The 72,089-nt window shown below is 44.6% G+C and overlaps 1 protein-coding gene and 1 long non-coding RNA gene across 2 annotated transcripts; one reads left to right on the top strand and one right to left on the bottom strand.

Moving 5' to 3' along the window:
* The first annotated feature begins 7,214 nt into the window (after positions 1-7,214).
* On the top strand, positions 7,215-56,287 carry LOC130373210 (nuclear body protein SP140-like). The gene is made up of 21 exons (XM_056579559.1): positions 7,215-7,603; positions 12,934-13,102; positions 25,810-25,926; positions 27,385-27,518; positions 32,406-32,444; positions 32,574-32,610; positions 32,805-32,951; positions 42,314-42,496; positions 45,041-45,157; positions 45,699-45,832; positions 46,839-46,877; positions 47,008-47,044; positions 47,244-47,393; positions 48,783-48,899; positions 49,150-49,292; positions 50,255-50,323; positions 50,870-50,997; positions 51,459-51,525; positions 53,213-53,287; positions 53,509-53,649; positions 54,145-56,287. The coding sequence occupies exons 1-21, from the start codon at positions 7,460-7,462 to the stop codon at positions 54,226-54,228; spliced, it is 2,271 nt and encodes a 756-aa protein (XP_056435534.1). The 5' UTR covers positions 7,215-7,459; the 3' UTR covers positions 54,229-56,287.
* LOC130373224 (uncharacterized) lies at positions 50,273-57,913 on the bottom strand. Its single transcript, XR_008893491.1, has 3 exons — positions 57,523-57,913; positions 50,852-50,987; positions 50,273-50,337 (listed from the first exon to the last, which is right to left on the bottom strand). It is a non-coding gene; the product is annotated as an uncharacterized LOC130373224 (long non-coding RNA).
* Between the last annotated feature and the right edge of the window lie 14,176 nt (positions 57,914-72,089).

Genomic DNA, 72,089 nt, shown 5'->3' on the forward strand with positions numbered 1-72,089 from the left:
CACAAGCTACTTACAGGCGCCACAACAAAGGTAAACAGAACCTGTTGTCAATGACTAAACTCTGTATAGTTAGATTAGTAACATTAGGTGAATAGCTTGTACTGCGTCCGTCAGGCTGCGGAGACGTGTAATCTCGGACTGGTTTAAATTCATACAGCCGGTTACAAACGGCCTAGAATAAGCTAACAGATTGAAATTAAATAACGAGCTCACGAAGTATAAGGGCTAGGAGTGTGTTTTATATGGGTTTGTAGATAGACTGTATCCAATCCTGATTAGATCTAAATGTTTGTACCAACGTGGGAGACGTATTACCTGTGGTTAAGTGTTATTTATTTGGTGATAAGCTTCGAGTTCAGCCGGGCCACCATAAGGTATATTTATTACCGACCAAAGACTTCCAAACTCTAGATCGGTGGGGGGAGGAAAGGTCAGGTTTTTAACGTTAATCTAGCTTAATTGCATATTAGACCGAAGGCTAGGCCTTTGTTTGACCTGGAGTTAGAATGGGATTCATTCCTCTCGGCCCAGTTCATGAGAAAATCAAATGTGCAATTTCGCATAGTGTAAAACGCAGCCGTAGAGGTAATTATACACTCGGGCAGTTTTAACCCAATTGCTGTGAGTGCCTCGCTAACCCGCCGTGGAAGCAGATTTACCGCAATCTCAATATTCCTATAGAGATCCATGAAGGCGTTTGACCAATAATCAGGGTCAAATTGCTTATACTTTGCTTCTTCCGCGAGTCTTGAGTGAAACTACGAGTGTACGGTTTAAAGAGACGGCGCGTCTTCATGACGTCGGTTTCTTTTGTTATCAACCCTCACCAGTAGTCACTGCCTTTGGTGAAAACCGGCGCCATCTTGCGCTATGTAGGGGGCCAAAGGCTAGAGCCCACACTCTCTCCTTCTCTTTTTCTCTCTTTCTCTCTCTCCTCCCCCCCCCCCCCTCTCTCTCCCCCCCCCCCCCCCCCCCCTCTCCCCATCCCCTTGTTTACCTGGGCGCTCCTGGCTGTTTGATAAGGCAATGGTAGCCTGCACAAAGGGACCCCCGGTGTGCTCTGTCTGTCTGTCTGTCTGTCTGTCTGTCTGTCTGTCTGTCTGTCTGTCTGTCTGTCTGTCTGTCTGTCTGTCTGTCTGTCTGTCTGTCTGTCTGTCTGTCTGTCTGTCTGTCTGTCTGTCTGTCTGTCTGTCTGTCTGTCTGTCTGTCTCTAGAAATATGTTCTCTCTCCATAAAAATATTCCCTTAAAAATCCATCTGTTTCAAATGATAACAATGTTTTGGCAGTTACTTATTCAGCAAATGGGTATAATTGTCACATTTCACTAGTCAATAGCTGGAAGTATTATATTGTATATTTCATTCCAATATTTCAGGTATTTAGTTAGATTTTGATTTAAATATCAATATCTAGTTCATAACTACAGTTTCCGCACGCTCATTAAGTGCCCTCATCCTCATCCTCTACGAATCGATAAATCCATAGCAATAAGTTGAAAACCATCAGTAAAGCAATAGTTTCTGACGCATAATATTTTGGCTATAATTTTGTAACTAATAGAATTCAACATCTATAGGAGAACAATATTTATGTATACATGTGATAAATCTGTAAATCCACTTTGTTTGTACAGACATATTGCTTTTGGGCAACCAGGAAGGTTGTTCCACAGTTTCAATATGGAATATTGAAAAGTAATTAACGTTGTACAATCTTGTAACTCCCAATTCCTCGCTCTTTCTCTCTGTCTGCCTGCCTGTCTAAAGATAGGCCCTCCCTCACCCCTTAAATTCCTTCCCCATCCTTTAGTCCCTATCTCCCACCCCCCCTCATAAAGACCCCCCCTCATAAAGACCCCCCCCCCCCCTCTTCCCCAGAGAATAGAATGAACCCCCACCCTTCCCACATCACCTCTCTCTATCTCTCTCTCTCTGTCGCTATTTTTAACAATGATAACTTCTATTTGTAGTTCCCCTTATCATCCAAGGATCTCATAGGGCTATCTGTGTACATATAAATGTACACAAAGCGCAGAAACAGAGTGCATTAAGAACACAAATTGTGGTTAAGTGGTAGCCTTATGCCATAAGGTACCACAGTTTTCAGCCGGACAGATAGAACTCAGAGAAGTTTCTGTAGTCGGCTGATACGTATGTAGTATGCACCGCAGCCATATTTGTAGTTCTTGGTAGTGCCCCCTACTCGTTAACACGAGTTTATTCCCAATTACATCTCAACATCTCCAAATGTACCACAAGTATATAACTATTATAAGTCCCAACTAGACGACCCCCAGCTTTCCAAGTAGCCGATCTCTTGCATTTGTACTAAATTTGTTCTCTTTTCTCGTCAGGCCTTGGCAACCCGAGCAGTAATGGATGCCTGACATTCATCATTTTTAATCGTTAACATTACTACAAATATTCTCTTTTCTAATCAGGGAGTGGCAACACAACGATCAGTTGCCCACGATCATCATTTTACTTCTGTGCATAAAATATTAATTCTCTTTTCTCTTTAGGAGGTGGCAACACAAGCATTATAGTTGCCAAACACTCATCTTTTTACTTCTCTGCATTGATCTTAATTCTTTCTCTCTCCAGGAAATGGCAGTATAAGAACGAATGCCAAACACTGACAGTAATTATTTTTTCAGGTTGCTGAGCCCTTCTGTCTGTCTATTCAACATGCGTTTTGTGTAGCAAGACAGGTAGAGAACCAGGCTGGTTCAAATAGACACGGGGTTCAACTGTTAGAATAATATGTCGAATCAATAAATGGTGCACATGGTTTTAAACGGTGCCCAAGGAGGGAGTTAGCTCAATTGCGGTAGACACAATTACAATACGTTTTTTGCGAATATTAAATCTACATGGGTTAAATTCTGCTATAATCAGCTACTACATACGAATGAACACTGCGTGAAATGTTCAAGGTCAACTATTGCCTCCATTGGAGCGATTGCAATAGATATAATATCGTACCACAATATGCATGCATTATCTTGTATTCAACAACTAGGAAAGCCGGATTCCAGAACCGAAAGAAGTCCTACAAAAGGGCACCAACCCAGGGGTCTTGCATCAACCAGATCCCTGTACGGCAGTTACACAGTGATCTTAAAATAGAAATAATTATCTAGACTCCACATCATGAACGGTTAGCCTTTAAAGTTGTCCATAGCGTGCATACCGCTCGTCCACAGAAGTCCGGGGTTATCCAGGCCTGGGGATTCTTATTAGAAGAGTTCTGGGATAACCTCCAATAGAGGAGTCCCCCCCAATAGAGGATCCTGAGGACAAGCGGTAGAAATGCATAGTTCAACAGACCTGACGAGGTCCAAAATACCAAAATAAGAAAGAATAAAATATGTATTTCATTGCAAACTATGAAAATAATAAAAGTCTTCACGTAATCTATGGTTAATAATTGGCAACATTTACAATTAAATTACATAAGTAATAAAAAGTAATCCATAATTCTTCAGAATTTCGATTGACAATATTCGTGTTACGTTTTTTCTTTACACGCCAAGACATTGGATACTCGATTATTACAATATATCACAACCAGTTTAATGGTCAACCAAAACGCACAGCCGTACGTAACCCCGACTGTCCCCAACTGACAACGTTACGGTAACAACAGAAGTATGATGCCTAATATTGAAATGGAGATTTTTAATATTAAGATATTTTGATAATGTTAAATTTAAGTTTTGTATGTTTGTATTTTCCCATGTGGTCTTGTCACCCTGTTATTCTGCAGGGTCGTTCAAAATCCTTTGAGAATATGCAACATTTGGTGACCCGAGACGTTTGGAAGGAAGTCCCGAGAAATCCCGGCGGGCGCGACGCTAAAACAACTTCAACAGGCACGCACGTCTGAGGTAAGTATAACTCATTGTTTTAAAGATTAAATCTGAAATAGGATTGGTTATAAGAACATTTAGGTGTAAGTTTGTTTTAGCCACCGTCCAGTCGTTCTGCTCCAGAGGCCTAGACCTCGACTTAACAAGACATTTTACATTCAAGTCTGTTGGTAGGCTATTTTGTTATTAAAGACGATGAATTATTAAGGTAAAAGACCCCTGACCCCCTACACACGTGAAGTCCCCACCGCCCCCCCTCCAGGCCCCCTACACACGAGTACCCCCTCCCTCTCCCCATCCCTTTGTTTACCTGGGCGCTCCTGGCTGTTTGATAAGGCAATGGTAGCCTGCACAAAGGGACCCCCGGTGTGTTATGTCTGTCTCTGTCTCTGTCTACGTCTGTCTCTGTCTCTGTGTCATAAGGTAATTGGTGATAAGCTTCGAAGTTCAGCCGGGCCACCATAAGGTATATTTATTACCGACCATAAACTTCCAAACTCTTTACGGTGGGGGGAGGAAAGGTCAGGTTTTTAACGTTAATCTAGCTTAGTTGCATATTAAAACGAAGGCTTGGCCAAGGAGTTCAAATTGGATTGATTCCTCCCGGTTCAGTTAAGTCTAATGTGCAATTTTGATTAGTATAGAACGCAGCCGTAGAGTGTAACCACGTGGTGTTAAAGAGACGGCGCGTCTTCGTGACGTGGGTTTCCTTTGTCCAGACGTCCGCCATCTTGGGTCTTGCAGAGACCAAGAGCAGCGGGGAGCCCAACTACGGTGTTACATTCTCTCTCCCTCTTCCTCTCTCCCTCTTCCTCTCTCTCGCTCCTGAAACCCCCCCCCACTCCCTTTGTCCCAGTCTTCACAGGTCCAGTAGTCAGACCCCCCCCCCATCCCCCTGTCCACAGGTCCGGTCGTCAGATCCCCCCCCTCCCCACCCTTTGTCCCTGCAAACGTTCTCTTCCCCTACCCTTCCTTATTCATATTGCTTAGAGAAGGTAACTCGCCTCTCTATTGTTAGTTAAATTGCCCCTTGCCCCCTCAAACCCTCACACCTAGCCATGTGTTGGAACCAGGATGTAAATTTAGCCTTTGCAACCTGTGTTTGTGTTTATTGATCTTAATATTCTCTCTCTCTCTCTTCAGGAAATAGCAGTATATGCAGTAACAAATGCCTAACACTCAGACATTATGTTTTTCAGGTTGCTAAGCCCTTCTGTCTATTCAACATGCGTTTTGTGTATCAAAACAAGAGTGCAATAGACACGGGTTGTGTCATGCACATTGATTAGGGAACCAGGATGGTTCAAATAGACACGGGGTTCAGCTGCTAAAATAATATGTTTAATTAATAAATGATGCACATGATTTTAACCGGTGCACAAGGCGGGAGTTAGCTCAACTGCTGTAGTTCAATTACAATAACATTTGTTTCAACCGATAACTTCTGAATTTTTCTTTTAGGTTCAGTTTTTGTTTAGTTTGTAGAATATCACCATATATTTAATACTCAGATGTGCATAATTGTTGTAAGTTTGAATGACTCTTTATTCTAACTAGTTTAGACGGTTTTGATTGACCTAGCTGAAGGTTCACCAGGTGTCAAGACGTAGGATTGTGGCACTTCCTGGGAGCCTCCGGGCCACACGTTAATCGACTAATCGTTCCTGCAGTGTTCTGAGGTGGTAACGGTGGGGCTCATGGGGAGGCCCCGGGAGAGTTGTCATTCGCGGGCTCACACGGGGAGAAATCGGGTAGGTCGGTAAGTCAGAAGGTTTAATTAATGTATCGATTTGATGTTGACCAACAAAAAACTAGATAATTATAATAATAAATACTGTTCATGTAATGGTATAGTTAGGTCTGGGACCTGCGTAGCTAAAAAAACTGTTTTGGAAATAGTAATGAACGTGTCCGGGACATGTATAGCTATAAAATAAGTCACTTTGCTAAGACATATTCACGTTTGATGTGGTATGCAGAAAGTGGCGATTTAATAAGGCGTATTCACGTTTGATGTGGTATGCGATGTACATAGGAGTGAATCAAAGTGTGGACAACATCAAATGCGAGCAATAGGTAGAATAAATGAAGATTAGGTCATCCAATATACACAGTTAGTGTAGGACAATCGGATAGTATGATGAAGGTAACTGTTATTATGAGATACGGTTAACACAGAAGTGATATTGAACATGCAAATTTTAACATTGTTATTTCCCTTTTACATCTTTTTGGTTACAGCAACTTGGTTGCACTACGGCGTGGTTAGCTTTGGTTGTCATTCAATGCGCATGGCTGAAGCAATGCGCAAGGAGGGATGTAGTGTGAAATTAAACCAAAGTAGATACTGTAAAACAATTAAAATTAGAATTCATGGAAATATGTTTTTGAACAACTAACTGCTGTACATGAGTTTGTATTTCTGCAATAGAAACAAAAGTTCCAGAACCAGATGCAGACACACCCGGAGCCTACAAACTACCACCGCCGAGCAAGGACCTATTTGGAGGCTCCCACGATGTAGGAGTAACCTCTCTGAGTTGAGCCCTTGACAAGGAGGGACGAGTCTTGGGTTCATGAATTACAGGCCCGACGGCGACAAAAAGACAAAACAATGGCTACGATAATAACATCGCCCAAAACCACCCACATGAACCTGCGCACCAATACACGAAGATCACCTGAACCCCCAAATCCATGCTAGCCTATCAATCATTTTGAAATTTTAAAATTGTATTATGACTACCAATTTCTACTTTACTTTTGCACATGATGAAAATTGTATGATATTGTAGCACATGACCAAAAGTATTAGCTCAGGATTTCTATGAATAGTTTTGTTTGTGTGCTGTTTGGCCATGTGATTGTATGATAACAAGATTTATGTTCATTGTTGTATTGTTAAATAATGACCTGTATTCCCAATGAGACCCACAAGGTGAATGACGTCTCAGTATTATGAGCGCATTGTGGTTTTTTCCTCTATTCAAGAGTTTTCCACACGGTTGATGGTGTTGATGATTGATCCTAATTTGACTATGTTTTCGGTGTGGTAAATGGTGTTTATGATTTAAAATATTATTGTATGGTCATCTAAGATGACCAAGGAGGGATTGTTACGTATTTTAAGAATCTAAGCTACCCACACATAGACCGAAATGAAGCAGGACCAAACATATAAGCCGTAATTACTATACATAGCCACAAGGGGAACAGGACCTTACTGAAGGCTGCAATAACAGCTCCATCCACAGAGGGCAGCACCAGACAGGTAAGCACCCCGGCTCCTCCCACTACTTCCGGGCTTGTGGATCCATACCATAACAGACGGTTGGAGCCAGAGCAAGCCAGAACTCTCTCGGCAGCGATTAGACACAGGGTTAGGTCTATTTTTCAGCTAGGAGAATACTCTCGCACGTGCTAAGGCACATCTTCAATCTCTCTTTACTACAGAGCATCAGTTTACCATACCGAAAATACTTTATACAAATAAAGTCTCTTTAAAGCTATTCCTTTGGATTCGACCCCTCTTTCCTTGAAGAACTCTGCAGTAACTACAGACGGAATTGCAGACGGAACTATTCAAAATGAACCCTTTGGATACACTTGACGACCGCCAACTTCGAGGGTTTTTCAGGCGCAGTAAAACAGAAATGTCTTGCATGGATAAGCCAAAATTATTCTTAAAGCAACTGCGGGACCACAAGCTCATTCTTGAGGAGAAATTTCAGGTGAGAATAAGGCCCAATCCCATTTCTAGCCCTTACCCCTCCCCCTTACCCCTTCCCCTTACCCTTGCCCCTCAATACAGTGGGGTAAAACGTTCCCCTAAGAAATGGGACGCCCCTCCATTACGTGGCTTCATCGTCGCTGACTGCGGACAGCTGACTGCTATGTCAACAGAGGCCACGAGTAGGCATGTTTCAGATCAAGCATACGTTGCGTTGCCTCACATAACATAATGAATTAGTGGAAAAAACCGTCAGAAATGCTGGCGTTAACTTCCCTATGTGATGTGACGCGTCACATGGCTTTAAAAACTCGCAGGATCTCCATTGTAACTCCGTCCGTCTGCTTTTCTGTGCATATGCTCTTTCAAATAAATGCAGACATAAGACACTCCCCTCAACATATCAAAACATTGCCATAGGATAGGATAGGATAGGATTTTATTTGTTGTCATTGCACATGTTACAGAGCAACGAAATTATCAGTTACATTCCGTCCAAGAAACATAAAGGACAAGGGTAATGAAAAACAGTTCTTTTTATTTGACTGCCAGGTATCCAACGCCGGGTTACATGCTTTTAGGTGATGGTGGGTACCCCTGCCTCCAGACGCCCGTATGTCTGTTGACTCCCTATAGAGCCGGTGATTGGGCGGGTGCATCAGCGCTCACTGTGACGCTAGACACACAGGTGCAACGCCAAACCACTCCCCAGGGAAACAAAAGGCATGCCATAGGGAACAACAAAACCAACTTACTTAGGAACCAATATTTGGTGGAGTTCACAATAAAAAAAGGTATGAACAATGATAAAAAATAAAACAAAATCAAATTAAATTTACACACACACACACACACACACACACACACACACACACACACACACACACACCAAAATACTAAATTACAACAAAAACAATGGTCTCGTTTGGTTGATACATTCATTAGGCAATTGGTATAATGACACAGACATTCAGGGCTATTGAGCTCAACACAGAAATACCAAAGTAGAAAACAGACGCAAGAATGAAAAGATTGAACAACGTAAGACTCACTCCCACTGTTTTCTGGCGATCATTTTCGATTTTAGGGAACTCATTGTCCCTGGTCCCCCTGAAATTAATGAGCCGTCTGGTCTCCTGTGGTGACCCTGAGGTAAAGGTGGAAAGGAAATCTTCAGTTTGACAGGCGAGCGACGTAGCCTAGGTGGCAGCTTTACCGATATCAAAGCAGTGCGCCGGTATAATCAACCAAGGAATAGTAATAGTAAGCATATCCACTGCACACAAATGTTACTTTTAACCTTAACATGTCATGTCAAGGGTTATCGGATATCTATCTCAACAAATAGCGATAGCGGAACACATTAGCATCGGCTTCTAGTGATTCAAAACAAACTTGACTAGTGAATCAAAACAAACTTGACTAGTGATTCAAAACTAACTTCACAATTAAAAACCGCTAGAAAAAATTATTATTACACCAGTCTGCCGTAATTAAAGTGCTGAAAATACTTACATTTGTGCGTGTCCTTCGCTTGAGCCATCGCTGCTGTTTGTTTATTTGGCGATTTCGGTTGGCCACTAGAGAGCGCTAAAATCTTGTATGTATAGTTCAACGGTTATTTACCGTTATGTCATGTTTTATATCGAGCTCAGAGATCGCATTGTCCGTGTATGACTTCGAGCCGAATATACAGTCAACTTTACAGCATGAGTCCGAATGATAACAACTAGTAAAATGCATTTTCGGCCGGATTTTCCTCGAAGCCCTCCCTTTAAAGTGTGGTCCTTGAATAGCTTCGTTTCAAGGGCTACGTAGCCTTTTGTCTTCGCCCTACCCCTTAACCCAAATGAGAATTGGGACACCCTTACCCCTTCAAACCAAGGGGGGAGGGGTAAGGGGGAGGGGTAAGGGGTAGAAATGGGACGCAGCCTAAAGATTCTATGAGTATAGGCGCAGCCTTTTAAAGGGACTCTTACCTTTGTTGCATTTTTACACTTTTTTTGGATAAGGTTAAATTGGTATTAATAAGGTAATAACACTCTAATATGCAAGACAGACCCACCAGGAGTAAAAACAAACATTTATTTTACTCTCATAATATTTAGTGAAAACTTCAACCAATAAAATTCTTCGGACCGAATGACCTTATTGGCCGACAGACCTGTCTGTTTGCTGCATGGATATATAAGGTTTTCCGTCTGCTTCTTGTGGCGCATTCGGGCCCGCGTCATCAAGGCGCGTCCTCAACTAGAGGGTTTGTTTTGATTCCACGGCAGACAGTAGCGAGTAGCGACCGCAGCGACTGACGATGGCAGACCAAAGTGGTCCACGGCGTACTGAAACTGCACCATTCAGTCCGATTAGGGGACTCATCTCGGACTCAGACTCACAGAGTTACCCTCCTCTGGAGCCTCAGGAAGACCTCCAGACTGTTGGCCACCAACTGCACCATTCAGTCCGACAAAGGCACCCGATTCGGCCTCAGAAGCCAAGTGGTCCCGCTCCCCTGGATGATTCTCAGGACCTCCAGACCGTTGGCAACCAACCGCACCACTCAGTCCGATTAGGGGACCCATTTCGGACTCAGACGCGACGTTGTCCCGCTACTCTGGAGCTACTGGAAGACCTCCAGACCGTTGGCACCCAACCGCACCACTCAGTCCGATTACGGGACCCATTTCGGACTCAGACGCGACGTTGTCCCGCTACTCTGGAGCTACAGGAAGACCTCCAGAACGTTGGCACCCAACCGCACCACTCAGTCCGATTACGGGACCCATTTCGGACTCAGACGCGTCTTCGTCGGACTTCTTGTTTACTAGACCCCTGGTAGATATTATGACCCCTGGGAGTCTAAACATAACCCATGGGAGTCTAGAACTTTTGTACTGTAGCGACCCTGGGACAGTTAAATAGTTTGTGTGTTATGTGTTACATTATATTTCGTTGTCCGCTATGCCAGTTGTTCTATGTGTATGTATTGTAATGTTCTTCTTGTCAATCAGCGTGGGGGCGAATCATTAGGTCAGCTGGGGGAGGGCCTTGGAAGAACAGGAGGGTGGGGGCCTGCACGCGAGTGAGACCGTGTTGGGGGTTGCCGGGGTAACCGGGGTTTGTTTTGTGTCGGTTTTCTGCCGTTGGTTACAATGTTGCGGGTTTCAGTGACCTGGTTTTGGTTCATTAAAACTACCTTCAACTACTTATGACTCGACATCATTATGTCACCGGCGAGGTCGTTACAGTACTCTAAAAAATAACGCTTAGGGGGTGGGGCATTGGAGGAAGGCGGGATGATTTGGCGACCTCCTCCAAGAATACACTCCCTCCCGCTCCCTCCGCTCAACCTCTGCTGGACTACTATGTATCCCCACATCACGACTCACTTCAATGGGTGCCCGGTCATTCAGCTGTTCAGCACCCAGGCTCTGGAACTCCCTCCCCCCACACATAAAACAGTCAGACACCATTACAACCTTCAAGTCACAACTCAAAACTCAAAACTCTCTTTTTTTCCTTTGTTTTGTTTTGTCTTGTTTTTGTTTTATTTATTTCTTATTGCTTATGTTTATTTATTTATTTATTTATTTATTTATTTTTTCCACAATGTCTTGTTTTTTAAAAACTGTATGATGACTATATGCTATGTAAGGTGACCTTGGGTGTCTTGAAAGGCGCCTCTAAATTAAATGTATTATTATTATTATTATTTGAATGTGCTGTAATTCTCAAATGCAACAAAGGTCAGAGTCCCTTTAAGGCCGTACAAAAAAATGAAATCCCCGCCCTGCAACAGCGTGGACCTCAATTACGTCCGCGGACCTCAACGACGTCTGCAGCTTGCATATATAGGCGAGCGCAGGCGGACGTTCTGCTCCCAATAAAAAGCTTTTCTTCAGCTATTTAAAGGACAACGAGGCCGACACTTAAAAGGCTGCGCCTATACTCATAGAATCTAGAGTTACAATACGTAACTATTCGTTTGGTTCACGTGACGTCACTGTAGCTTTGCACCGCCATCTTGACGACCGATCCCACCCACTGACCCACTGATTTCAGTGGCAACTCAGCATCAACAACAACACCTACGACCAAAATCAAACAATGAAGATGCGCTCTTTTATTGGTAATAAAAGGTTCTGAAAGATTGCATATCCATGTAGCTTACTAATGAATAAAATGCATACAAAAAACGTTGACATATGACCCACTATGTTCTGCTCCATATTCATCCGGTTAATCTACGTCACGTTTTCTGGAACGCCGCCATTTGCACGACCGATCTTGCCAATACACCACTCATCTGAATGTTAGAGAGAGACAGAGAAGAGATATTATCGATTTTAGGCTCCGATCCTTATTTGTTATCCCCAGTTATTTTTTTGTCCATTAGTATGCTTGCCTCAAATCAATCTTCATGACATATATATTTATTTAGTCCACAACCCACCGCGGTGAAGTTAGTTTTAGGTTTGATATTCGACGGATATTCAGTCCAGTTCCAGCCGCGACTTCACGGAGATTTGCCCGGCAATAGCTGCAGGAGAACGGTTAGCACACCGCGCAGAGCCTCGCGGCGAATCGCTGGAAACTGATTCAGGGACCGTCAATAAATTACGTAAATATATCAATACAAAATACTTCAGTTTTTTCAATAGCTTCCATGCCATGTGACCCAGTGACTCCAAACCAGTATCCAATTGTAGAACTAAACCCTGAGAATAGGACACACCACTTTTTATGTTATTTTAGTGCTTCATCTCTATTTTATATGAATATTAATATGCAGGAATTATCATATTTCTTTCAATAGCTTCCATACCATGTGACCCAGTGACTCCAAACCAGTATCCAATTGTAGAACTAAACCCTGAGAATAGGACACACCACTTTTTATGTTATTTTAGTGCTTCATCTCTATTTTATATGAATATGAATATGCAGGAATTATCATATTTCTTTCAATAGCTTCCATGCCATGTGACCCAGTGACTCCAAACCAGTATCCAATTGTAGAACTAAACCCTGAGAATAGGAAACACCACTTTTTATGTTATTTTAGTGCTTCCTCTATTTTATATGAATATTAATATGCAGGAATTATCATATTTATTTCAATAGCTTCCATGCCATGTGACCCAGTAACTCCAAACCAGTATCCAATTGTAGAACTAAACTCTGAGAATAGGACACACCACTTTTTATGTTATTTTAGTGCTTCCTCTATTTTATTTTATATGAATATAACATCTCAAACGTCCACGAAAATCTGTTACCTCAATTTCATACCCATCGATGTTAATGAAAAACTTTTCTTCCTCCCATCTCCAGGAGATGATCCGTATAAAGAGAAAGGAAGTAATGCAGGACAACGTATATGAACTTCTGAACTGGATCGAGACAGAGCGACCCCGGAAAATCAGGTTGTTCTGGATCTGCGTCTTCAAGGAATTCATCATGACCCAGTGCCCCACTCTGAAGCGGCTACAAGACTCTCTTCGTAAGTCTCTTCGATGGTCAGAACCCTGCTGTGGATGGGGGGGGGGGGTGTGATTGTGCCCGGTCCGCGTACGCACCAATAGATGTCACACACGGCGGTCCATCGCGCTCCTCTTCCTCATTCAATACAGACGAGTGAAGGAAAGAGCTGCGTGTGTTTTTCTCTTTCTTCTCCCGTTACTATTCCCTTTTTTAAGGTAATTACCGTTTGCAAAACACTGTATATATTACGCCCCCTGGTAGTGACTCATTTGAAGGGCGCAACATAAGGCAACAGACGTAGGATGAGGGTGCAGTGGCACAAAACCGCGAAACCAGGTATCACACAATAATATTTATTTACAAAAGAAAACAAGCAACCCGGGGGTCAAGGAGGACTAACAGTGGCACCAAAGTAAACAAAAGGAAATAATAACCCAACCCCCCCCCCCCTTGACAGGTGCTAGGCACCCAAAAATACAGTGGGTGGTGCACACTCTAATCTAGGGTTTGTAACAACGGGTAAACCTACGTGATGCAAGATGTAGACCCCAGGGTATCCTCCTGTCCTCACTTGCTCCCCAAAAACGGTCGCCCCTGAACTGAACACAAAGGGGACTATATATCAGGTGAGGGGAAGCTTGATTGCTGATCAGGAACAGGTGGGGCGATTGATGAACTCAGGGGTAGATCTGCGAAAAGTGACAGGAGGGAGACAAAAACACCACAAAACAGAACCAAACAAGACATGCCTGCAAACATACAGCATACATAACCCCCAGACGTAACAACATGTTGAAAGTTTGAATGTTATGTGGGCACTTTATCAGAACTGCCTCTTATCATTAGTAATATTTTATGTTTACAGAAATATTTTATTTATATTTTATATATTTTACATTTTATGTTATGTTACAGGTTACACTGTTTACAATGGCAGGGCTTGCCATAATGCCTTTTTATGTTAATCGATTTAAATCGGAAATCAGTTTTTTTGTGAAAAAATCGCCCTACCGTGTGGACGGGGCCTGAAAGACATGTTAGATGCACTTTGGGAGATACACCCGCGGATGAGCAGTGGCACGTTTACATTAGGTGGATGTTGGAGGTTTACTTTCTCGTGGATGTTGATGGATATTGCACAGATACATCTTACTATGAAACTACTTCTTTGAGTGTAACTCCCTCTGCATCAGCAATCGGCGCAGCTTGGAAACAGATCTGTGATATCGTCTGAGTAATAGTTTGTACACTTAATGGTCGGAGTGCTAGCTTGTGGAGATTGACATGACAGGGGCTGGTTTCCTATTCAAAGGTAACCAGTGGAAATCTATGATTACCCCAGCTGCCTTGGCCCTATATAATTCATTACTGCAGCCAGGGGGAATGCAGTTTGATTCTCCTGTAGACCTGGTTGTTTGCTTTTCCGTAGCAATTTCAGCGAGCCTCAGAGTCACAAATAAAAAACACTCGCAAATAATATGGCCACTAGATTGCGCTGAAGAATATGTTTTCTGATTGACCTATTTCCTAAGAAACCTTCTCTTATTCATTGATTGAAAATACCATGTTTAGTTGCAAAATTTGGCCCAAATCTTGCCGTCAGAAGGCGGGGCTATATTGATCGCACTGAAGCGATGCGTGTCTGAACTCGCTTTCCGAGAGAAGAGAAGACGGTGCGCTGATCAATTGCAAATACTTCTGCAGTTTCTAAAAACATTTGAATAAATAGCCTTTATATTAACATCCACCCAAAATCCACTTGCCCGTTCGGGCAAACAGAAATCAATCTCAACTTGCCCAAATATGACTTTTGGTTGCCCCGGGCAAGCGGGCAACCGTTAATGTCGAGGCCTGTGTCGGACTAGACCTGACGTAACTGCATGTATAGCCGAACTTATTGCCGATTGTGAAATGCGTCCAATAGAACTAAGGGGATGCTGGAACGACCCAGATGCATAGAAATGCAGTGCCGCTGTAACTTTCACTGCAACGGGGAGGGCATAGGGACAGCGTGCATCAGACCCCAGCTCATCCAAGTGCCCCTGACTGCAGCCCGCAGATCGAGGAGGAGCTAAATGTGGGCGGGGTTAAACGTTTAACCCCGCCCACATTTAAGGAAAATTCCGCGCAGCATCATGGACTCAGACGGAAATACGTTCTCCCGCTTTCTGCAGAAAGCGGGAGAACGTATTTCCGTCTGAGTCCATGATACTGCGCGCTTTTCTGCCTAGAGGTAAGTTGCCGCTCTCTGTTCGTGTACATTATACACGAACAGTAAGTCATCGTGCTGTGTGCTGTGCTGTATTGATGTTTGAGAATGTGCTGCCGGATCTCCGCCACCAGATGGCGCCCGAGAGGGTAAAACCATGGGTTAAACGTTTAGACCCACCCAGATTTAGCTCCTCTTCGATCTGCGGGCTGAAGTCAGGGGCACTTGAGTTCTGCAGAAAGCGGGAGAACGTATTTCCGTCTGAGTCCATGATGCTGCGCGGAATTTTCCTTAAATGTGGGCGGGGTTAAACGTTTAACCCCGCCCACATTTAGCTCCTCCTCGATCTGCGGGCTGCAGTCAGGGGTTACTCAGCTCATCTGCCAGGAGATGGCAGATATCTGTGACAGCCTGTCGGGTCAGGCGTAGCTTACGCCTGCATTCCTCCTCACTCAGGGAGAGATAGGTGTGTCTGGGCCGGTAGACCCTCTCCCCCCTGCCTCTGATCCTCTATCCCAAGACGTATTCCATTCCACTGTGCAATAGAAAAATTATGAGCAACCTCAACTTAACTGGTAAGTTGCAGAGTTAGGTTTTAAATGGACTTACAGAAGGTGATTTCGCAGTCTTCTGAATTTATTTCGCAGTCTTCAGAATTGTGGTTCCTGATTCTTGACGGACAACCCACCATGACAGTTGTCCTTATATGCATGTGTCTCTTGCCACTATTGGTCAACCAGGTTAATTTGATCCGTCATTACGCCTGCTACAATTCGCGTGAATAATTTGGGTAAATGTGTATGTAACCGGTACCTGGTGTCTTTTACTGAACACTGTTACTAGTTTACAATCAATAATCAATGTATGGGCTAGACTACCCGAAGATTCTAAGGTTCGTTAAGGAGAGATATGGTAACTGTCTGCACCAGAAATGACACACTGAAACAATAGATATATATTTCAAAGATAAGAGAATTTTCAAAGCTGTTTTTTTTCTCTCTTACCTTTTGGTTTTATTTATTTAAGTAGGAAAAATGATAAACGGAAACAATTATACCTAAATTGATTTAAAATAAAATGTGGAAAAAAATTAAAATGATCACAAATACCTTTCTTATTTACACTCTTATTTTAGGTCACCAAAAGATTCAACCCTTTCAAATAAAACTTAACCAGGTTTCAAAATACCTCTGAATACTTAAAACATCCCTAAATAACACATTTCAATTACACTCATAAAACACAGTAAAAATATTAGATCAGCCTATTTACAATATCTAAATAATTCAGTCTCTTGTCCCTACACTGCTGCAGAAACGATTAGAATTTGCCTTATTGTTCGTGGTCCAATAGGATCGCTCTGATGGGGTAGCTCGCCAGTCTGCACACCGCTGCGGGACCATAGGTAGGGCGAGCAGGATACAGACGTTCCAGGGTTCAATATCTTTTTCCGATCCACACAAAAAACCCGGCCAAGGGTTTCGATTTACTGCACAGGCTTTTCGGGACTTTTAGTGGCGGGGGAATCTCTGTTCTTTAGGTTACTATTAATAAACGGTAATCTATCGTCGAATCTCATCTGTGGCTCGTCCCGAAAAGGACGAATCTGCGTAACTGCTATCTGCTGACGCTAAAAAGAGGCGGGTCTAATTTCTGATTGGCAAACGCCCCGTGCCCACTACATGCGTCCGTTGACTGATGTGGGAAGGCGTGGCTGACTGATGGGGGAGTAGTCTTTGCAGATGCATCCGTCAGCCAATCAAATCGGGTTCTTCCCGCTACTTCCTGCTTGTTGCGATGCAAGATGACCCGCTTTCCATGAAGTATCGTCAGAACCCGAGTCGCGTCACAGTGCTTAAATTTGCATACGTGATTGTTACGTCCCCCGCTAGGGGAAGGGGTGGCAACATAAAACCAGATGTCTTTGGTTAACTGGAAGTTGTTTATTTGTTTATTTAGCCCAGTGCATGGGATAAGTTCCCGTGTAGCAATTAACAAGAACCTCGATCAACCAACAAATAACCATTCGAAGACCCAATATGGCAAGCTTCATATCCAAGGCCAGCTGCCGTGGATGTTGAGCTCGCCCGTGCTTTATCCTCCCGGATCCTCGGCCCTCCGATGCAGCAGCCAATCACGTCCGGGGACCGGCACATCAAAATTAACATAATGGTCAACAAATCACACGCGGGGAAAAACACATGATCATTAGCATGAGCATCGACAAACTGAGGATTTTACTCATGAGGGCGGGGTGTCAATCAGCAACCGTACAGCGATCTGATTGGATGACGGATCCGTCGCTGCCAAAAAGTTGAACATTTTTCAACTTCTTGACTGAGCCGAAGGAACGTACGGATCCACAATGCATTGCGCGTCCGTCCCCATTAAAGTCAATGGGGATAACGCAACGGACGCATGTAGTGGGCACGGGGCGTAACTAAGCCAAACCAGTTGCCATGCGACTTTGTTGAGTTACAGGTGGTTTAACAAATCACACCATACTATTTAGATTCAATAATTTAAATGCATTCATTTGCAATATTTTCCCAATATATATCGTTATCTCATTCTGTGGCACTATTTAGAACGACAATACACAAGCCATGTATTTCTTACTGGTTAGTAACAAACTTTTAAAAGGGGTTGTGATTTAAATCGAATTAAATGAAACGGTGTCATGTAACCCTGGGTTACATGTACGCTAGATTTATGCCTATTTATTTTATCTTTATGGACACCACAATGATTTTCCTTGTGTGGTAATATTTTGGGTCCAAGCCAACAGGTTGGATCCCTATTGTTTTAGTAGTGTTTTTAATTCTTACCCCCCCAAAAGTGGTACCACAGCCCAAACCGTAAATGGTGCACACACGCCAATTGCATGACTAGATCCAGATCTGTTCGGACTAAGCAGACAACAAAATCCAGACCTGCCGGTCCCTAGGTGGCGCTATACCAAGGAAAACGCGTTTGGGGCTATAACTCCCACACCAAACCTCCCGCAGTCAAAAACGTTAAACGCACAGATTCACTGGAGTCTACTGCATCTTTTGGCATAGGCCACGCCCATTTGAGTCCATGAATTTTTTCGCAAATTCGCGAAAACCGCTAAACTGCCTTTTCGCTACTCCTCCCGCATTTCTTGTCCAATTGACACCAAACCTTGCACACGACATCTTCAGACGCACACGCAAAGAAATAGCCCTTAAAATAGCATCTGATCAACGCGCCACTGACTTTAAACCAGGTATTTCCTGGTCTGTGGTGCAATTGTATTCAGAAACTGCAAAATACCGTTTGCGCCAGAACACCCCTCCTCCTTTCGCCGAACCGCCCCTTGGGGCGCAAGATCATTCCCTAATTTACCGGCGAGTGGTGGTGGTGGGAAAAGAACGCTCTGCGCCAGTTGTAAACTAGCAACGACACATGCGCCAGTGACTAAGTCACTTGCGCCGGGTGCAAGATAGGGCCCGTAGTGTTGATCAGCAGAGAAATAGTCTGCCAAAGACGTTGACATCGCTTAGCAACTGAGGACGCTGAGGTTGATAAGTTAAAGAACTACTTCCGGAGTAATACGATAGAAAAAAAAAAAACTTTCCCTGAGAGCGGTCATCATAGAGTGGCGAAGTCACGCCCTTTCCGGTATAGACCATGGGACCTATGAGATCGAAAAATATGAATGGGTCTCAATGGAGAGAAAGTAATTATTATCTGGTCCCAGTCTTTATATGCCCTGGATTACACATATGTTGTTTGTGGATTTAAATGATAATTTTTTCATCATCTACTGGAAGGGGCGTGACTTCCCCACTCTATCATATGCTTAGCTGCGGTGAATTATCAAAAAATTATTCACCACCGGAAGTTGTGAAGGCCCATGCAAGTGAACGGAGGAGCGTTCAACAGCATTGAGAAGGGCCGTGTAGTAAATAACGATAGTCACATTCATTATTCGATTTTCTACGTGACTCCGGCTATTCGACGATCGTTGCCCATCCCTAATTACTTGTGTGCGTGTTTGTGTCCTTTAATATGTTAAAGGACAGTAATTTAACGATAAGTACGTTGAGTATATCCAAGTAAATTATTGTAAATTATTGGAGAACTAATTGGCAGTGCTTTTCTTACTGTTAGAATCTCAGAAACAGCTCACCAGCTATATTGTCAGTAACCTGAGCCATCTCTTCTCAAACCCCAGGCTCCTTCCAGTTTTTTTTTTTCTTTTGAGGACTGTTTTCTTTTTTAAGTAAAAGATGTAGTGAAACAATAAGCACATTGAGTATTTACATGAAAATAAGATAAGATAGGATACAACTTTATTAATCCCCCGTAGGAGAAATTTGTTTGTTGCAAAAACAGCCCAGCAGCAGTGGAAGGACACAGTATAAAATGACAATGCAATAAATACAATAAATACAAAGTGCTAATGCATAAGTAGACGCATGCCGTGGGCTAAATTGATATGTAACTTACTTGCTCCTTTTAAGTATAACATTGCTTGGGGATTCCAATTCCTCCTCTGAAAAGGGTGGAAGGTGCTTACAACTCTCTGCTAGTTAGCGATCTATCTCTTCTCTACATGTAGTTGTGTTGCGCGAATGCTGCTGAGGGAGGTAGCCTATTTGATTGATTCGCTGAAGTGTCCAATCATGTGGTGATAACAAAAAAGAAAAGCGATACCATTGGCCTGGGGCGCATACTGGCGCGACCCGAGGGCGAATTTTCTTGCGACAATGAAAAGCTGTCTCTGCTTGATAGACAGCAAAAAGTTAGCGAGCGCCCTCTATTGACCCACCGCCACTGTTATTGACTGAAATGATGTGTTTCATTCAGTCAGGTTTGTCGCTTTGCTATAAAGTACCACTTTATGTCAGGGTGTGTGTGTTTCCCTGTGTTTCCCTCCTGTGTTGATTACTGTTCCCTCCCCTAATGTGTCTCAGCTGTTCCTCGTTGTGTTTGTTATTTAAGCCCTCGTCTTTCCTTTGTTCCTTGTGCTGTCATTGTGGTTGTTAGTCCTGCGTGTTCCGTGTTCCCTGTTGTCTCCCGAGTTCCCTGTTGTCTCCCGAGTTCCGAGTAGTCTCCCGAGTTCCCTGATTCCTGTGCATTAGCCTTTAGGCTTGAATAAAGTGCCGTTTTCCCTGAAACCGTCTGCGTCTGGGTTAGAGATGTTCCGATACCATTTTTTCCCTCCCGATACCGATTCCGATACTTATGCTGTGGGTATCGGCCGATACCGAGTACCGATACCAGTATGTTACAAAAATGACTGTGATATGATTATCATTGTGGTAAGGCCTGGGTCAGGTTAAACCCTTTGTAAATGAATGAATGAATAAGGCAAATTAAAGCCATTTATTTTTAAATAGAACAGTATAAAAAACAGTAGTGCAACAGCAACTTAAATAAGTTATTTTAAAAAAATAATAAAGTATAGCCACAATATCTTTAAATACAAAAGTCATTTAAATAGAACAGTATAAAAAAACAGTAGTGCAACAGCAACTTAAGTAAATCTATTTTTTCAAAAAAACTTATAGTGCAACACCAACCTATAAAGTAAACATTCAAAAAATACAAATCAAAAGAGCAGCAGCTACATAGTAAACAAAAAATACTTTAACAAGTAGGCTACACATTGCAGTAGCATTTGAGCAATTTACTATTGTTCATAATTTCAAGAGCAAAGGCAGATTCTTCTTCAGGAAGATGAGCATTTCTGCTCTCTCTCCTCCTAACCTGTTCCTTCTTGCATCAACAATGTTGGATGCTACACTGAACAGTCTCTCACTGTCAACACTGGTACAAGGAGCACAGAGAAACTTTGCAGCAGTGGCAGCCAGGGTGGGAAACCGAGTTAGGTTGACTCCCCAGTACTGGTATGGGCTGTCTGAGCGCGGGACCGTTTGTTCTGTCAAATATGTTTGTATTTGAACCTGTGTGCTTGTGCTGCTTGCCCCACGTGCCTCGCCATGCTCCTGTAGGATTTCCTCAAACAGGCCTTTGAAGCTGCTCTTTCTGCTGCTGCTGCCTGGCTGTGCTTCCATATGTGGGGCTTTATGGGGGTTGCCTGGCACTGCCTCTGCTCCCTCAGGTGTGGTCCTGCTGCTCTGTAAAGCCTCCATCTTCTCCACCTCTTGTGTCAGAGCATCCTTGGCATGCTTGATGCTGTCTGCACCTGTGAAGTATCTGAAACAGCATAGGAAAAATATTAAATGTCTTAATGTGTAAAATAAGCAAATAAACAACCTCCTCCATAGTAGCATTTAATAGTAACATATTAATGCAATAGTAATAAATAATAATGCAATATGTAGTTAGCCAAAACACCATTTCAAACGTGTTTATAATATAGACATTTAATAAAAATATTAAGACGACATACCTGTCTTTGAATCGTGGATCTAAAAGAGTGGCAACTGCATACAAGGGCTCATTCTCGATGGTCTTAAATCTTTTCTGGACAGCCTCAAGAAGGTTTTCATGGTTTTTATACCAGTGTCCTCCTCGTTCTCCCGAGCAAGCAGGCGCTTCAGCACTGTGACCGAGGGGATGACTTCAGCTGCAGATGAGGTGGAGGAGCTCATCTGTCTGGTTAGTTCTTCAAATGGTGCCAGAACAGTGATAGCTTTCTCCAGTAAAGCCCACTGGTTAGCAGTAAGGGTCACTGGCAGGTCGTGGTCAGCTCCATATGCTGAAATTGACCGCTTCTGCTCCAGTAAACTCTCTGCCATATAATAAGTACTGTTCCACCTTGTTGCTACGTCTTGGTGCAGACGTTTGACGGGCATTTGCAGATCTTTTTGAAGATCCTCTAGGCGTGTAGTAGCCAGTGGCGAGTGTTTAAAATGCCCGACTATTTTCCTCCCATTCGCCAGTGCGTCACTCACGCTTCTCTGTGACAGTAGACCTTCATGCACCACCAGCTGGAGAGTGTGGGCGAAGCATCCCAAACTCGGTACATCCATCTAATCCATAGCTTTCTTCATGTTGCTAGCATTGTCGCGCAAAACAACATGAATGTTGGACTTAGGGATTTTCCATTGTACTAGCATCCCCTCAATTGCTTCGGCAATTAATTTGCCAGTATGTGACCCTCGGAACTCGTTGGCGTGCAGCACCGCACTTCGGGGGGTAAATGATGTCTCTCTGTCCACCCAGTGTGACGTTAAACTCAATAAAGACATGGGGCACACGTCGGAGCTCCAAATGTCAGTGGTGAAGCTAATTGCATGCGCGTCTTTCAGCATGCACGAAATGTGTTCCCTTACTGCCTCATATAATTTGGGTAGCGCAGTTTCTGAGATGTATTTACGACCAGGCAAAGAGTACCGTGGCTCCAAATGCTCCATTAAGCGGCGAAATCCCACATTTTCGACGACGGACAGGGGTTGATCATCCAAGACAATAAATTCAACAATTTTGTCTGTTATCTTTGTGGCTTTTGGGCTGTCTTTGGGAAATTTTTCTCGTCGCTGGAAGGCAGTTTCCAGCGTTTGCTGCTGCAGCTCATCCTTCCTTTTCCCCTTTGATTTAAATTCGTCGTGCTCTTTAGCGTGACGCGTCTTCAAGTGTTTTATTAAGTTGCTAGTGTTGAAATTAGCAACACTCGTGCCACCCCTGGAAATCTTTTCACGGCATACGTTGCATGTCGCAGTCTTGCTGGTGGGAGCATCCAGCGTGAAATATTGCCACACCGCCGACTAGGGGTGTAAATCTCTGGTTTCATCACGATACGATATTATATCGATTCATTGGACAACGATACGATATTTGCCGATATCAAAAGTCTGCCGCGATACGATACGATACGATTTGATTCAGGGGCATGCGATCGATATGAGACGATATCATATGCCCATTTAACACAACCTCTTACAATCACATCAACTCACATCAACTTAATTATAATTTCATCATTTTATTTCTTTGCTCTTCCGGATATTTAAAACAAAAACAATCCATTTTTAATACAAATAATAAAGTGCCACATAATTGCATTTAAGTGCAAAGCGTTTTTTATGGCTTAAATTAAAGAGCCTGTAATGATCTTTCATTTTGAACGTAGACCATTCCCAACCGATCTGTGTGGATAGTTTTCTTCTAAAAACAAAACATCCCTCGGAATCATCTTGGCTGTAAAGATAAGCCGTCCGTGTTGCCAGATTGGGCACATTTTTCAGCCCGATTTGGCTACTATTAATCACGATAGGCTGGAAAAACGGGACGTATGCCCAATCTGGCAACACAAAACGAAACTAGACATCCTCGCGCTCACACATGTGCTCGCTGTTGCTTAACCGGTGAATGGATACGAGCGGCTTGGCGCTTTGCGCAGAAATAGTTTCACAAACACCCGCGAAAGGAGATATATAATAATAAAAGCGTGTAATACAGCGATATGCATCGATGTTTGGCCGTTGCATCGATACAGCTGGATCGTTCGCCAATCAATCGATGTATCGATCTACATCGATGTATCGTTACACCCCTACCGCCGACATGATAATGCTAGCTCCTTGATTGACAGGTGATAAATTCTTCTTCGCCCCTCTAAAACAGCAGGCTGCAGATGGCAGCACAGCGCAACTGTTTTAAGAGCCGCGAAGAAGAACTGTGTCAGCGCTAACGGAGCTAACCAGTAAATAGCTTTCTATTTTAATAAATTACGTGGTATCGGAGGTGCCTGGACTCCAGTACTCGCCGATACCGATACCAGCATTTTCGGCAGTATCGGAGACATTTCCGATACTGGTATCGGAATCGGAACAACTCTAGTCTGGGTCCTACCTGCCTGCCTGCACCCGCAGTTCTTTAACAGAATGACAGCAACAACATTGGACCCAGCGGACGATCAAGCAAGCCGTGAGTGGGAGGATTTATTTGAATTCTTATGGAAGGCAATAGATCGCTGGGAGTGTTTGGGGTACCACCCGGTTCCTCCTGGCACTCCAGCTCCCGCACTGACTCCGGTCCCACGAGCCCTGTCCGGTTCCTGAGCCCACTCCTCGCCTTCCAGAGGGGGACCGGCCTCTTCGCCTGCTTGAGGTGGTCCGCCCTCCGCTCCTGCCTGAGGGGGCCCGCCCCCTGCTCCTTCCAGAGGGGGACCGGTCTCCGCTCCTGACTGAGGGGGCCCGCCCCCTGCTCCTTCCAGAGGGGGACCGGCCTCTGCTCCTGCCGGAGGTGGTCCGCCCTCCAGACCGTCCAGGGGAGGCACGCCCTCCGTTCCTGCCTGGCCTGCCTCCTGAGGGGACCCGCCCTCTACCTGGCCTTCCTGAGGGGACCCGCCCTCTACCTGGCCTTCCTGAGGGGACCCGCCCTCTACCTGGCCTTCCTCCTGAGGGGACCAGCCCTCTACCTCGCCTTCCACCAGAGGGGACCAGCCCTCTACCTCGCCTTCCTCCAGAGGGGATCCGCCCTCCACCTCGCCTTCCTCCTGAGGGGACCAGCCCTCTACCTGGCCTTCCTCCTGAGGGGACCAGCCCTCTACCTCGCCTTCCTCCTGAGGGGACCCGCCCTCTACCTGGCCTTCCTCCTGAGGGGACCAGCCCTCTACCTCGCCTTCCTCCTGAGGGGACCAGCCCTCTACCTCGCCTTCCTCCTGAGGGGACCCGCCCTCTACCTGGCCTTCCTGAGGGGACCCGCCCTCTACCTCGCCTTCCTCCAGAGGGGACCCGCCCTCTACCTCGCCTTCCTCTTGAGGGGACCCGCCCTCTACCTCGCCTTCGCCGGCCTCCTGAAGGGTTCCGCCTTCACCGCTGCCGGCCTTCTGAGGGGGTTCTTTGCCACTGCAGGTCTCCTGAGGGACTGAGCCCTCATCGTTCTTGCCGCCGGCCTCCTGAAGGGTTCCGCCTTCACTCTGCCTCTGCTTGCCCCCCAGGCTGTCCGCCTGAGGCTCCCTGCCATGCCCTGGGGCAGTTTTCTGGCCGCCCGCCTGACGTCCCTCGGCTCTGCCCCAGTCCATTTATTTTTTTTGATTCCCTCCTCCTGGCGCCCCTCCACCCACCCGTTTTGGGTTTGACTTTCTTCATGGTTTTGCTTGTCGTGGGTCGCCTGGGAGTCGACCCTTAAGGGGGGGGTACTGTCAGGGTGTGTGTGTTTCCCTGTGTTTCCCTCCTGTGTTGATTACTGTTCCCTCCCCTAATGTGTCTCAGCTGTTCCTCGTTGTGTTTGTTATTTAAGCCCTCGTCTTTCCTTTGTTCCTTGTGCTGTCATTGTGGTTGTTAGTCCTGCATGTTCCGTGTTCCCTGTTGTCTCCCGAGTTCCCTGTTGTCTCCCGAGTTCCGAGTTGTCTCCCGAGTTCCCTGATTCCTGTGCATTAGCCTTTAGGCTTGAATAAAGTGCCGTTTTCCCTGAAAACGTCTGCGTCTGGGTCCTACCTGCCTGCCTGCACCCGCAGTTCTTTAACACTTTAAGAGAAAGACGGTGGTACATTATTATGTATCATTGAATTTATCATATTTTTTCACCCTGAATAATATGAATTAATATGGTTTTTGCTATATTCCTGAGCCTAGGCTCTCTGCCGAACGGGGAAAATGCAGAGATCTGGACGTTGGATAAGTACAGGCACCATCTGCCTGTTACCTGTGGTGATGAGCAGGGGACGCTCTACCGCGACAAACTGGCAAAAGGTGAGCAGGTAATAGCCTGATTAGAGGCTGGAATCGGTGATCATGTTATTCCTGTTCCAAGGGTTGAGTTTATACAAAGTTGTATACAAAAACACAGCAATGGGATTTATGTTTTGTTATTTATGTGAAGGAATTGGTCTTGAAGTTTTCAGTAGCCACGTTTACATGGACACATCTGTTCCGCATAGATTTCTATGCGGAACAGAAAATGATCATATATACGCCTCATTCGGAATACAATTATCTGTTCGGCATAGATTCTATGCCGAATAGAAGAGGTGGTGTAGTCCTTTTTAATCGCCATGTATACACTTATTCAGAATAGATTGGGGTTTAACTTAGAGCAGCCGCAGTAGTTCGCAATTGGTCCACTGAGCTCCGTCTGTACTTTTAAGCACACCGAACTTCACCGCTGTCAAGGAAAGTGGATTTATTGCCTGATTCACGTCTTTGTTATCACTCCGTAAAAGTAGTCCGGTAAGCGTGTCCGGTTGCTAAGCGACGGGACATGGGTGTTTATTAATGACGTGTTCGCGTATCGTAGTGTCCGCGCGCGTCCGAGATAACTGTAGATGAGTAGGCTACTACTAGTACTTTTGCAGGCTGAACGTTAAAATACTTCTTAACTTAGAGAGATGGCAGCTGCAGTAGTTCAAAATTGGACCTTCGAGGATTCCTGGTCACTAAATTCCCGTAAGACCACTCTCTCCCACCAGTTTTGGCTGCGGACTCGCATCCAAATTCCTCTTGTTTGCGGCTGAGCTTAGGGTAAATATATAATAATATGTTGCTGCGCTGTCCTCCTCCTTCTTAATTGAAGGAGCAGGCAGAGAAAAGCTCTCTCCTGCTGTGCTTTCATTAAAATCAAATTTAAAATCCCCCATAGTGATAAGACATCCATTATGTTGCCGCCGGTCCAGAGATGTGTCAGGTGTGCGCGAGAGACATAACGGACACTATTGTTACTGCCATGTATACAGTACATTCGGAACACATTTTAAGAACAGATCTATGCCGCATAGTAATCTATGCGGATCAGATGTGCCATGTAAACGCGGCTAGTGTGGCGTTTGAGTTAATGAACTAATAAGACTACAAAATGAGCCATAAAGGAGTAAAAGACTGTTTTCCTCCTTGGTTTAGGGGATTCATGATTCAACTTTCTGTATTATTGTTAACATTAAAGATGAATTATTATGGTTTTAATTGGAAATGTTGAAAATCAAACCAGGTACTGATTTGAAAATAAATAAATCTATAACAAAAAAAAATGAAAAAACATTGGTAACACTGGAAACAGTAACCAACTGGAGGGAAGGGAAAAAACAAACAAGATGGGTTTTTTATTTGTCTCTTCAGGTTAAGCAGAGTGGGCTTGACCAGAGATTTCGTTTATTTTTTAAACCTATTTTCCACCTTCAAGCAGTCTTTACCTTATGACTGTCTCTGTTGTTTCAGGAGAGCCGTGCATCCTGAGGAGCAAGAAGTGGTACACACCCTGCGCGTTTCAGAAGCTGGGCGGCAAGCTCAGCCGCAGGAACTGGAAGACGAGTATCCGTTGCAAGGACACCACGTTAGAAAAGCTATTGAAGGTATTTAAAAGGAGAACCAAACCCTAAAAACAATTATTATGGGGTACGAAGGACCCTCTAGTCATTCGCCGCGTTATCAATTGATGGCAGACTTGGTCCAGTCAAGCACACATCCACAGATTTAAGAGCTTTCACCTCCCACACACTCAAGGTAAATTGGGCTGTGATGGCTTTGGCCCACCCCCATCCCAGCCTCTACCTGCTTTGGTTGAGATATCTGATGTACCACATGGAGGATCTGTTTATTGCCCCCAGTTGTCAAATGTTGGTATTATGTATCTGACATCTATATGTCCTGCTTAAAATCTTACTGCAGGGAAAACCATAAAGGAGTAGAACCCTACCCCAAAACTAAAATTATTACTATTTCATGCAAAAAATCGTTAAATCTATCAGATGACAGAAGTGATGTTAGGAATATGGATCTCGAAATCTTGACATAAAAGGATAATTTATATAATAATAATATATTAAAATACTAATTTATGTATGGACTCAAGACTCAAGTAAAAAGTGAAGACACCTATGCCTGAACAGCAATAAAGCCACCACTTAATTAAAAAAAAGTGTCTGTGAGACGGCATGTTTCACAATTTTACATTTACGTTTACATTTACATTTAGGGCATTTAGCAGACACTTTTATCCAAAGCGACTTACAATAAGTACATTTGTCATAAGAAGTGAAACAATATGTCGCTGTCAGAACAGTAAAGATGTTCATAGAGCCAAGTGCAAGTACCAACAATCGCTAGGCTAACCCATTCCCCGTGTACAGCAATGCTAGCATCTACTGCAGAGGTTACACAATTAAGTACTATGAATAAGTGCAATGTAGATTAAGTGAGGTAGGGAGCTCGTTCCACCAGTGAGGTACCAAAACAGAGAAAAGTTGTGACTTTGTTGATCGACATTTGCTTGATCTTAGCGGTGACGGTACCAGACGTCCAGCTGAGGTAGTTGAGCGGAGGGATCGAGCTGGGGTGTGTGGCTTTACCAATGCTTGGAGGTAGGCAGGGGCAGTTCAAATGGACTGCCTTGTATGCCAGTACCATCATCTTGAATCTGATGCGAGCTACTACAGGGAGCCAGTGGAGGTCCCGGAAGAGGGGGGTCACATGGGAAAACTTCGGTAGGTTGTACACGAGGCGCGCTGCCGCATTCTGGACGCTGGATTGCAGGAGAGGGGAGAGGACTTCAAGGGGAGAGAAAAAGCAATAAAGTCAGGGTCAGACACGGGGAGCGGGGTAACAAATGGGCCTTTCACACCGCTGCAAAATCGGAGCCCGTTCCGGGCTAGTTCGGAGCTAGGGCCAGTGTTTTGGTTTCACACCGCCAGAGAACCGACTCCGGCCTGTAAAAACTGGTTCAACTCCAGCCCCAGGATTGAGCTGGGCTAGAACTAGAACTGCTTTTACGCCGGGGGCAGGGGCCGGGGTTATCCTTACCTTCATAAACAGGAACACCAATGAAGACTTTTTTAATTTTTAAAACACAGAGGTAAACAATGGACGTGAATCCGTGTATGGTTAGTTCTTTGAATATTCCGATTTAAAACAAAATCAGAAAAAACAATTAACAGTCGTTTTTGTTTTTTTCTGATTTGGTTTTGAATCGGAAAAAGGTCAAAAGGAATAAACAAATAAACTGCATTTTATTTGTGTTTGTGTGTTTTGTGTGTTGGTTTTTTAAACCCGAAACAGAAAAACAAAAACAAAAATAGATGCATTTATAGTTATAGGCTTCACCAGAAGGCAGAACGCAGCAAAGAAAAAAGAGCCAACCACCTTAACCAGCAATAGACTAATTATATTTAGCCTTAGCTATGGCCGCACTTGAACCGTATGGTGATTTTATTCGTGGACTATTTGACACTGGAAAGACACACGGCGCGATCAGTACCGCTCTAAAGCAATCTGGTGCCCCGAAGCGCTCCGTTATGACGGTGAGGAGGTTCTGTGTGGAGCACAACCTTCGAAGAAGAAATCTAGTATCCGATTTAGTTTCAGATCATCCACTCGCAGACTAAGTCGCCGGTTCCCACGGAAAACAATAAAGCTGGCCATTGTAGAATGTGAGAGACTCGATGGAACGTTTGAAACGTCTTTATATGTTGTTTTTTTTAATCCGCTTGCCCTTTTCCCGGCATTCATTGCGGTTTTATCTAAATATCACGCAAACAAAACAAGCAACTGGATTATTCAGTTTTCCCGTTTTGATTTAAACAGAAAATACTGTTTATTTATATATTCCTTCTGCCCTTTTTCGGCTTCAAAACCAAATCAGAAAAACCAAAAAAACGACTGTTAATTGTTTTTTCTGATTTTGTTTTAGATCTGAATATTCAAAGAACGAACCATACACGGATTGACGTGAAGACGAAATTGTTGTTGTTGTATTTGAAACTGGCGCGAGGTTTCTTCTTCTTATTGTACAGTTCCGACAAGGCGCGAGGGTTGCTGGGAAAGCGGAGACGTTTGCAGTGACGTCATCACGTTGCTCTGGCCGGTATGAAACCAACTGGTTCATAACTGGGATAAGGCTGGAACCTGTTTGGAACTGGCCCTCGCACCAGCCCGGAACTGGCTCTTGGTTCTTTTTGATGTGAAAGCCCCAAGAGAGAGCAGAGGTGCCGCAGGACCTTGTGAATATCAGGTCAAGTTGGTTCCCGGCCCTGTGCGTGCAAGGAGAAGGGGAGAGTGTTAAGTCAAAGGTGGCCAAAAAGTTTATTATTCAGGGGAGTGCAACATCTCTGGCAGGGTGTTGAAGTCGCCAAGGATAACGAGTGGTGTGCCATTTTCAGGAAAGCAGCTGAGAAGGGTCTCGTCCATCTCGTCGTAGAAGTCACGAAGGGGACCTGGAGGACGGTAGATCACCAAAATGAAGAGCTTGATAGGAAGGGTGACAGTGACAGCGTGGAGTTCAAATGCAGATCTGGCCAAGTGTTCTAGTGGAAGGACCTGGTAGGACTAGATCGGCGAGATGAGGAGTCCGCTCCGTCCTCCTCGCCCTGATGGTCTTGGGGTGTGTGAGAATGAGTAGACGGTGGAGAGGGCAGCAGGAGTAGCAGAGTTCTCTGGAGTGATCCAAGTCTGTCAAGGCCAGGAATTGGAGGGTCATGAGGGACGCGTAGGCCGAAATGGAGTCTGCCTTCTTGACTGCTGACTGGCAGTCCTCCCATCATTTCAAGGTCAGTTTAGGCAAGGGTCGGTGGATGACACAGATTGGATGGGTTGCTGCGCCGAGCAGAGGATCTAAGGTGGCGTCGTCTATGACTAGAAGTCCTGACGATGAGTAAAGTACGACACATAGTTAAAATAGGGTGGCTTCCCTGGTCTTCCTCGAGGGACTCCCACAGAGAGACTCCCTTTGTCTTTCTTTCCCAGGTCCTGACGCTAATAATAGCTAGCCTTTAAATGCACAAGGTAGCTCTGGCAGCCGTAGCTCCGCCCACCATGCAAGCCTATTGTTGTCACCTTGTGACTGAAACTAGTCTCAACGACCTCTTACTAAAAAACAACGACGGCAGCCAAAACTAACACAGCGGCAACAGGGTTAAAGTTAGTACAACCAATTGTAATGCTAAACACTAGAGTTCTTAGTTTCAAGACTCACCTACAGCCAGATATGACACAACCTTCTTATGCCGCTTTTCCACTGCATGGTACCAGCTCGACACGACTCGACTCGACTCAGCTCGCATTTTTTGCGTTTCCACCGCGAAAACATGGTATCTGGTACCTGAAGTCGCTGCTTTTTTTAGTACCGCCTCGCTCTAGGTTCCAAACGAGCTGAGCCGATGCTAAAAGGTGACGTCGGCAGACGGCCGGCCACTGATTGGCCAGAGAGTGTGACGAAGTCACGAGAGCGACATGGCAACCATGCTGGTAACAGCCATAGCAGCGCCGCAGCCAACATATTCCACTTCTTCAACTTCTTCAACATGCCAGCTAATAATAGTAATGTTATCGATGTCCTCCATTGTTGTTATGTGGGTTCTGTCCATGTGTGGGTTGCGTAGGTGTTGTTTGCGTCGCGTACAAAAATACGTCACGGCCCTTTCGCGCAGCCGACCCCGCCCACATCCAGGAGGTACTATTTGCGGTGGAAAACGACCCGTGCTGCTACCGTGTCGAGTCGTGTCGAGTCGAGTCGAGTCGAGCTACATGTGCGGTGGAAAAGCGGCATAAAAGACAAATATAAATGTAACTTTTGGTTGTGGGCAGGGACAAGGTCAAACAGGGTGTTAGAGGCAAGAGAGTTGGGTGTAAGGTTTGAAAGTTCATGCCTGCATGAGCAAACTACTAGTGATCAATCACTTTGGCTCTGTTTAAAATATCTAGATTATACAACCGTGTTTGAATCTAGATTTAATAACTTATCTTATAACACAAAAGGCTAAACACACTCACAATCAGCCCAGCCTGTTTAGACATATTAATGCCAGTACCATCATCTTGAATCTGATGCGAGCTACTACAGGAAGCCAGTGGAGGTCCCGGAAGAGGGGGGTCACATGGGAAAACTTCGGTAGAAAAGTTTTCACACCCCAGGTAAAGCCACACACCCCGGCTCGATCCCTCCGCTCAACTACCTCAGCTGGACGTCTGGTACCGTCACCGCTAAGATCAAGCAAATGTCGATCAACAAAGTCACAACTTTTCTCTGTTTTGGTACCTCAGTGGTGGAACGAGCTCCCTACCTCACTGTTTAGCTTATATCCTATATGAGGAACCTTTTTCCAGTAGCTTAGTGTGTGTGTGTGTGTGTGTGTGTGTGTGTGTGTGTGTGTGTGTGTGTGTGTGTGTGTGTGTGTGTGTGTGTGTGTGTGTGTGTGTGTGTGTGTGTGTGTGTGTGTGTGTGTGTGTGTTGTGCAACCCCGTTGCAGGACAGACACCTGACATGCCCGGGATATAATAAGAGCAAGGTAACTTTCAATAAATCAATTATTGATTAATCCAAATAAATCAAAAATTATTTGGATTGCTGGTTTGTGTTTTCTCAGGATTCATGCTGGCTGTTTGTCCTCCTTCTGCTCGTTTGTTCTCATGTCTAGGCTAAGAAATCGACGCTCCCCTGCAGCTCAAACACCGGTTTGTTGCGGTTATTCTGCTTCATTTATTTGACATTTTACTTGTAAAGTTTAGGTATTTTTACCGCATTTATCTCTTAAGTGACTGAACAGGTGAGGCTGAGAACAGTCAAAGCATGCAATCAATATGACCATAGATGACAATGAATTGGTCTTCAAATTAAACATTTGCATGAGCTTTTTTTCTATTGTCAGTTTCAGCTATCTCTGAAAGCGAAGAAGAGATGGAGGAAGAGGAGGGGGAGGAGGAGGAGCTGCAGGCCAACCCGGATGAAGAGGTTAGCATGGAGGACGAAGTGGAACTGCAGGGGAATGATTGCTCTACGCAGAACTCCGATACAGGTACATGAGACAGTGCCACATATGGACACATTAAAATGTATTACCACTATTGTAGCAGAGGTCGCGTTAACCGACAAATGTCCGTCATTGACGGATATATTTTAACTATGACGGAAAAATCTGAAGGCAGTCCGTCATTTTGACGGATTTTACAATGACCATTACCAATAATAAACATAAGAATAAAAATCACAATTGAAGTAACAGGCAAGTTGTGACAGTTTTCTTACTCTACATAAGCTTCATTCCCGACACCAACTTTCAAACTGAGCCGAAAATACGGCCGTGCTCAACGCGCCTCGCGCTATCCTACAGCTGACAGCGCGTTGAAGACCCACGGACTAGAGGCATTGGAGCGCGTCTGTGCCCACTACGGGTCACCGCGGGGTGCAGCTGCACCACTGGTTGAGAATGACCGCATGCAGAGGGATTTTCTCCCGATGAAGAGAGTGCTGGCAGGGTCGGGAAATCCCTCGTTCAGGGGCTCCTGTCGTCTGCTCATCACTTCGCTAGGGGAAATGTTTCCCGATTTTAGAGCGCTGGCTGAAGTGGCGCTGGTTATCCCAGTGTCAAGTGTTGCAGCGCGGATTCAGCCTTTAAAATAACATAAAAACCGCCACGAGAAGTCGTCTGTCGGAGGCAAAGACGCAGCATCTAATGACAATCGCCTCGGCAGCAGTATCCATCGATACGTTTGATTTCAAGCAAGCAAGCACACTTTTCAAATCCATGCGGGCAAGAAGGAAAGTTTGAGCTGCCTACAGAAGATTACCAAGAATTATAAGTGGACTGTTCATTTTCACTATAATTGTCTTCGTTCAGCTAAAAATAGCCCATTACAGCCCATACATCTTTCTATGTTAAGGCACAACAGCCGCAATGTTTTAAAAGCGGAAAAATCGAGTTCTCACCGTCAGAAAGAAATGCATAAATTAATGATTAATTATTATTGAAACACGCTTGTTCTGCGATTTTTTTTTTTTTATGAAAATAAGTCAATAAAAACAAGTGAGGCTATTGAATATAAGAATTATAGCGTAGGCCTAGGCCTATATTACCATTTAAAAGTTAAAATAAAATGACAGATAATAATGGACAATGACGGATTATTTACGACCCTGTCCGTCAAAATGACGGACAATGAAAAAGTCTAGCGCAACCTCTGTATTGTAGTATTCATTTATATTATAAGGATTATTAGCTATTACAGGCTAAAATTCAATATCTGAATTTTAAGCCTTCAGATGTGTTTTAAGGAGTTTTTCGAAAGAGGGGGCATGTTATCCACATGGTTACGACCCATGCCAATTTAAATGGCCAATTCCACTGAGCGGTGCGGTTAGCCAGTGATATGTTACTCGTTTATATTTTGGGCGAACGTGAACTGAACGTACTGTATTACTGCCTCCGTGTGCAGAAGTGTCTCCGTGTGGTTCATTTGCAGTTGCGGTGTTGTCAGCTTACTGTTACATTAAACTGTAATCAGACAACGCGGTTCTATTTCATGTAGGCTACGCCGTCTAGGCTCGCCTTATGGGCTTGTCCCGTGCTGAAAATTCAAACTATGCGCCTATCAGTGTGGGCACCGCCCACATTTCCCCACGGTATCGTGTCTATATAACGCGGTGTATACCGTTGCTCATCCTCCCTTTTCTTTCAGCACTTGTGCTTATCAGCGAGAAATTGAGAACTACTATTAGAAGATGAAAACTTCAACACGGATCTCCCAAGCCGGTGGCAGCGGCTCGGGCGAGGCCGCGGACAGACGGCCCTTTTCAGGGCCACCTGAGAGCGCTCCTGGAGCTAGGTCCTTTTCAGGACTCCTTTGCGCCTCCTGTCCCGCCTCCCTGGCACCGGGTGACGGGCGCTTGGCGTGCTTTCGGTGCCTTGGCGCCGACCACACCGCGGCTGCTATGGCGGCCCCCGTCTCCTGTGTCGCCTGCCGGGAGCTGCCTGAAGAGGGGATCCTCTCCAGGCATCTCTTCTTTTCCCCTGCGGTGGAACTGCCTGACGCCATCGACCTGTTCAGGGCCGGCCCTGACGACGACGATGGCATCATCGACGCCTCCATGGACGACGTCTTCGGCGAGTCGGCGTCCGGTTTTTCCCGCTCTCGGGTTACAACCGCCACCGTCTTACAGCACGAGGGCCCGCGCCGGATGACCGATCTCTTCCGGGAGATCATGGGTGAGGCGGCGGCCATCAAAGGGATTCCCATGCCGGCCCCGCCTCTCGCCCCCGTATCTGACGATATGCAGGGAGAGTGCTTTCGCACCCCATCTTCTTCCCGGCGGGTTACCCAGTGCCCCTTGTTCCCGCCTGTGCAGCACTTGTTTACTGCTGCAGGTGGGGACCCTTCGACCCTGAAGGCTCCGGTGAGATCCTACACGGATTTCACCAACGTGGTGGGGTGGGCCGATACTCAGGCGAGGGGGATCCCTCGCCTGGAGCCTCCCCTGGCAGCGCTTCTCTGTCCGGGCGCCGGATGGCCCCCTGACGAAAAGCCGCTGCCCCCCGACCGCCTCCAAAAGCAGATTGACGGCCTAACGGACAGGGTGTTCGTTTGTGCCTCTCAATCCGCGGCGGCGGTCAACAACATCGCCCTGCTCTCCTCTGCCATGGTCTCATTGTCGGCTGACGGGGGAAGCCTTGAGATGGCTGGCGGTTTCCCGCTTTTCCAGCTCCATCCTCCAGCTATGCCAGCCGTTTGCCGCTTCGGCCGGCCGGCATATGGCGTGGGCTACCATGATTCAAAGGGTCATATGGCTCTCCCACACTGCGGTGCCGGAACGAGAGCGAGCCAGCCTCGTCCAGGGTCCACTAGCCCCGGATGGCCTATTTGGTCCCCGGTTCTCCGAGGTGCTCGCGCACCAGCAGTCAGTCCGTGAGTATCGTTCCTGGTTCGGGGCGATTCTCACGGGGTACTCCCGCCAGCAGGCTGGGAGGAAGCGGGGTCCAGGCCGGTCCCAGTGTTCCAGGGGACCGCCTCCGACTCCAGCCCCGGTGCAGCAGCAGCAGCAGCCGCAGCAGACGGGGAGAGCAGCGCTACGGACTGGGAAATTCCGGAAGCTTGCTCCTACTTTTGCTTTCCCTATTAAAGAAAAAAGTATTGACCGTTCGGCCGAACGGCAGCACATGGTACCTAAAGAGCGATATTCCTCAGGCCAACTGCGTCCTACGCTTGTGGTGCGTTCCTCCATGTTGCCTCTTTCCCCCTCTCAGCCCGGTGGCTGTAGGGTGGCGGTCGGACGGCGTGTTCGCTTGGCCTCTGGTTCACCTGCGGCGTCCCTTGGAGCCTCGTGGACGGATCAGAGACTCGTTGCACGAGCCTGTGGATACGGCCGCTTGTACCGGTCTCCTGGTTCCCCACATTATCCCCTCTACCTCCCTTCAACGGTTTGTGGGAAGTGAGGAGACGGGTCCGCACGCTGTGGCTACAGCCTGCGGACAGCGCATGCGCACAGGTGCGGCGGCCGGACGGCTCGCTCCCTGTTCAGCGGGCACGAGCGCGACGTCTAGACAGCTCGTTGTTTTTTACAGCGGCTGGATCTGGTACGTCTCCTACGCTCGCTGAGCCTCCTCCCTTTCATGGGAAGCCCCCCTTGGTTCACACGCAGTGTGGAGGCGGTAGGGGCAGAGGAATACGGGTTATTCCTGGACGGTCTCCCTCAGCTGTCGGCTCGCCCTCTCTCCGACCGATATGCGTGTTGGCAAGAGCGGTGCGTTCTGCCATCATGGTTGGACACCACGTTGAGATGGGGCCATCCCATACAGTTCAAGCGTCGTCCCCCACCCTTTATGGGGTTGGTGGAGACCACGCTACGGGACCCGGTTGCGAGCACGGCTCTGGCAGCAGAGGTGGCAATTCTCTTGGTAAAGGGGGCCATCACTGTCGTTCCCCCCCACAAGTCTCACCTAGGGTTTTATTCCCGCTACTTCCTGGTTTCCAAGAAGTCAGGGGATAAGAGACCTATTCTGGATCTTCGCGTGTTCAACAGATTCGTTGCCACGAGGAAGTTGAGAATGCTCACTGTCGGAGCGTTGTTCCGGTGTGTGAGAGAGGGCGATTGGTTCACATCCCTTGATCTCAAGGATGCCTACTTCCACGTCCCTGTTCGGCAGGCGCACAGGAAGTTTCTCCGCTTTGCCTTTATGGGGATGGTGTACGAGTACCAGTTTCTGCCGTTCGGCTAATCCCTGTCTCCGCGCACCTTCTCGAAGTGTGTGGAGACGGCGTTGGAACCGCTCAGGCGTCAGGGAAAGAGGATTCTCTTCTACCTAGACGACCTGCTTATTCTGAGCAACTCAGAAGAGACGGCGAGAAGGGACACCTTGTTGGTGATAACCATCTCTCCTTCCTGGGTTTTGCCATGGGAGAAGAGCTCCCCGCTCCCCAGCCGGCAGACAGTCTACTTGGGGCTTTTCCTAGACTCAGCCACCATGACTGCGATGCTTTCGCCTCCTCGGCGAGACGCCATCCTGTCGGCGCTCTCCCGTTTTCGCGTTCGCAGAAACGTGACCGCGCTGTCCACCATGCGCCTGTTAGGGCTGATGGCAGCTGCCCACCCCGTGGTCACCCTGGGTCTGCTTTTTATGCGCAGACTCCAGCGGTGGTTTGCTCGCCAACGGTTGGACCCCAGGCGACACAAACTCAGGGTGCTCCTCGTTCCCCGTTCGGTGTCGCCAGACCTGGAATATTGGAAAAGACCCTCCGCCCTTCTCAGGGGTGTTCCCCTGGGCAGGGTGGCGTCCTACGTAGTGGTCTTCACGGACGCCTCGTTGACGGTTTGGGGAGGAACGTGCCTCTCTCACTCGGTCGGAGACGAGTGGCGCACGCCCCCTACAGCACACATAAATGTGTTGGAGCTCGACGCTGTGAGGAAAGTGCTGTTGCTTTTCTTTCACCTGGTGCGCGGCCGCCACGTTCTGATCAGGACAGACAGCGTGTCGGCGGCGGCGTACATCAACAGACAGGGGGGAGTCCGCTCTCCTGCTCTCCACCGAAAGGTGGTCGAGCTCTGGCTTTGGGCTCATCAGTATCTCCTCAGTCTGAGAGCCCTGCATATCGCGGGCGCCCAGAACTTTGGGGCGGACCTCATGTCTCGAGGCGGTCCCCGCCGAGACGAGTGGCGGTTACATCCCGACATTGTCAGACTGATCTGGCAGAGGTCTGGGACAGCGCAGGTGGACCTCTTCGCGTCCAGGGAGAACACGCACTGCAGGTGGTGGTTCTCCCTCAGCCCTCGGGATCTTCCCCCGTTGGGGGTAGATGCGTTGGCACACACGCCTTGGCCGCGGGCTCTCTTGTATGCGTTTCCCCCGCTTCAGCTGAGCCTTCCTCTTCTGGAACGGGTCAGACAGGAGAGACTGTCCCTGATATTAGTGGCCCCGGAGAACCGTTCAGCTTTGTGGTTTCCAGAGCTGGCCGCGCTCTCGCGGTCGGCGCCGTGGCCAGTACCGTTCAGGCCGGATGCGCTTTCACAGACCCACGGGACGGTGCACCACCCGCCTGATGTCTCGGGACGGCTGTTGGTTTGGCTCCTGAGAGATTGATCCTGCAGGGCAAAGGTTTGCCTGAGACGGTTATCAACACTATTCAGAGTGCTCGTGCGCCTTCTACTTCTTCCCTCTATGCGGCGAAGTGGTGCGCTTTCTCTAATTGGTGTGAGAGGAACCACGCCTTCCCATCTCAATGCGAGGTGGGAAGCGTGCTTTCTTTTCTGCAAAACTTATTGGAAAAAGGTTTGGCCTTCTCCACTATCAAGGTCTATGCGGCAGCCGTTTCGGCTGGCCATGCAGGCTGTGATGGTGGACCGATCTTCAGCCATCCACTGGTCAAGAGATTCTTGCGTGGGGCTAGACGGGTTAGGCCTGTTTCACGCGTGCTTACACCACGCTGGGATCTCCCCACCGTGTCCAGGGATCCTTTCAAGCCTCTTTCTCAGGCCCCTTTGGATGCCGTGTCATTTAAGACGGCGCACTTGTTGGCCATGGTTTCTGCCAAGCGGGCCGGTGAGCTAACCGCTCTGTCTGTCAGCCCGAGTTGCTTGTTGCTAAACGAGGACAGCTCCTTCGCGTTGCTCAGACCTAATCCTGCGTTCCTCCCGAAGAACATTAATAGTTATTTTCGGTCGAGGGATATTGTGCTTAAGGCTTTTCACCCCCCGCCTCATTCTAGTGAGGCGGAGGCGGAGTTGCATCTCCTGTGCCCGGTTCGGCGTTGGCTATGTACGTGAATCGCTCGGCCACGTTCCGCTCCACACGACAGTTGTTTGTGTGTTATAGCAACGCTAGCAGGGGCCGCGCTCTCTCTAAGCAGCGGTTTTCTCGCTGGGTATGTGAGGGTGTTTGCTTAGCCTACCCTCGGCAGGGCTTGGCGCCACCGTTGGGCGTTAAAGCTCACTCCACACGGAGCGTGGCCGCTTAAACGGCTCTACTCAAGGGCGTTTCGGTGGAAGACATCTGCGCGGCTGCGTCTTTGTCTTCCCCCGGCCCCTTTGTCAGTTTTTACATGTTAGACATGTCCAGGGGCTCACTCGGCAACTCTGTGCTGGAGTCCGGGACCCCTTTTACGGCTTAAGAATATAGACATGTTCTTCAAAGCGGCGTGGTTGGATTTCCTCTCGCCGGCTGGCGAGTTGGACTTCATTACCAGTCTTACTCTCCCACCTTTTTTCAAATGAAAAACAGGCTAGAGAGGTTTTCTATTGGCTCGCCAATTGTCAGGTGGTTTTGTTTGCCAGTGTGGCACTCCCGCCGTTTTTCTTCAAATAAGAAACGGCCGAGAGTCCCCTTATTGGAGAGCCGGATTCCGTAGCTCCGCCCCCGGTGGTAGCGGACCTAATGGAAACCGTGTTGCTCTGGTTTTTCTTTTCCTTTTCATGGGTTCCATGAAGCACGGATTATAGCCGGAGTCTTTACAGACTCTCCCTTGATCATTACCTTGCTTGATCTAGGAGGAATTCGTTTTTTATTAAGCTGTTGTGTTTTACACTTCCTTGGCTTTTTTGAGTCTTAATGTGTTCTGGTGACTTAGGTCGTTTTGACTGGGGTCCAGCAGGAGTACATTGATCGGGCTCCGCTCGCAGCTTCACCTTAGCCCATAAGGCGAAGCCTAGACGGCGTAGCCTACATGAAATAGAACGATAGTTATGTTATTATAACACTAGTTCTATGATTGTAGGCGTAGCCGTCTAGTTTCCCACCTGCTGTACCCTCCAAATGCTGAAAGAAAAGCGTGGAGGATGAGTGACGGTATACACCGCGTTATATAGACACGATACCGTGGGGAAATGTGGGCGGTGCCCACGCTGATAGGTGCATAGTTTGAATTTTCAGCGCGCGTTAGGGCGCGCACGGGACAAGCCCATAAGGCGAAGCCTAGACGGCTACGCCTACAATCATAGAACTAGAGTTATAATAACATAACTATCGTTATATGCTATAGACTAGGGGTGGGAATCTCTTGCCACCTCACGACTCGATTCCGATTATGAGATCAACGATTCGATTCTGAAGCGATTATCGATGCATCTCGATGCATCAATTCTTTTTATGTACATTTCCATTCGTGATTTTCAAAAATGTATGTATACATCCGGGTTTGCTACTCAGTTTGCTAATCACTTCCTACTTTTGTGATGATCATTGAAGACATCAACAGATGAATTAACTTATCTAATATTTCATAAGAGAGAACGCTTTTGTCACAAATATGACTTTCTATGAACAATGCAATAATCAATGCAGCTTGCGTTATAATAACACAATATGGAAGCATGCAAAAAATAGGTTTCAGTTTTATTTTCTTTCTAATCTTTCTTATCCATGTCATTAAAGGAAAAGCTGCTCTTGAATTAGAAGGAGTTCCTGTGTCTGGCTGTGAGTTTGCGTGCATGCTATGCGTAGGCTGAATCGCAATCTTGTCAAGACAAATCAGATTGGCCAATACACACTGAAGATAAATTCAATAATTTAAAAATTACAAAAATTATCCCTCTCTGACGAACATAATGTTGCAGCAGGCAAAAAATAATAATCTGATTATTAATTTATCTGCATCGAGACAGAATCGTTCTAGCGAGAATCGCGATGCATCGAAGAATCGATAATTTTTCCCACCCCTACTATAGACCCTATAGTATCTGTGGTATAAAGGCTGGGACGAATTTCAAATTATAAATATGTACAATCCATTACATTAGCTCTCTGGCTCGATCAGCGGACTAGAATACCTCCTAGAATCATTGCTTGTTGGCCGGAAACGGAAAGGGGGGCTGTTTACGTTTGGTTGTAGTCTTTTCGCTCGGTTCTCCGTCTTAACAGTAGGGCTAGAACCGAGCAGAAAGACTACAACCAAACGTGAACACCCCCCCTTTACGTTTCCGGCCAACGAGCAATGAGTCTTCCAACAGAAATCCATGGGATTTACAAAATGCGCTAAATGTGCAATAAAACACGATAGAAACTGTATTTCGCTACGATACTACTACTCTATTTCATCCTAGACAAACCAGAAAGGGGGCTCAATGTTAAAAAAAAAAATAATAATAGCTCACAGCAACATATTGAAAAAAAGAACGGATGGAAATATAATAAAGAATATAATCGATTTAAAAGAAAATCGGAATCGAAATTGAATCGAGAACAAATAATTTGCAATGCATTGATGAATTGAATTTATAAGTCAAGGAAAGGGGGAAAAATACAATGTTTTGCAGGTGGCGTCACGATTAAGGGGCACCAGCGGCATGGTTTGTGTGGACTTCTGCAGCTCTGCCTGGGCAGTGGTTGACTGCGGCATCATAAAGAAAGCTGAGCTTTTCAGGAAACTTATTGTATACCGGTACAGTGTGTTGGATAGTGAAGCTCCATCGGAGCATCGATTTTATTTAATACCCGTGTCCGAAGGTTAGGCTTCCCGGACCGATATAGTATAACGCTACGGTGGCGCATGTGGCGCATGTCATTTGAAAAACAGGTCATTATAACACTCATACAAAACAACGGCACTAAAGAAGTGTCACAATGTTGCCCTGGGCCGTAACCAAGGCGATAACATGCCCCTCTCCTAGAACTCTCAACATAAAACACATTTTTCAAGACCTCAAAGTTTTAGATTTCCCGGTGAAATAGTGAGTTCAATGGTTCTTTAAACTGTAATGTTATTTTTAAGTTCTCGTATCGGTACTCTGTATATATCTGCGAATACCCAAATGTAAGAAATTGTACTTGTATTGGTCTGAGAAAAAGTGGAATCGGTGGAACCCTAAATATGCTAAAGGGCTGTACTCTTCTTAAAGCAGATTTTTTTTCAAGAGTGAATTGAGAACTAAATGGCTTTGCGTTTCTCACTGTTCTAGGCTCCTTCCCACTTTCTGATGAGGAGAGCAGTGGCGAACATGCAAGGGAAGGACTCTCGGAAGACAAGTCCATGGGGAAAGAGAGAGGGGGGAGAGATAAACTTGGGAGTTTCTGTGACCGGGACGAGCAGCAGGGACACTCTTCTTCTCAGGCTTCTCCAAGGAAGAGGAAGCCAACCTTCGGTATACTGTCCTTCACCACCAGGGGTGCTATGCCTGGTTGATGTTGTGAAATCCCTTATTAAGTCAAGTCCCTGTTTGTATAGCCCTAATATACTGCCTTGAGAAAACCGACAGATATAAAAATGTAGAACTATATCGAAAAGTAGTACTGTAAATCGATCTTAACCCCAATTGTAGAGGGGCGAGGAACAACTTGCAGTGGGAATTAAGAATGGGATGTTCGTGGCATAAACCTAGCACCAATGAAGTTTAACTACAAATAGGCCTACGTTATTATGGAGCAGTATATTAGGAACACAAAATATCAGTAATCATGACTGGCATAAATTGCGAACTGTACTTTACAGTACAATTATGGTGCTTTGATTTATATTTGTTTGATGTTCAAACAATTGTGCATGGTGTTTGGGTTGAGGGAGGGATTAAGTACGAAAGAGATCACCTGCTGATCAGTGTTCATTGCAAATAGGAATATATACCCTGATTCTCTGATCATAATGTCATTAAAGGGGTAGTTCGGAATTTTGGACGTAGGGCCTGATTCACCAGTGAGCATTGGTATTCTATATCACTGGAGACCGTTTTCAACACATTTAATACAGTCCTTCTAGTTGCAGAGTTCGCTCGTGCTAGGCTAGCGCACGTCAACGGGCAATGCTAGCCTGCTATTAAAAACAGTCTTACCCACTCCACAGTACACCCGAGGTAAATCAATTATAGCGACAGACTATAAATCGAAATGTCTGTTTATAGAATAATGTTAGAAATAAAACCAACCTTGCATTGCATTCCATTTTGAGGGAATTGCGGGGTCTCAGCAGCAATGTTTATATTCCTGTACGTAGGCTACGGCAGCAGCGGACTGATACCTAGGTTACCTGCCGCTGTCATTGCTGCAAACGCAGAGTACAGTGAACGAAGGAATTCTATAAGCGTATTCAATTAACAAGATATGCCCACGTTTGGAGGAGTTAGCGATGCATCTGCTTTTGAAGACGATTATGAGGAATTTGTTGTATCCAACGAACCGTACATGTACGAGCCGGTGTTTTGATGTCCAAGCCGGCAGCAACAAGCCACAGTTGAGTCCTTTCTGGATCTCGCACTGGAAATTGGTGGAAACTTTGTGGTGCCCATCCGTACCGTTTATTTCTACAATTTCTAAAAGCACACTGAACCATCATGTTGCCTAGTCGTTCAATTGCGCTTCTGTCCCACACTTCTCTGTTTACGTTCTTCTGTCGTGATTCGGTTACAAACCTAACCAGCGCATAGTAAAATTCCGCTTCTGCTGAGAAAGTAGTCCCTCGATTATTCATGCGATGCAAGGTTAGTTTTATTTCTAACATTATTCTATCAACACAGACATTTAAATCTATAGTCTGGCGTTATAATTGATTTACCTTGGGTGTACTGTGGAGTGGTTAAGACTGTTTTTAATAGCAGGCTATCATTGCCCGTTGCCGTGCGCTAGCCTAGCACGAGCGAACTCTGCAACTAGAACAGGGGTTCTCAAAGTTTTGACAACTGAGGGCCAATTTAGGAACCCAAAATTTGACTGAGGGCCGCCAAAGGAAAAAAAAATTGCGGGAAACGCCGCCAGCATCCCAGTGGTCAAAAAAAACGTTGCACCGTGGACCTCTGGGAGTGAGGTCAAGTGAGGTCTAAATCACGAAACTGAGGTTCAGCCTTTCAAAGTAATGTACAGTCGGATTAAAACTTACAAATGTAAAAGGATTTAATTGAAAGCTAGAGAGAATCGACTTTTCTCTTTATAATCATTTATTTTTCTTTAAATTAATATTGACATAATAAAAAAATAAAGTTTTTCTTTTATTATTATTATTTTTTTTATCTAACTTACATAATTATGTATGTCATTGCGGGCTGCCAGGAATGATTCCACGGGCCGCCATTGGCCCGCGGGCCGCACTTTGAGAACCAATGAACCAGAAGGACTGAATGAAATGTGTTGAAAACTGTCTCCAGTGATATAGAATACCAATGCTCACTTGGGAATCAGGCCCTATGTCCAAAATTCCGAACTACCCCGTTAATTTAGAGTAGACATTGTCCCCCACTGTCCTTTGTGTGTGTGAATAGGTGAGAGTGAGGCCACATGTTATAAAGAAACAACCACCGTCTCAGCCCTAATGTTGGAATCTGCAGTCCTTCTGTGATATGGCAGAACAAGTTATGCCTCATTAGGGAGATATATATTAGGGGATTTCTACAGTGGCTAGTCTAAAGGGAATATTTATTGACACTTTACCGTTTACTACTGCTAGCCGAGTTCTAGGTTATTATGCGCTTACAGATCCCTGTCTCCAGCAACATGATTGGTCGAAACCAACACAGGGAAAAAAGCGAAACCCAAGCCACTCGCCTCTCTTGAGTTATTGACTGATATTATGTATTTCATTCAGCCAGGGTTGTCTCTTTGATATAAAGTACCAGAAAGACAGTGGTACATTATAATGTATCATTGAATTAATCTTCACCCTGAATATATTAATATGGTTTGTGTTATATTCCTGAGCCTAGGCTCTCTGCCGAAGGGGGAAAATGTGGAGATCTGGACGTTGGATAAGTACAGGCACCAGCTGCCTGTTACCTGTGGTGACGAGCAGGGGACGCTCTACCGCGACAAACTGGCAAAAGGTGAGCCGGTAATAGCCTGATTAGAGGCTGGAATCGGTGATCAATTTATTCCTGTTCCAAGGGTTGAGTTTATACAAAGTTGTGTACAGAAACACAGCGACGGAATTTATGTTTTGTTATTTATGTGAAGGAATTGGTAATGACGTTTTCAGTTTGGCGTTTGAGGTAATGAACTAATAAGACTACAAAATGAGCCATAAAGGAGTAAAAGCCTGATTTACTCCTTGGTTTAGGGGATTCATGATTAAACTTTCTGGATTATTGTTAACATTAAAGATGAATTATTATGGTTTTCATTGGAAATGTTGAAAATCAAACCAGGTATTGCATTTGAAAATAAATAAATACAATTTAAAATGTAAAAGACATTGGTTACACTGGAAACAGTAACCAACTGGAGGAAAGGGAAAAACCAAACAAGATGGGGGTTTGATTTGTCTCTTCAGGTTAAACAGAGTGGGCTTGACCAGAGATTTAGTTTATTTTTTAAACCTATTTTCCTCCTTCAAGCAGTCTTTACCGACTGTCTCTATGGTTTCAGGAGAGCCGTGCATCCTGAGGAACAATGAGTGGTACACACCCCGCGCGTTTCAGAAGCTTAGCGGCAAGGGCAGCCGCAGTAACTGGAAGAAGAGTATCCGTTGCAACGACACCACGTTAGAAAAGCTATTGAAGGTATTTAAAAGGAGAACCAAACCCTAAAAACAATTATTATGGGGGACGAACTGAAGGACCCGCTAGTCATTAGCCGCGTTATCAATTGATGGCAGACTTGGTCCAGTCAAGCACACATCCACAGATTTAAGAGCTTTCACCTCCACACACTCAAGGTAAAGTGGGCTGTGATGGCTTTGGCCCACCCCCATCCCAGCCTCTACCTGCTTTGGTTCTGCTGTGTATTATACATCACCACAATGATAATGTTGAGATATCTGAGGTACCACATGGAGGATTTGTTTAGTGCCCCCTGTTGTCAAATGTTGGTATTATGTATCTGACATCTATATGTCCTGCTTAAAATCTTACTGCAGGGAAAACCATAAAGGAGTAGAACCCTACCCCAAAACTAAAATTATTACCACTTCATGCAAAAAATCGTTAAATCTATCAGATGACAGAAGTGATGTTAGGAATATCTATATCTTAGGATCTCTAAATCTTGACATTAATGCATAAAGTTTTCAAAACATAGGATAATTCATATAATAAATATGTAATATAATATTAAAATACTAATTTATGTATGGAATCACGACTCGAGTAGAAAGTGCAGATACCTATGCCTGAACAGTAATAAAGCCACCACTTAAAAAGGTGTCTGTGAGACGGCATGTTTCACAATTTTGGTTGTGGGCAGGGACAAGGTCAAACAGGGTGTTAGGGGCAAGAGAGTTGGGTGTAAGGTTTGAAAGTTCATGCCTGCATGAGCAAACTACTAGTGATCAATCACTTTGGTTCCGTTTAAAATATCTAAATTCTACAACCGTGTTTGAATCTAGATTTAATAACTTATCTGTTAACACAAAAGGCTAAACACACCCACAATCAGCCCAGCCTGGTAAGACATAGGGGAGTTTATATCCTAATATGAGGAACCTTTTTCCAGTAGCTTAATGTGTGTGTGTGTGTGTGTGTGTGTGTGTGTGTGTGTGTGTGTGTGTGTTGTGCAACCCCATTGCAGAACGGACACCTGACATGCCCGGGATATAATAAGTGCAAGGTAACTTTCCATAAATCAATTATTGATTAATCCAAAAAAATCAAAAATTATTTGGATTGCTGATTTGTGTTTTCTCAGGATTCATGCTTGGCTGTTTGTCCTCCTTCTGCTCGTTTGTTCTCATGTCTAGGCTAAGAAATCAACGCTCCCCTGCAGCTCAAACACCGGTTTGTTGCGGTTATTCTATTTCATTTATTTGACATTTTACTTGTAAAGTTTAGGTATTTTTACCGCATTTTCTCTTCAGTGAAGCAACAGGTGAGGCTGAGCACAGTGAAAGCATGCAATCAATATGACCAGATATGATAATGAATTGGTCTTCAAAATAAAATCAAACATTTGCATGAGCTTTTTTTCTATTGTCAGTTTCAGCTGTCTCTGAAAGCGAAGAAGAGATGGAGGAAGAGGAGGGGGAGGAGGAGGAGCTGCAGGCCAACCCGGGTGAGGAGGAGGTCAGCATGGAGGATGAAGTGGAACTGCAGGGGAATGACTGCTCTACGCAGCGCTCCGATACAGGTACATGAGACAGTGCTACATATGGACACATTAAAATGTATTACCACTATTGTAGTATTAATTTTATTATTATTATTTGCTATTACAGGCTAAAATCCAATATCTGAATTTTAAGCCTTCAGATGTGTTTTAAGGAGTTTTTGGAAAGAGGGGGCATGTTATCCACATGGTTACGACCCATGCCAATTTAAATGGCCAATTCCAATGAGCGGTGCGGTTAGCCAGTGATATGTTACTCGTTCATATTTTGGGCGAACGTGAACTGAACGTACTGTATTACTGCCTGATGAACGTTACTGTGAACTCGTTCATTCTGGTGTCTGAACGGCACGCTCACTCGCTTTAACTTCGTTCATAATTATTTGTCTATCAACATGGCGGATGCGCACGCAGAATGATCGCAAAAATGATCTGTGTGAACACCTGTTTGCAGAATCCCATTTACAAGGTTTCAAAACCGGGAAACAATGAAATACACTGTTAGAACAGTGCCAGATTTGAAACTCTGCAAATACGCTGGGGAAATTGTTTGAACTTTGAAAATGTGTTGTTGAAAATGATGGAGAAGATAAAATAGAACACAAAATCATGTTTGCAGATGTTTGAATTTTTTTCAGGTTATAATCTCTTTTTTCAGTGTTGCAAAACCTTTTTTACAAGGCATTGAGTTTTCAAACCCAGACTTACCAGCCTTTGAACCTTTTTTTTCAGGTTTGATTTATGGCAGGAAACTGGCTCCATACACACTGCATTAACGATGACCCTGTAACTCTGTAATGGTTCACAAACGGTTGTATGTGGCAGGCACAACATTTTTACCTAAATAAGGCATAGCCCACGTCAGCATATTCGGCGAAATTCCACAAACCTAACTTTGGTTTGTATCTGTCCTATCTCCTAATTGTAAACAGATATGTCTTAGAGAGTACTACATTATAGGCACCTATAACACGCGATTATATGAATCACGCTCTGATATATTATGTGACTCACTGTTTGTGGCTAATCAGTTAGATTAACCTCCAGCTGCAGACATTTTATGTCTGGGATCTATGTTTTTGTTGAATGTAGCATTGCATATTATACTCTTACAACTCTTACGTACACACAGTTCGGTGTAGTCTTGTTATTTTGAATGCAAATGCAATTATTTACTTTGCAAGTAATTATGGTACTTTGATTTTCCTTCATATCCTTTATACTTTTTTGCCAGTATGTAGCTTAAATAAGTCTTGAATTGCATTCATAAGTCTTCAACAGGTCTTAAATTTATCTTGTTGAGACCTGCAGCAACCCTATACTAGAATTAGCATTTTGAGCAATGGAATTATTAGCATTGTTGACTTAATTATTCATTCAAATGTTGTATGTGTATATATATATATCCAGACCAAGGAGATAATCTGGAGGAAGTGACAGACGAGAGGCCCAGGGTCGGCCAGAATGAGTTCAGAGTGATATGTGGAGCTCTGAGTGGGATGCTGCACAAGAGCCGCTTTGCCTCAGGTATAAGGGTCTATCTGTCTACCTATTCCTGACTGCCAATTGTCTTCCTGGACCAAAATATAGCTAATTTAATGAACTTCGATGAACTTATTTAAAAAAGACATGGCAAATGCATACACATCGATTATGATCATGGCATGAAGAACAGCATTTGTTAAATGTTGCGTGGCATTATGAACACTGTAGGAAAGTGAGGGGAGTTATGGTCTGGTCAGGCGTGGTCGGATGGCTGAAGGTCCTCTTTCTCCAGGGAGGTGTGGGAAAAGTATTCGGACGGAGGACCGTTGGATGAGTCCAGTGGAGTTCGTGGCGCAGGGTTCAGCAATGCCTGACGCCCTCTGGAGGAGGGACATTCAATGGGAAGGACAGCCGCTGAGCAGCAGTCTCATTGAGGTAACACACTTTCTGTGTGTGCGTGAATGATACTAATGTGAACTCACATCCACACCTATGCCATATTTTTTTTTGCTGATTTGAAATGTGGTCCCATATGTCGTCATAAAGGATCTAAGCTCCTCCCGTTTCTCTGCCTTGCCCGATCAGAGAATTTTGCCCGCCAATGAGACACGACCGTGCGAGCGCCACTGTAACGCAAGGGTTTACTGTTGGTGTTATGGCGCATAACAAGGCGGTTCTTTGACGTATCGTGTATTTCTACAGCGAGACTGTCGTTGGGGTTATCTCAGCCATGGTTGAGAAGGAATTGGGGGAAAGGAACTTTGGCTTTGACTCCCTGAAGTACATGAACCACGACATGGAGGAGAAAGGGATTGTTGGCCGCAAATGACTCCCGCTTGAGCCCCGCTTCCCGCTGAGGGACCGCGGTGGTGCTCGGCGGGAGACAACCGCTGTCAATAATCGCGGGCAAAAATCCCTTTGTTCTCCATGTCGTGGTTCAGTCTACTTCAGATTGATGTGGACGTGGAAGAACCAGAGACGTCGGAGAACCCGACGCGGCCGTTTGAGATTCATAATATCGTCTGGAGGCTAACAAAGCTTTGGCCGTGATAATATTATATGGCATAGATATCTATGAATAATATGATATTATTTAGATATAGAGCTCCAGGACTCCCGTGTGTTCTAGAATACTTACAGAACACGGCTAAAAGGCTGTGTGCGCCTCGCCGTTGCGATACATCCAATGTAAACAGAGCGCATGGTACCGTGGCTGCAAGCTGCTCAGGGCCACAAACAACTTTTTATGTAGTTGCTCCTATATCGATTTTTCCTAGCCCTATGTAAGTGTGTGTGTTTGTGTGTATACAGCAAAATATATAAAATATGGAACAGGTGTGGGTTTATGTGAGAGCCCTTTACATATTTCTGAGAGCGTGTGTTCTTGATCCTTCCAGAGGAAGATTTTGCACTTACACTCTGAGCAGTGTGACTGTTCACTGTGCCATCCAGACCCTCAAGCCCTGGTGAGTCCCTCTGTCTGTTGGAGATAGTTGCAACATGTTTGATTGGTCAAAGAAAAGATCCTAAACAGCTGGGGAGGCTGTTCAGGACTACTTATCATACCATTACTTCTATTTATCATACAAAATACTAATATTATTCTATTTCCGCTCATTTAAATGCTACTTATCATACTTATATTATTACTTATACGTTTTCAAACCAATACTTCTATGTATCTTACTAGTACTACTTCTACTATTTATCAGACAAATGCTACTACTTGTAAGTTATCATACCAATGCTACTATCTATCAGACTAGTACTAATTCTACTACTAATACTTAAAATACTAAAAAGGTATCATAGCAATACTACTATGATTCATACTTGTAGTACCTTTACTTATACTACTACTTATAAGGAATCATTCCGATACTATTATGCATTATACACGTATTACTTCTGTTAGGCTTACTTATCATCCTTATACTACTACTAAACTAATGCTAATCATACTACTAGACATAGGTTCAAACTACATCACTTACCACTGTGTGTGTGTGCAGAAGGAACAGAAGAGCGATGAATATTGCTTTGTGTGTGGGAGATGGGGTGACCTGGTGATGTGTGACCACTGTCCACGCTCCTTCCACCAAAAGTGTCACCTGCCCCAGCTGGACCCCTCTATACTGGGGTGAGCGCACACACACACACACACACACACACACACACACACACACACACACACACACACACACACACACACACACACACACACACACACACACACACACACACACACACACACACACACACACACACACACACACACACACACACACAATCAAGGACAACAAGCTAAGATATCACTGTTCATACGATGGGGTGCAAGCACACACACAACATGCATGTGCACACAAACCCACAGCCACACACACACACACAGGGACACCTAGGTACACATTTGGTATTTACACAAACACACAAAAGCACACGACGCACGGACTGACACATATACACAGGCACACAAACATTACCTCCCCCAAAAAGTAAAACATCCTAACCTTGTGTGTGTGTGTATGTTTGCCTGTGTGTTTTTGTGTGTGAGAAAAGGGACGACAGTAAATGGATGTGTACATTCTGCATCTGGAATAGGAATGAGTATCTCCCTCGAACGACGTACGAAGAGACCCTCATGATTCCTGTCTCCAACCAGATGCTGGTAACCACCCTGGTCATTTTTCTAACTCTCTTGCTAGCCTTCATCCTACCTCATACACTAGCTTCCATGCTAACTCTCTTCTAGCTCCCATGCTAACTCTTCACGCTAAGTCCTTGAATATCAAGTGCTAGGTCTTCGGCCAGATCGTCCTACTAGCGCTCCCTGCTAATGTAGCCTATTTGTTGGTGCTAAAGACATGTGGCCAGTGCCACCCAGGATCAAGGTTTGGCAGGGGCCTTTTTTTGTCCCTGGCAATATGGAAAAGAAAATGATTGGAAAATAGGGTCAACAACTCTGTCTCAAATCCATACATAAAACAGTAAAGTAACAGCATATTTAAAGGGGACATATTATGAAAACAGCACTTTTCCTGTGATTTGGGGTGTTGTTGTGGGTAGATGGTGCTCCCACACGCATACCAACTTTGAAATAAGTCTGTACATGGTTTTTTGAGTGAGATACGCATTTCTGGAAGCATCCCGCCTCCAGCTACCAAACGAGCGAGTCAGTTTCAGCGCCCCCTCCTACGTAGGAATGGGGTACATTTGTATATTACCTCCCACTTCCCCACTCCCCTCCAATCATAGCATCGCTAAGATTTTGCGACCAGTGGACGAGCAGCTCCGGCGGGGGGGGAACTCGGCGCTAGCCCTGCAGCTAAGCTCCGGGAGTACAATCCCTTACTCTGGCGCCGAGCTCACCCCGCCGGAGCTGCCGCTGAAGGGAAGTCGGGAGGAGGAGACATGGAGTAGAAAGGGATTGTACTCCCGGAGCTGAGCTGCCGGACTAGGCCGAGCTACCCCAGCCGGAGCTGCTAGTCCGCTAGAGCTGCCACCTAGCTTCGGCGCCAGTTCTGCTCCCGGAGTACACCGCCGGAGCTGCCGGACTGCGGCCGGACGGCTTCAACGGTGGCCGGCAGCTCCGGCGCGGGGAGCTCATTTAGGAGGCAGTCCGGCAGCTCAGCTCCCGGAGTACAATCCTTTTCTTCTCCATGTCGCGGTTCATGGACTTCAGAAAGTCAATGCCAAAGTTCCTTCCCCCCAATTCTTCTCAACCATGGCAGAGATATCCCCAACTATGAGTCTTTACTTGTGGAAGTACCAGAGTCAAAGTCAAAGTCTTTATTATTCATAATATCATCCGAGGCGAACATTGCTTTTGGCCGTGATATTAGATGGATTATATAAATACCCGTTTATAATATTATGATTATGTTATATTATATTATATAGATATAGAGCTCCAGGAGTCAGCAAACGGCAACAATCCCTTCTCCTCCATGCTGTGGTTCAGTCTGACAGCTCATTGGTCAATGGGCAGCAGCTCATTTGCATCAATGCTACAGACACCAGAAACAGCGCATTCTGAAGGGACTGAAACAGGGGATTAGCGGTAGACGATATTTCTTTTCCTAAAAGCTATTTCCAGCAAACAGCTTCAGAAACATGTTTTCTGGAACTCAAATACTATGTTTACTTGTTTGGAAGACACCATAATATGTCTCCTTTAATTAACCTATTTGGCTATAAGGAAAATAGAACCATTTGCTGCATCCCAAGGTTTAAAATAAAAGTTGGCTTTTTTTTAGCTGCGACACAGCTCATGGTAACATTGCATTTCCGAAATAGCAACATACAGTATTCATATCGTAATTTGTAATATAAAAGCTGCCTTTGTGCCCTAACAGCCGTGCCACTACCTGCTCCTGTCTCTGTACCATGCAGACAAGGATCACATTTTTGCAAAAGATCCATGCATCGATGTAAGTATCACTGTTTTCAACATTATTCTCTATTGTGTATGTATGTGATCTTGCACGATCTCTCTGTCCCTCCCTCCTTCCCTGCTTCCATTCCTCCCTCTCTCCCTCCTTAACTCTCTAGCAGACAGATATAAACAAACATACTGCCAATTGTGACCAAATCAGAAAGATTTTCAGTTTCTCTCTCGCTCTCGCTTTATCTCCCCCCTCCCTCACTTCAGGTGAGGGGATACAGCTCTCAAATCGTGACTCCTATGTGGCTGGACAAGATCACAGAGCAGCTCCTAGACCAGCAGTACACCATCGGAATGTTATTAACCGATATCCAACTCATTTTCTCCAACTGTGATCAATTTAACCAGGTTAGTGAGTAGGACTCCTCCCTCCCGGCTCACAAATAATGCTGCGTTCGAGATGCATCGTACACCACCCGCCTGAGTTGCTCTTCTGATATAATTTCCTGGCTTGTAGCACTTATAGCGTTCCCGTTTCTCTTTGTGGGCAATCGGGGAAGAACAGTCATTGGCTATTCATTTTTATTGTTAGCTACATTAGCCTCTTTAGCAAACCAGTCGTACAGTTAACCTCGCTGAACTTGGTGTACTCTCAGGACTTCTAGTGGGACAGCTTATATTACGACCAAAATGCCTCTGTGAAAAGTCGAAAGAAAGCTGGTAGATTATCCACTTTGTAGCTCGGGCAGGAGGTGTGCGATGCATCCCGAACACGGCATTACCACCGGCCGTGCGAGTTAGATATGTGAGCTAGACAAGTCATTGTTTTTTTTCATTTGTTAATTTTGCCATGCATGTTAAAGTTCTTTGGTAATGTTTAATAGATTTTTTTTGTTTTTTCAGAATAAACCAGAGTTCCGGGACATGGGAATCAAGCTGAAAGAGTTCTATGAACAATTTGTGGAAAAGGTTTTTCGCAGGCAGTAGCAGAGAAATGCAACGTGCTGATGGACCTTGGACATGCTAGAATTAAATGCGTGGATTTGTCACTGTGCTGCGTTTAGCACGTTGAGGAACAAGGCAGTTTAGCAATAAGAACGGGTACTCGTCTGTGTGAAAGGCATAAAATTCCTTACTTTAACCTAAAATAACTTTTTATAATGTTCTGGTCTTTAATGTATAGAATTAGGGCTGTCAAATATTATCAAATGGAATGACACATTATCATAAATACAAAATATACTTCATAAATAAAAACTAGTCCAAGTGATTTTGAGGGGGTTTTATTGACTCAGTGTGGGTTGAATATGAAACTTATAGAACACAACAAATTTGGGAATTGTAAACGGGAAGTTACTTAGTACAATTGTAAACCAACAGTTACTACAAGTGAAGGTCACTTAAGTAGCGCCACAGATTTGGGAATTGTAAGCAAAAATCACAGCCAAAGTATAAATATAACTAATGGAGATTTTCAACATCTCAGGATGAAGATATTTAGGCCCCGTTCACACGAAGCCGAAACGGGCGAAACCGTTACGGTTTCGATCTATCCGGTTTCGAAGTATCTCCGTAAAGACGAAGCCAAGTGAAACCGGGTAGATCTGTAGAAACGCTGTAGTACACATTCCAGGCCCATAAGGGGCGCTGCTTCTGGTACAGAAATCCAGAAGAAATGAAATAAGAAGAAGAGGCGAGCATGCGCATAAAGGCTGCCCTTATGCTCATGCTCATAGACATCATATAGGGCTATATGATGTCTATGCTCATGCTCGCATGTGATTTCTGAGACTCCGCGGGCTTAAGAGCCATTGGCTAGGAGGTCGAGGGGTGGGGCGATGACGTCATGGTTTGCGGTTTCAGTCGGTTTCAGGCATACACACGAATCCAAAACGAAACCGGGTAGATTTGAAACCACCTACAAGACCTTTGCGGTTTCGCCATGAAATCGGCTTTGTGTGAACGGGGCCTAAGTCAACATCACGTTAATAGTCTGATTATATACCAGGATAATTGTGAGGACATTCCATTGGTAGGATGGGGGTGCTAAATGTGATACCATAGAATGAATTGGCTTCTAGGATACCCCTCACAGTTATACATTGCTTCACTCTCAAAAAGGATGTGTTGGAAACAACATATTCTTAACGCATCCATGTGTTTAGTTAAGGACAACACATCTTGGGCCCTATTTTAACGGTCTGAAACGCAAGTGAGAAGCGCCAAGCGCAAGTAGCTTTGTGGGCGGTTCGATGGCGATGTCGATATTTTACCGGCGCAAAAAATGACTGTTGCGCACGGCGCAAATCTAAAAAGGGTTGGTCTGAAGTAGCCTAATTACCCGTAGGTGTGGTTTGGGCGTAACTTGCAATAAACCAATGAGAGTGCCATCTCCAATCCCCTTTAAGAGCCATGAGCGCATTTGAATCTGACGAGTTGATATTTTGACAGCGCGTCATGCAGTCTCCGATGAGACAGATGCACATGAATTTCAAACTTCAAATGCCTCAGTTTATGGCCAAATAGTATGGCCTAATTTACACATGGAATAAGGTTTTCTTCCACAACTTCAGAGTTGAGTCCTCAAATAAATTTCGGCAAAGAAAACTTATATGATATAACATGATATGCGTAACTGTGGTTCTATTTAATGATATACCCAATATATTATAAACATCGTTTCTTATCAGTGTTGTATGCATTATCGTACCTTACTTAATTAAGTCATTAATTTGGATGGTTGTATTTCTCCAGGTCTTGACTATCCTACTTGGTAGTTATGCTGTGCGGTTCCTCGCAGAAATAGCCGCGGTCGCCTTTGTAGGCCTGATTAAAAGTGAGAATTTGGACAAGGTGAAAAATAAGATATTTGACAGGATTGCGTCGCCCTCCACCTTTGACATTTGGTCAAGAAAAATGTAGACATCGTTTTATATCATTTAGCAGCCTCTCATATAATCAGCCTGTTATGCGGCATTTGTTTTTACACTTAAATAAAATATCGAAAAATATGTGTAATGAGATGGTAGCTGTGGTCTATATTTATCTATTACGTGTTCTATGCACATTTTATATTCACTTTAGTTGCATTTATTTATTTATTTTTTTAACTTTTTTGTTAGCCTCCTAGGCCCATACTAATGTCACATTCATGTGTCCTGGTAATAACGAGACACCTCGTCAGTGATGACACTCATGCTTACGGGTGTCGATATCTTAAAGTTCTTCACAGCAGGGTTTTTTATCCGATAAAAACAATCAGAACTAAACAGAACTTAGTAGGATCAGTTTCAAGTTTGCACAACTTTATTTCCTTGTAGCCTATAACCTACTATCTTTTTGCTTTTATTTATGAGAATTGCGGCAATACAATGTGCTGTGCTCCATGTTCCATACATTGGCAATACTATTGCCACTGTATGGAAGGTTGGTACACAACGTTGAACAACAATCAATAGTAAAGTATGTGATATGATGGTTGATTATTTTATATTGAGTAAACCTTTCATGTCCATGTTCATGCAAGTCACTGGTAAACAATATGTCACCAACTGGGAAACTCTCAAAAATCTGGTCCGAGTTGCTGAAAGGAATTAGAATCATCAGAGCATCATGGGATGTCTTTCACGAGAACTTTCCGAGGTTGCGAAAATGTTTTCTCCATAATTCTCGGTGATCTGAACGTGCCATAACTCTTTGGGCATCACAAGTCCACATTAGCAACATGGAAATAATGGTAAATACCAAAAGCCGACGTGAAAGTTGCACATGAATACCCCTCACGTCGTAATTTCCGCCACTCCGCTCGTCACCGCACCGCTCGTCGCCTCTCTGTCATCCTCCCTCCCGTCTCCACCTTCCTCTCTTCCTCTTCAATCTCCCCTGACGCACTCCCTAGCATGTCCCTGCTTATGGCCTTTGAAGCAGGTGAACTCGGGGCAATCTCGCAGGATATGACCGGGCTGAATGCACAATCTGCTCACTCTCACCCGTCTGTCGTGGATAACACGAAAGTACTCCGGCCCTGTAACAGTATTAAATTGGGTGGAGTAGGGTGGAGTAGGGTAACGATTGCACAGCATTATTGAATTTCACCTTGAAAAACCTCGTCCCATCCGCAATTTGAGTGCCTGGCCACATCCTCCTTTTGAACGGCGATACAGCTAAGTCTCCCCACAAATTAAGCTTTGCATTAATCTCCTCCTCCGTGGTGTAAGTCGGTAGCCCCATAAATGACACCCTCACCTCATCATTGGATTGTTATTTCCCCATGATACTCACTTCCCTAATTTTAAATCCATCCATCACCTTTTCCTTCCCGCTAGGCACACTCCTTGTGATCTCATACGACCTGTCACCGACGCTACGGCACGCCAGCAGCTCCGCACATGTCTTTAATATTTCTCATCAGCTCCATTGCCGATATCTTCTCCTCTCCAACCATTTCGACGATGAGAGTCAACTCCTTTTTGTCTCTTCCTTCTTTCACCATCCCGTCTCCCTCCTGTCCCTTGTTCAACCGCCTTTTTTTCCAGACCATTGCCGAGGCTTTGTCTCGCCATAATGTCCATACACGGGACAAACCCGAAAATAAAAGGAAGTACGTCCCCCCAACAGTAAGATACTATTGGGGGACACAATACAAAATGTTGAAAACCAAACAAAAAAACAGACTAACCAACAAACAAAAAAGTCCACCTGCTCTCTCCACCTGCTCTCTCTGCTCATCAACTTCCTGATTGGATCAGGCGGGTTTATGGTGGTGTGGCCGTAAATAGACAGTCTAAGGCCACGTTTATATGTAGCAGGGTATTTATAGAAACAAATATTTCCCCCCCTCCGTTTTCCAAAATAACATTGTGCACAAAGCATCGTTTTTAAAAAAAGTTGTAGTTTACATCAAAACGCTTAAATACGCTGTTGAGCGCCATTATAACTATGCCAAACCTATGGGCGGCAGTGTAGTAGACCGGGCCCAGAAAATCAAGCCCGACCCGGCCCGAGCCCGTGCACGTTCTGTCCGAGCCCGGACCGACCCGACACATTAACCGTAATTATGAGCCCGAGCCCGATTTCAACCCAACTTTATTTTTTAATACATATGTAACTTTGTACACATTTGTTACTAGGCCTACTCTGCTAAATATATATGTAAGGGATAATGTATAGAACGCCGGTCATTATCGGGAAAATAAGCCCCGACAGGGCGAACAGTACACCGACCGACGCGCAGCGAAGTTGTCTTGCTTCGCCCTGAAGGGGCTTATTTTCGACAATAACCGGCGACGTTCTATGCATTATCCCGCTTATTACACGGCTACTTGCCAAAACGAAAAAATAACTTCACATGGTCTTTTTACAATTTATTCGTTACCAGCATTCTTAGTGTTGATCAGTAGAGAAATAATTTGTCCGCAAAGACGGTGACGTCGCTTAGCAACGGAAGACGCTGGGCTTGACAAGTCACCGGACTACTACCCATGCAAGTGAACGGAGCGTTCCACGGCATTGAGAAGACCCGTGTAATAAAGGCATATACAATTTCTGTTTATCGCATAGATTTTTCCTCAGATTAGGCCAATAAACCAATGACTAAAAAAAAAAAAACCTTGATCAAAGGCCCGGCCCGAGGATAGTGTATAACCTATGTATTATCTCGGGCAGAGAATTTAAACTCTAGTATGGAGAAGGATAAAGCCGGTCAAGCCAATCAGAATCCTCAGAATCAACAACAACGAATAACACAAGCGTCTTCCTGTAACAAACAAACTGTAAACATAGGGCGCTCATATGACGTTAAGCATTTCCTGGCGCATAATGTAACGCTTCAGAACCTAAAACCCTGTTTCTCCCCGTTGACACGACAACTCATAACCGGCGTTTTCAGAAATCTCCACTTTGGCCGGAGTTTTTAGCAATGATAGTTTTCTGTGACAAAAACAGCGTTTTTTTGTAAAGGAGAGGCCAAACCGCGTGGAAATATCAGCGTTTTCCCTTCGTGTAAACGGGGCCTAAAATTGTTTTACCCAAGTAACAGCTCAGGATCTGTGGGTCCGCCATGTTTCATTTCAGTACAACAACAAAGGCACTCGAACACAACACACTCATAATTTCCAGTGCACAAATGGAAAGGATCATCTTTTCCATATATGTGAAGGCAGCAACAGGCCCCAAAGCTTTCGTGTTATCTATGTATACTTTATCCTGCTTTATCCTAGGATCTGTTGCAAGGAATGAGCCAAGGGAAGGCATATTTTCATCCAAGGAGCATCATTTTAGTTCAAGAAGTGGAATAAGTGCTTGATAGGCATGAATACTAGCAAAGTTGAAAGTTAAAATATTAAATTAAGGAAAAGGACAAAAGTGCAGTTTAAGAAAGAGTTTTCACAAACACAAGACTTGCATTACTATGTAAGCCCATACATCCACAATTAAACAAAATCTAAATTAAACTTTATCATAGAAAAATATTGACTGTATCTCTTAATTCTGGCTTTATAGGATTATCTCATAATTGTAATTTAACAAAAACATTTTTTATTAACAAGGCTACGTTTTTTATTTTACAGGCGGATATGGGCTTCTTAAATTACAGAAGAAATACTGAAAAAAAAAATGAAAAATGCCAGTGAGAGAAAACCATTGACAAAAATGGCCTGGAAAATGGCCGCCCATTCATTCCTATGCAAACTGCTCAGTGGCGCAGGGTAACATACAGGAGCGATTTGCTTTCGCGTTATGTGGCCAAGACCGGTGACCTAGTCCGTGACGTACCGGATGCAGAGATCTTCTTCTTCTAGTTTAGTGGAGGATCATAGTTTTGCCCCATATACCGCCACCTACTGGACTACTACACAGGAGTTTGTGACAAGGAGGTTGGCAAATGATACTTTAAATCATAAAAATAAATACAAAGAAAAAACCAAACTAACGAAACAAAATAAACAAAATAAAACAAACTAACAAAAGAAATGAATAAATAAAAAAAATATATATAGATACTTAAGGTTAAATTCATCTAATTAGGTTAGTATCTTTTAGCTAATTTATCAGCAACTTCATTGGCATATATTCCATGGTGGGCTGGAATCCAACAGAACTGAATAACTGAATCAAGGCTTATAATATTTAAAAGAAGATGCTTTACCTCTATCACCAAATCTTCACGTATTGAATTATCTGTTATAAAACTTAGTATAGGGTGACCGACGTCCTCTTTTTCCCCGGACATGTCCTCTTTTCGAGACCTAAAAAATGCGTCCGGCAGGGATTCCAAAAACGTCCGGTATTTTGCCTCGTCGCAAAAAAAAAAAAATATATATATTATTATTATCTTCTTTTTTTTTTGCCTCGTCGCATATTTGTGTTTCTGGGTCTTTCACATAACCTAGTTATTACCATTGTATACGTCTATGGTTATTACGGCCTTCCAAGTTCTGGAAATGGTATCTCCCTTACGTTCCACCTTCTTGCGCGAGCTGACTGTAGAGAGAGTCTGTCATTGGGCGACCGATCTCATGTGCTCGTTGAGAAGGTGCCGTGTATAGACGGAATGAAACCCCCATTGAAGTACGTAGGCTCACGATACAAGGTTATGCATTTTTAAAATTGTGAATTTGTATTGCAATAAACATAAAGCCATCCTTTATGACAAGGATGGGAACCAGCAGCCAAGAGCTTCCATGGAAACTTTCTACCCATGTTAAATAGATTTAGTTGGCAGTTCCTTTTCTGCCCATTCTTTTTTAAACTTGTGGAAGCACTTTGCAGTACTGGGAGACACCATTTCTAACGGCAATGGAGCTAGATTCTAAAAATATCAAAATATGCCCAAAGCAAATACCTTTAACCCATAGTTGTGTTTTATCAAAATTCTGAGTTTCATTATTGAAATATTTCATTGAAATATTTTGCATACAAATCTTTAAATAGTTTAACCACATTAAGAAAAATACATTTGTTAAGTTTCTTTTATTAGTGAAGCCACAAGTTTTGCACATTATCCAAACAGAATACCTGAAATGTTGATATTTCAGCCCTTTCGGGTTAAAACAAGAGAAAAGGACAACCTAACAAGAGTGAAAAGTTTGGGTTAGGTGACCTATAGTTCAAAGATGTCCCTGGTCAGGTAGACTAAATAAAAGGGTATTCCCAATTGCTCCAGGACATTCGTGTAATTTACTTGCGAGCTCTCCCTCAAGCCTAGAGAGACATCAGTGTTTAACCACCAACTGAAAGAGGGTATTTGCCATTAGTATGAGTGACAACATTTCATGGCTATTAATTTAGTTCATTATATTTAGCCGATTTGAATAGACTTTTCTAGCAGTTGAGGCTGTCGAAGAACTAAATATGTAGCAACTACAAAAAGTAAATTTGCAGCATGACCAAATTCTACAAAAAGTATAGGAACTGTTCTAGCAGATATGTTTTAGAAGTCTCTTTTGATAGGCAGGGAATAATTGTCTTTGTCACCCTGTAGTCATGCCATCAAATCTGTTGGGCAAAGTACCGCTACTGATTAATCCAGTAGACTCACCAGTCAAGTCCCTAGTTAGAAAATGGAAGAAACCCAGTTAGTCATGTTAATTATTCTGTTGTTACAAATGAAGACTAATACTTTCCACATATTGCGATCCAAGTTACTGGCTGCAGTCTTGGATTTTATAGTTCTATATGAATAGATTCAATTTACTAAACTATTAATCATGCTTCAGAAGAATTAACCTTTCTTGGATGGCAGATCTACCACAAGCCTCCATTGCCACAACCTCCAGATGGCTTACGACCTACGGCAACTCCTCGACTACTGCACGCCAACAAATTGGCTCTTGCACACCAGACACGCATTTTGCTTTACTTTAGGTTTTCAAGCATCTTAAAATACCCAAATCATCGCTCCAATACACAAGTCAGCTAATGGCCTACAAGGAAATGCTGAAGCTAGTGTTAGTGATGGCGATGGAAATGGACAAGCTTGCGTGTACAAATATGCAACTAGAATTGCAAGGTTCACAGCCCAGTTGCATAAGTGGTCACAACCGTTGGATTGTAAGCAAGGGTAAAAAAAATAAAAAAAACTTCCCACAAACTAGTCAACATGGTCAATTGAAAGCCTGTACAAAACGACCCTGGAATAGTCAAATGCAGCTTTACTGCGGATGAATTAAGCCGAATTGCATAAACATCCAATGGTAAACAGTATACAAATGCAATCAAGGTTGCACTCACACTAGGCCATCTGGCCGTGGCCGTCGCAACTGTGGCCTGGCCACGGTAGGCTCTTGTACATACGCCATCACGTCGCTAGCATCCAAACAATTCTACCAAACCGTAACCAACTAGTGAAAAATTGAACAAAACTTTAGCACACACCCAGTGACTAATCACCTTGTCCAGGGGTGTTCCAACGTGGTTTACCAGAGGGCCTTGTGGACTTAAAGTAAGCCACACATTTGACAGAGACAGCACGGAATGACGTTAAACTAAGCTAATCTACAGGTTACTAGTGCAATTACATGAGCATTTTGCACAATATTTGTACTCCAATGCTTCGTGAAGCAGGCTTCTTCAGCAACCCGTAGCCTGCTACATTGAAGGGCAACTGTAACAAATCCTGACCAAGACCGAAAGATGGCTCTGGAAGCCACTACGGCCCACGCAGCAGATTACTGCGTGGACCGTGGTGGCTTCCAGATCAACCCTTCGGTGGACCATTCATACACATGTATTCCGAGGATGTTTTGAAGACACTGGAGTCCCATGGCACTAGATTCCTTTGAAGACTAAGTTGGTATGGGGGGGCCCAAAGGGGGCCCCCCCATAGATCTTGTCAGTCATCTAACACCTGTTAAGAAAAACACACACGCATCACAAGATACAAATCAGCAAAGCTAGGTTAACAAACAGCGGCGACATGCATGTCAAGGTGCAAAGAGCAGGGATACTGATGGCTTGTGTCTGAGGAGACAGCCCAAAAACGTCAACAATTAATAAAGGAAAATAACTTTTACTCACTGCGGTGGTCTGTTTCGAAGTGCCATGTTGGTAGCAATAATTGTCTGGGCTGTTCAGTCAAATGCCCACAAAAACAAAAAGTGAAGTTTTAATCTCTCCAAAACATTCACAAAAAATATAGCAACGTTCCAAATGAAAAAGGAAATGACTGCATCGGTCAGCAAACAAAAACTAAGATAACCTAACATATCATAACCAAAACATACGTCCCTCGTACTGGCCTCACTTCAAGCCAGCACCACCTTCAGCCCCAAACACCAAATGAAAAAGCCCTTAAATAGGGAAATGGCAATTGGACCAATCACGGCCGTATGGGCCAGACCATTAGTTGGAGAACATTATTTACCTAAAGCTAACAATCCAACATAACTGAACAGAAAGTACATTGTGTGAATACTAAATAAACATGATACTAAATACACAATCACCTAATACATATATACCCACACCCTGTGCAGAACGTAAAGATATTTACAAAACAGCTGTTTCTATCAACACCCCCCTGGGCTATTCGCTGATACCCTGATCCTAAGCCCCCTTAGCATACTGCCCCCTACCGGGACGGAAGACCAGTTTTACACCACCCAATATAATATATCTATATATACATATACACACAAACACACAATAATAATAATAATAATAATAATAATAATTGCTCTAACGCGAGACAGTGAGAAGGGGGAGGATTTCACCTTCTCACATACATTTAAAAAAAAAGGGAAGACTTTCACAATGCAGGATTCTGGGAATGCAGTGATGGAATCCCGATAACACCTGGGCCCCGTTTCCCGAAAGCGTCGTTAGCCTAAGTGGATCGTGAAGTGCGTCGAAAGGGCATCGTAGAGTTTTCACCGCGTTTCCCGAAAGCATCGTGGGGAACGAACGTCTTGAAAACGCTCGTAGCTAACGAGTACTCCAGGGGTGCTCGTAGGTACTCGTAGGACGCTAAGAGCATCGTCAGCTATAGCCTCAGTGGCGACACCATCGGACATTCCGTCTATTGGATGCGTTTTATTAAAACGCATTGCGCCTTTATGTTCTTAGTTTGGTAATTAATAAAGATTATGAATTAATTTATTAACAAAGATGTTAAAATGGCCAAAATAAAAAGGGACAGTCCAGAAAATGTTTGCGCAGGCAGGGCACTCAAAATGTGTGAGAGAAAGTGGGGGGATTTGTGCAGACTGACATAGGCTACTCATAAAACGTAGCATAAAATAATGTACAAAATGAAATAAAATAAAAATAAAGAAATAGAATAAATTATAAAAAAACAAGCAAAGGAGCAGGCAAAAGGCTGGGATATGGTGGGGATTGGTCACGTTGACGGGAATGTTTAGTGACATGTGGGAGGGTGGAGGGGGTTAAAAAAAAGTCTCAATCACTCTTCGACGCGCATGAAAACCAGCCGCGTAGTTATGAGGGAGGCCGTCCTCACACCGATCTTCCTCGTCGTCATCGGCCTCAACGTCCTCCGGTTCAAGCAATGCCACCCCAGCCTTAGCTGCAATTTTGTGCAACAGCCGTCACACATATCACGGCGCATGAGGGCCGGCGAAAACTGGAGCCCTCCGCCTGACCTGTGAAGGCATCTAAAGCGCAACTTCCACCTCCCGATCGTGCGCTCAACGATGCACCGGGCCAGACGGTGGGCTTCGTTGTATTCCTCATCAATACATACCTTACCCTATTTCCGGAGGGGCTTTTATAGCCAATCAAATTATCAATCAAGGAAACCCTTATGCGGAATCAGATTAAGTCGTCTCTCTTTGCTGCGCAAAGCATGTTTCAGAAATCAGCCCGTTAAGATAAATGTAGTTGTCACACAAGCTATTTTTAATTTTTTGTCATATGGAATTATTTCAGGGGGGAAAATGCCGTGAAACGAACAGTGCATTCAGGATTAGGACTGATATATGTCGGTTTCAGCCTAATCAATTGTGTTTTAATGTCTTTAGCATTCATATAATTGCAGTCTATTTTTTTCGTAGGCTACTCTGCTGTTGTCCTTGATGGGGATATATTTTAACCCTTTTTAACACAATTTTCCTGCGACATTCCTGCGTCTCCCCCTCCTACGGAGCCCATTTCAGCACCGTGTCAGTAGACAGTTACAATCCTACGACGTCGTGAGTGCAGCGAATGCGCGTTCACGTTAAGAGGAGTTTCGGGAAACGCTCCAAAGAAATTATCGATGGATCGCAAGATCCATCGGGAGAATGATCGTACGAGCGAAGATCCATCGTTATCGGGAAACGGGGCCCTGTTCCCTAATAAATGGGCTCAAGATTCTGAGTCTGCCTGCAAGAGGTTGTGTGTGTGTGTGTGTGTGTGTGTGTGTGTGTGTGTGTGTGTGTGTGTGTGTGTGTGTGTGTGTGTGTGTGTGTGTGTGTGTGTGTGTGTGTGTGTGTGTATGTGTGTGTGTGTGTGTGTGTGTGTGTGTGTGTGTGTGTGTGGTCGGCCTCATTTAGGCATATACTACTGAACAATACAAACAAATGATATAAAACAAAATCCCAGCCTCTTTCATTTTCAAATAGTATGTAAATATTCTGAATGAATAAAAATTGAAAAGATATGCGTGTCCTGTCATGTGTATAAGCTATACACACCCGACTTTATATATCTATATATATTATTTTATATTATTATTATTATATTATATATTGTATAAATATATATATAAGTTAAGAGTAACTCAAGCTACAGTTGTGCGTCTTCTCCATATTGTCCGCCATCGTACTGCTGCGATTGCGAAATGCATCCTGGGATTTATAGCGTTTGCAAGCACACACGAGCCACCTGCGAGGCATGCTCGGTGAAACCCAAGTAGGTCTATCTGCAGCCGGAGCCACTTGCCAAACACGCCCATTGCTCTGCCAGACACGCCCATTGCTCTGCCAGACACGCCCTTGCTCTGCCAAACACGCCCTTGCTCTGCCAAACACGCCCATAGCTCGTGCGCGTGCGTAATGCTACAGAATATAAGCCCGCCGCCCAGTCCCGTCCTGTTACGTTGCAGTCACGTGACTACCACGTGGTCGACTACCACGTGTGACTACCACGTGGTCGACTACCACGTGTTCGGCAACAAGCGCGAATGGTTTTTGAAACCTGCTTTAAACACGATTTAAATTCGATTAAACAATTCAATACAATACAAATATAAATGAAAAACAAGTGTTATCTAGCGATCCGTTATCTGTATTATGTTATTTCGTCTTTGGAAACATGAGCCGAATGTTTTTTGAAACCCACCCGGCAACGGACAACCCAATCAAATCAGTTGTCATGTTGTCAACAACTGATGACGTAGGCCGGTACAAATTTGCCATGACACCACCACATAGAACGAGCAATGGGCGTGTTTGGCAATAGGCGTGTTTGGCAGAGCTTTTTAGTATATAGTGCAGTCACCTTTTAAGGCCAATTGTTATTGTGTGTATTTATTGTATTGAGCTCCTGGATGGCTTTATTGATCCCCATTGGGACCAATACAGTATCTATCTATCTATCCATCTATCTATCCTTAACATAGCCACACATTTACATGTATGCAGCCAGTAGTTATCCATTTAAATTGAGCAAGCTCTTTTACATTTTATTGAGTTTTTTTTATTTCAACAGAACAAATAACTGTTGCCATACAGAGGGGGGCTGCCCTTCTTCTCCTGCAAGGAGCAAGGAGAAGACGAAGGGTTTGGGTGCACCCCATCAATGAACAGAGACAAGAACAGGGGGTATGCCACAATCTGGTCCAGGAGCTCCATGCAGATCCTGGGAGGCACGCCAATATTTCAATTCGCCACTAAGTGTGCAATGGCAGAACCATATGGTGCAGCCTATATGATGACCTATAATCTAGTTATTATCCCTCTCTGGTATACTCTTTTGCATATTGTGGCAACCCCCTTCGTCGGCGGCGGGGATTCTGGAATTAATGAAAGAAGCAGGGTTGCGGTGCAACGGGTTTTATTGTAAAACCAGTCACGAAAAGGGAAATCATATAAACTAAGGTTCTTCCGTAATCGGGAATAAGGGCACGGGACCTCCTGGTCCAGACCGTCCAGCCCTTCCTCGGGGTCGGCGGGGAAACAGCTCCCGACGCCTCCGGCTTACTCCTGGTGGGGAAAACGTTTCGTTAAAGCACGTCGGTTCCACAGCACGTCTCTTCCTCGTCAGCCCTCTTGCCTGTCTGCCACGTGCCCAGCCCTTAAAGCTCCCCTGTCATGGTTCCCCAGGTGCCCCCAATGTTCTTGATTCACCTGGGCCCGGTTGATGTTCCCTCTAGCGCAGCTGGGTGGAGGGGGAGGTATCTCCCTTCCACCACCCGACCACGGGGCCGGTGCTGCAGCGGCTGGCCCCTGGTCAATGGCGTGGGGTTGCCACAATATATATACTTTTTTTTTATCCCTCGGGATAAATACAGTGATGTTATTGCTGTGCTGGATTCAGTAGCCAGTGTATTTTATTTGAGTGCTCGAGACACTTAATGTTATTTTTCCCTAAATCCAGAGAGACAGTTAATACATGGTCTGATACCAGAGAGACAGTTAATACATGACAATGCATTTTTGAGCTTTGCCTGTGTTTCCTTTTACTTATCTATTTTATTGTATGAGAATGTTTCTATGTGAAGCACTTTGAGTCTGCTTCATGTAGGCCTATTAAAAGTGCTATATGAATGAAGTTGCCTTGCCTTAAATAAAAATATATATATTACAAGTAATCTGGTTTCTACCTACATGGTGTGATTATATGTGACTTGATTTCGTCTATTTCCCATTATGGTTAATGGTTTGGGTACTTAGTCCACCATTGTTGATTTCTCACCTGAAGATCCAATCTCCAGAGCTATGGCTCGCCAGGCAATGACCTTTTTGGAGTTTTCTTTGTAATGACGGGAATTTTGGTCATACAATTCGACATATTTTTCCACCTCGACGACCAGTCTCTCATCGTCCATTCTCGTAATTGTTTATCACAAACGAAAGAGGGCGACATCCAGTGGTGAGGGGTAGATATGGAGGTGCCTACGGGACCCGGGATGTACAAACCAGCTTTTACAAAGCGCTTTTTCAGGGGCGGCGACGCTCGGGAATAGAACATTGGCCCTCATTTATCAAACGAGCGTACGACAGAAAACGTGCGTAAAATGGACGCACGCTCATTTCAACGTTGAGCTTGGCATTTATCAATTTGAACGTGAGCGCAGGCTGCGATGAAATCTCACGTCAGGTCTGAGCTCGTGTACGCAAGTTTTTTTGGCGCAACACACGGGTATTTCACTGATGAATAGTGCAGCACAAGTAGCCCATGTTGCACATCTGTATTAATTACTAAATAAATTGGAATTAGCCCAGCCGTTCAAACAATTACAATCAAGTAAGCCCTAATTAAAAACAGTATTGCTATGAAAATAATTAGAATGTGACAGGTGAAATGTTTATTCAGCTGTCTATATAAACAGGAGCTTTGCCAAATAGGTGGTCGAGTCGCAGCGATGGCAGATCTGGCTCTTAGAGGACCTCAACGCACGTCTAAGACGAGAAAGAGTTTTTCGAGACAACGCCGATTTTTTTATGGAGAGCGATGAATGGCTTTTGAGTCGTTTTCGTCTCCCAAGGCATCTCCTGATGGAGCTATGCAATGCTTTGGAGCCACAGTTAAGGCGAGAAACTGGGCGACTAATAAACGCAATACCTGCGCCAGTGCAGGTGTGCTCTACCTTGGGGTTTTTGGCCACCGGGACCTTTCAGCGGGAGATCGGGGACAGGTCTGGTATTTCCCAGCCAAGTATCCGAACCATGCCAGCAGTTTTGGCAGCTATACTGTCCCTCTCTGAACGTTATATTAAATTCCATACACTAACGATCAGCAAACTGGAATCAAACGGGATTTTTATGCTATTGCTATGTTTCCAAATGTGATTGGTGCGGTTGATTGTACCCATGTGCGTATGAAGCCACCATCTATTAATGATTACGCGTACATCAACCGCAAAAGCTACCATTCAGTTAATGTTCAGATTATCTGCGATGCCAGAATGTCAATCCTGAACATGGTAGCCCGATGGCCTGGGGGCACGCACGATTCTTTTATTTTCCAAAATAGCAACGTTGGGCATCGTCTACACTACATCAGGGCGCACTACATGGTCAGAGTCATCTCGGTGAGTTACGCTGCAGTTGCACTGCACCGGCCTCCTCCCGTTTCTTGCTTGGCCGGCTTCACAGCCGCAACACGTTTTTTGTTGATGAGTTTCATGTCGGACCATTTTTTCTTCACCTTATTCGGAATTAAATAACTTTAACGGAATGCAAACAATAGCATATAGGCCTATGTGAAATGTTTTAAGCTGGATAACAGAAGTTGTACATTTAATTTATTATTTAATTAATTTAATTAACAAACCTCTTCCGTAGCCCGACGAACATTGGAAACAATATTCACTGCAACAGTTATTTCCTTCCATATAGCATTCTTTTGCTGGCCTTTAATGCCAGCTTTTAGGCTACCAAATAAAACCAGACGGTTCGCATCCACCAGTGACCCGAGCGTCTCCATTTGGGTCTCGGAAAAATTCCTCTATTTTACCGTTGGACGTTTCTCCATGTCGTAAAAGTTGGGGGCGAGACTTCTGAAGACGTGGGCCGTTTCTCAATACGCGTACTTGTGCGTGCTTGTGTGCTCGTGGACTCGTGAAACGTCATCAGTCGTTGCCCGAGCACTGTTCCAATTCGAAGCACGCATCAAGCGAGTACTGTCGTAAAACCCGGAAGTGTTCTGGATGCGTGCTCGATATCGCCGTTTCACCGAGCATGCATCGGAGGTGGCTCGTGTGTGCTTGCTCCCGCTATAAATCCCAGGATGCATTTCGCACTCGCAGCAGTACGAGGGCGGACAATATGGAGAAGACGCACAAGTTACAACTGTAGCTTAAGTTACTCTTAACTTATATATTTATATAATATATAATATATAGGCCTAATATAATAATAATAATATATAAATATATATATGTAAGGTCGTGTGTGTGTATAGCTTATAGGCCTACACATGACAGGACACTCATATATTTTCAATTGTTATTCATTCAGAATATTTACATACTATTTGAAAATGAAAGAGGCTGGGATTTTGTTTTATATCATTCGTTTATATTGTTCAGTACTAGTAGTATATGCCTAAATGAGGCCGTAGCACAGTTAACGGACGAGCAGAGGTGGTGACGTCATCGAGTCCGCTGCTGTTCCAATTGCAGGTACGTACTCGCAAGTATGTGCTTGAAGTACAGACTTGCCAAGTACGTGCTAGCAAGTCATCGAGTCCGTAGTACGCGTGCTACGAATTGAGAAACGGCCGTGCTTTTATATGGGCGTGTTACGTTCATTACGATCGATCTCAGCCGCCGTATTTATCAACACCAAGATCCTTCGTACGCTGGGATAGGTGTGATACGAAGGTTTCGTAAATCTCACGTGGGTCCTATCGTAAGATGAATCATGCGTTCAGATTTGCGCTCATTTCTACGTTTGTTTGATAAATGAGGGCCATTGGCCGTTTCTCAATTCGTAGCACGCGTATTACGGACTCGATGACTTGCTAGCACGTACTTGGCAAGTCTGTACTTCAAGCACATACTTGCGAGCACGCGAGTACGTACCTGCAATTGGAACAGCAGCGGACTCGATGACGTCACCACCTCTGCTCGTCCGTTAACTGTGCTACGGCCTCATTTAGGCATATACTACTGAACAATATAAACAAATGATATAAAACAAAACCCCAGCCTCTTTCATTTTCAAATAGTATGTAAATATTCTGAATGAATAACAATTGAAAAGATATGAGTGTCCTGTCATGTGTATAAGCTATACACACACGACCTTACATATATAAATTTATATATTATTATTATTATTATATTATATATTATATAAATATATATATAAGTTAAGAGTAACTTAAGCTACAGTTGTAACTTGTGCGTCTTGTCCATATTGTCCGCCCTCGTACTGCTGCGAGTGCGAAATGCATCCTGGGATTTATAGCGGGAGCAAGCACACACGAGCCACCTCCGATGCATGCTCGGTGAAACGGCGATATCGAGCACGCATCCAGAACACTTCCGGGTTTTACGACAGTACTCGCTTGATGCGTGCTTCGAATTGGAACAGTGCTCGGGCAACGACTGATGTCGTTTCACGAGTCCACGAGCACACGAGCACGCACAAGTACGCGAATTGAGAAACGGCCATTGTCTCGAAGAGTAGTTGGGCGGCGCGGCGCGGAACGCTGCCGCGCGGCTAGTCGGCGCCGGTGTGTGCTAGTACACCCGGAATAATGGGGGCAGACTTTTTGACGCGACGCTGCGGCGCCGGTGTGTGGAGGCCTTTAAAGGCCTCCGGTGGAATCTAGCCTTTAGAGCGGCTATTATTGTGGCCATCTCGATTGAGCATACTCATAAAGTCACCCACTCTATCCATATCCTTTTTCAAATTCTGGAATATGCCAATACCACATTGACACCATTCTATGATAGCTGATAACCAAGGTGCACACTGTAATACTATAATCAAGAGGACATACAGGCAGTTCAAATAAAAAGAGATATAACTTTATTGATCTGGAAACTTCATAAATATGTAAGATTGCTCCATATAGTAACATAGTAAACGTATGTAGGCCTAAAAAATTCAGTTCAATGTTATTGCTTAAGAAACAGATTCCTTCCAACTAACTATTTACGAAAAATGCAATCAATAATTTATATAAAAGTAAATGTTTACATATCGACCAGCAACGAAGTTGGAGTAGCCTACCCA

Source organism: Gadus chalcogrammus, chromosome 2, assembly GCF_026213295.1.
Source record: "Gadus chalcogrammus isolate NIFS_2021 chromosome 2, NIFS_Gcha_1.0, whole genome shotgun sequence".
Classification (NCBI taxonomy): Eukaryota; Metazoa; Chordata; class Actinopteri; order Gadiformes; family Gadidae; genus Gadus; species Gadus chalcogrammus.

Bases quoted from the DNA above. Each gene is read 5' to 3' on its own strand.
- LOC130373210 (XM_056579559.1), top strand. From the start codon at position 7,460: ATGAACCCTTTGGATACACTTGACGACCGCCAACTTCGAGGGTTTTTC. The intron at 32,611-32,804 runs GTTTGTTGCGGT...TTCTATTGTCAG, and splicing joins CCCCTGCAGCTCAAACACCG to TTTCAGCTATCTCTGAAAGC. The intron at 47,045-47,243 runs GTTTGTTGCGGT...TTCTATTGTCAG, and splicing joins CCCCTGCAGCTCAAACACCG to TTTCAGCTGTCTCTGAAAGC.